The following is a 72,089-nucleotide window of genomic DNA, read 5'->3' on the forward strand; positions in this document are numbered from 1 at the left end:
GGCCCAGCAATATTCATGAATATTGTTGTGCCCTGGTTCAGGTGCAAGTCTTATATTAGGTATGCGCATGTCTTATATCAGGTATAATTAGTAGCTCGCTTTCAATATAATGGTTATTTTTGTCCATAAAAATAAGTCAACCCAGACTTAAGTTATTCAATTTAATATATTGTCCAGCATGGAACTTAAAAGAGTTACACATATGATGAAATATATTCTTTATTTTTTACTGTAAAGTAGTACTGAGCATATTTACTTACAATATGTTAAAATATTAAACTTGGCACCAGAGTTATTAACAAAAATTCAGGATGGAGTTGTACTATTAATGGAATGGAATTTTTGGCACAGAAAATCTTAGGTATTTATACTTTTCCAGTAACACACTGTGCCCTGTGTCATGCACATGACGCAGTGTTCCATACACATGACACAGTGTGTCTGCAACAACACAAATTGTGCCTGACACAGTATTATTTGTGCCTTCTTAACAGGTGCTCAAATAGAATGTTCATAAGTATGGACTATTTGTAATGTAAAAACAACTTTAAAATATGCAAAAACATATAACAACATAATAATACCTCAAAGGAACGTTTTCTGCCATGAATTGGATTCATTTCAGCACTTTAACAAATTATTAAACACAAAATGATGTTTAAGGACTTTAAAAGTCGGCTTGACAGAAGTTGCTTAGCAACGGGCACGGTAAAAATCAAGATGGCTGCCGTATATTTCTAAGAAACAAGTGTGAGAGTTTTAAATCAAAAAGCAATGGATTTAAACAATTCTAACTGTCAAAAATTGGCAGAAATGTGCACAACAGGACTAAAATTTGATAGCTGCTACTTATTTTATATGAATTCTTAAATAATGACATTAACTTTAAGAGACAAATGTCCATCTTCAAACCGGAAGTAGGAACATTTTGACAATAACAATGGAGTAAAAATCGTGAGTATGAAGGAAAACTAATTCTAGCCTAAGCATGTGATATTAGTGGCTGGTCTGTAACATATAAAATTGGTCAGCACTATTAATTATATGACCAGGCTAGGAAAAGCAACATGAATGAATGAACAATGAAAACAATTATGCTGTTGACAAGGAAATTCAGGTAACTAGTTTCAATGTAAATTTTGATTAACACTTAAATAATGAACAATGCACTGGGTTGTTACATTACCCCCCTGTCTTTTATGGCAAACTCCCGTTGCCATATAAATAGCATATTGGCAATTTAATGACAATGTTATATGCAAAGTCCCTATACCGTCTGGTTTACAGAGAGTCTACTGTAGTAATAGACAAAGAATAACAGTCATATATAAACATGTAGAACACTTTCGGTTGAACACATAAAAACAAACAAAATGAACACTTTATCTGAGCAATATGCCAAATGTCCCAAAAGGATTTCAACAAATTGATTATGGCAACTATGTTGGCATGGTTTACCAATAAACGTATTTGTTCATTTTTTAACATGTTTTGCTTCCTTTTCAGCAGAGCCATCTTCATTGCCTCGTTTGGATTCGCCTTGATTTCGCACTGTAGTCTCCAAGTTCTTTATTGCTCGGCTGTTCCATTCAACAGCAGACACAAGTTTCCCAATAGAGCTTTCAAGAGTCCTTTCTATTTGGAATAGCGCTGTTGCAAGAACACTATCTTCACGGCGTGGTTCTGCCTCTGTCTGAGTACTTGCTGTCTTCACAGGTAGGCGCCTTGGCTCATCCAATAGTGGGGTGCTCAGCCTGGAAATGGACACTGGGACAGCAGGAGCAGGAGTCGTGAATGATGGCAGACATCCTACCATGGAAGATGAAACTGGCGTTGGCACATAATTGGGAAACCCCATTCCCAACACAGATGTGGTATTCGCAGACACTGGTGTAGGCTGATAGGCTGGAAATGTGGGCATTAAGCAGGGGGATGATGAGGCTGGATATGGCGTAGGGAATAGCTCTTGTAGCATTTAAAACTGTTCCACGTCGTCTTGCTCCGCGGTGACCGCTGTACTCGTTTCACACCTATTGTATTCGGGTCTTGTAGGGGTGTAAAGTAGGTTAGCAGCAAGAGGCGATGGAACCACAGCTTCTCCAGACACATTGGAACCACGATTCAGTAGGCTGGCAAGAAGCTGCGGTGTCATTTTAACACTGACCAGATCACCGGAATCACTGCAGCCTTGCTGAGTCACCTCATAGTCCACACCCTCTTTCACAACCCTAGGGTGAGGGTTTTCTATCAGGAACCTGCTTTGATCACCACCTCCTTGCATTGCTGACATAAGCGCGTGTCTTCTATAGTCTGTGACATGCTTTACCAAAGCCTCTCTAGTGGAACACCGAAACAAGCACATTGAACAGTAAAATGGTGCTTCACTAAGTGCAAAATGGTGCTTCTGCACATGGTCAACTATTCTGTATCTCTCATTTATATATGTTGTTATATTCTTCTTGCAATGTATACATGAGAAGAGAGGTCTCTTTCTTGCTTTCTGTCCGTACTCCATGACCTGCAAGTAGACAAATTTCGCTATGTTCACCGGATTGCTGCTGCATGAATCAGTTGTTATTCATCAGCAAATCAGTCAATATATTATAACATTGGTTTAGGTGTGTTCCTTGCTGGCTGTCCCTATCTTGTAATTTAAGTATTTTAAGTGCTGTTATTCCTATTATTATAGTGTTTGCATATATAACCCCCATGTCCTAAAAACATGTTTGTTTCAACGCATCCGTCCACAATGCACATACACACATTTACTCGCACAATTTTGGTCAGACACTGCACCTAACTATGCACTAAATTTCTTCAAATGCTTTTGAACAGCTGTGATCCACTTTGGAACTGTATTTCCATAATAGGGCTTCAACTTGTTATGTAGGAAAAACTTCTTCAAGCCTGATTTATCTTACTGGACAGTGAAATTAACTTCTGAAATCTTGTGATAAGGAAAGGACCATCATAGGTTTTCTCTAATTTTGGACACACTCCAACTTTTCTATTTTCATGAAGTAACCAAATTAAATCTCCAACATCATAATGGTGGAATGCAAGACGTGTATCATATATTTCTTTGCTTCTTTTGGTAGCACTGTCTAGGTGTTTTCGGGCTATTGCATGGGCCTTGTGCATGTGTTCTTGCATTTCAGTAATTGTTTCACAAGCTGTTTTAGGCGTAGCATTCGATACGTTGGCATGACCGTATATCACATCAGCTGGAAGTCTTATTTCCCGCCCCATAGTCAGCATATTTAGTGTGACTCCAGTTGACTGGTTTGGTGTGGCTCTGTATGCTCCAGCAAGGCATCCTAAGAATAAATCCCAGTCATCGCCTTCGTCAACCAGGTAGGCCTTGACCATCTTCATTAGTGTCCGGTTTAAACGCTCTACTTGCCCATTATCTCTTGGGTTGCGAGGACTGGATCGTGTTTTCTTAATGGCAAGGAGATTGCAAAGTTCTGCAAAAATTCTGCTTTAAAAGCTGAGCCTTGGTCACTGTGAATAACTAAAGGTGTTCCCCATCGGTTGATCACTTCATTGAGGATCTTGTTTGCACATTCATCAGCTGTTTGACTTGGGACGGCAATTACCTCCACATATTCGGCGATGTGGTCAGTCAGCACTAGTACATACTTATTGCCCCTTTTGGTCCTTGGTAAAGGGCCCAGAAAATCAACTGCTAGTATGTCCCATGGTGCGCCTGCTTTGATGTTTCCCATTGGTGCTCTTGGCGTCTTTTGTGGCTTCTTATCTGATTCACAAATGTCACACCCTTTGATGTACAATGCAATGTCTGCATTAATTTCAAACCAGTAGAAGCTTTGGGTGATACGATTGTATGTCCTCTTAACGCCCATGTGTCCAGCAGTGACACTGTCATGTGCGTCTCGAATCACTTCTTTTCGCAGTACTCTTGGTACAATTAACTGCAGATGTGCATCTTGTTGATCAGCTTTCTTGAAGGAGCGGTAGAGGGAACCATTGACTAGCTTTAAATTGTCCCACAGTACCAAATAGTGGCGAGTCTCACGGCTACACTCATTTGCTTCATGCACTTTTGGTTTTACCTCTTCAAGCATGGATCTGCGTATGAGGCTGATGTCTGCGTCTGCTTCTTGGAGTTTCGCTATGTCTTCTGGTGCATACTTTCCAGCCCACGACTCGAAGCATACTGATATTGAACCTCCAGCCACAGGTGCTTTCTGTTCCTTTTCTGTTTCAGATCCGATTGCCCGGATTGGACAATTTGTTGTGGTTTCCCCACTATTTTCTTTTGCTTCGCCCAAGGCTGCGTTTTCATTACCTTTTGACAGGTCTGATTCAACCGTTGAGTGTTGACTTGACATCATCAATTCTGCCCTCCTTCTGCATTTGGAGCAGGGTCCACATTTCAATGGCACATCCATTACAACTTGGTCGCAATGGCAGTCTCGCGGATTGGGACATCGTGATAAACCATCACAATGCGCATGGCTTTTCCCAGGTCTGTAAACCACTTCAAAGTCATAGGGTGCCAAGATTTCCAACCATCGTGATATTTTACCACTCGGTTCACGCATGCTAAAAAGCCATACCAACGAACGACAAAGTGACTCCCTAACAGGTATTGTCTGTAGTATTGTACAAAGTACACAACAGCAAGTAACTCCTGCTCTGTTATACAATAATTTTTCTCAGCTTTGCTCAAACTACGGCTGCCATAGGAAAGCACTTTGTCTCGTCCAGACTGAATTTGGGATAGAACAGCACCTATTCCTGATCCTGAGGCATCAGTGTCCAATGTAAATGGTCCACGATCATTCAGTGGATAACCCATTATCTCCGGACCCATAAGTATCTCTTTGATCTTTGCGAAAGCATCTTCACAGCTTGCATTCCATTCAAACTTGGCATCTTTCTTGGTCAGGTCAACCAAGGGTCGTGCTAGCTTTGAGAAATTCTTGATGAAACGCCTGTAGTATGATCCTGTTGCAACAAATTGTTTGACTTGTTTCGCATCTGCGGGTCTTGGCCAGCCAGCTATTTTTGCAACATTTGTCGGGTCTGGAAGAACTCCATCTTTGGTGACTATATGACCAAGAAATATCACTTCAGTTTGAAGCATGTGACATTTGCTTGGTTGTAGTTTCAAGCCGGCTTTGGTGATGCGATCCAGGACAAGGTCTACCCTTTGGAGATGCTGCGGGAAGTCGACACCGAACACAATGATATCATCAACATATTCTAAGCAGATCTCCCACTGTAACCCTTGTAACACCAGCTCCATGGTCCGTTGGAAAGTACTGCTAGAACTGTTGAGACCAAAAGGCATGCGTGTCATTTCAAAGTGGCCAAACTTGCGAACAAATGCGCTCTTCGGGATGTCATCCACTTTCATAGGTATTTGAAAATACCCACTTGTAAGGTCGAAACTACTGAAAAGGGCTGACCCTGCAACAGAATCAAGACAATCCTGGACCCTTGGGATTGGAAAGCCAATAGGTTTGACAAGCGCATTAACCCGCCTATAGTCCACACATGGTCTCACGGCACCCGATTTCTTCTTGAAAAGTACAATAGGTGAGGCCCAAGGAGACGTACTTGGTCTTATGACACCTTTCTTAAGAAGGTCCTCAATGGCTTTCTTTTCTTCACTTGTATAAGCTAATGGTACGCGGCGAGGATGCTGTTTCACAGGTTTAGCATCACCAGTGTCAATGGTGTGTTCCGCTACATTCGTTACCCCAATGTCCCATTCATCCTTGGAAAAGGTTTTGCCATACTTCTTCAGTAGCCCTGCAACAACACGCCTTTTTTAAGGGTTTTCCCTTCAGTTGACTTTGCATATAGGTCTTTCAAATGTCCTGGTACTTCATTTTCGTTTGCTTCATCAAATGACCTTCCAACGACTGGCCTTGTGTTCACTTGATTTAATTGGATTCTTCTCACACTAACTGGCTCATTTTCATTTGGATTATTCTCTGTTGTCGCCAATACACTCACTACTCTTTCAATTCTTTCTGCAACACCAATTTCTGCATCCCTTCTTAGATCCACATCTTGTGAAAATGGGTTCATTAACCTCACCTTGCATGTTGGTGAACGGTTAATGTCAACCATAGTTGCGGCCATGATTAATGGGTATCCCTCTTTGAATGCTTGGTTTGGTTCAATTAAGAAGTCACCCGATAGATCATCATCCCATTCTATTCTATTTACAAACACATCAACAAGGGCTTCAGAATTTCCTGGAATGTTTATATCTTCTGCTACTGTGACCCTTCTAGCTTCACTACATTTAGCTTTGCTGATACATGGTATTTCATACCCTTCTAACATGATAATTTCTCTACTTAGTAAAATGTCTGCTGGTTTGCCACTCTTGTTCACCAAAACATCGTATCCAAGAAGAGCATCATCTTCTATTTCAGCAACAATAATCTCCTGAAGTTTCTCCATCTTACCAAGCCTAAGTTTGAACATGCCTTTTCCCATTTCCGCAATGGGAGCTCCACAGGCCCCTTTCAAACTTGCCCCCTTGCTAAGACTGGGTCGACTTCCCTCTGGTTATCTTTGGTATACCCTTGTTGAGATAATTGTTCTAGAAGCTCCTGTATCCAAGGTAAATATGATTGGCTTCTCATTCACAAAGCCTTTCACATACAGCCCATCTCCGAAGTCACATAGTCCTCTATCGATGTCGACCTCATCTGGCGCTCTTCTCATGTTAAGGTTTACTTCTAATTGGCCTTTATCTTCTTGACTTTCTACTCGGACCTCCCTTTGGCCGCAAGAGCTGGTCCCCTGGCGTTTAAAGGTGAGCTGTTTGTCGGATCTACTATTGGACTGTTGGTGTCTCTTGTTCTGTTCTGTTTTGTTGGACATTCCCTTGCAAAATGCCCCTTTTCATGGCAACTATAACATTCTGCATCTTTTCTTTTTATTATGGTTCTTGGCTTCATTCTCAGTGCTTCAAGTTGCTCTATTCTTGCTTTCAAATCTTCTATAATTTTAGATTCTGCTGTGTGAGAGTTTTAAATCAAAAAGCAATGGATTTAAACAATTCTAACTGTCAAAAATTGGCAGAAATGTGCACAACAGGACTAAAATTTGATAGCTGCTACTTATTTTATATGAATTCTTAAATAATGACATTAACTTTAAGAGACAAATGTCCATCTTCAAACCGGAAGTAGGAACATTTTGACAATAACAATGGAGTAAAAATCGTGAGTATGAAGGAAAACTAATTCTAGCCTAAGCATGTGATATTAGTGGCTGGTCTGTAACATATAAAATTGGTTAGCACTATTAATTATATGACCAGGCTAGGAAAAGCAACATGAATGAATGAACAATGAAAACAATTATGCTGTTGACAAGGAAATTCAGGTAACTAGTTTCAATGTAAATTTTGATTAACACTTAAATAATGAACTATGCACTGGTTTGTTACAATATTCATCAGTTTTAAGTTTTCGTATCAAAATTTTATTTCTCAAAATCATTACACTGTGTAGAAGCTACACTTTTTACAAAGCTGTACTTTCATATTATGTAATGTATATATGTGCAATTTACACCAATAATATTCGCGCTAAGTATCTTAGTATTTTTAACATTTATATAAATTGACAATATTAAACACAACACGTATAACATTACCAAATAGAATTAAATAGTAGTTTGTATGGTTATTGATGTCAATAGATGGATATCTATTTTAATTTGTTACTGCACATAACTCACATTTAAGACACTTAACACTACTCAAGTCGTGGACTAGTATGAACACTTAAATTTGATCTTACAGCCGTTATTCAGAGAAACAACAACTATTACTTTAAACGACGATAATTGTCTACGTATTTGAGTGTGAAGCCGAGGGTGCTTTTACCGAAGGAACACGCTTGCCAGCAACGTCAATTGCCAGTTTAATTACAAGTAATTGATTTTCCATTACAATATAACATAGCATACACGTTATGGAACCATCTTCTGTATACACTTAATCCAATCCAAGCAATTGAAGTCAAGCTATTACATTTTAAAACGGCAATACTTAATTTAAACTAAATTTCACCTTGTGGTTCCTGTGAAGGTTTCATTATTTTACATACAAATGAATTTTAAATAGATAAGCGAACAATTTTATGAAAAGAGTAAAATGTAAAAACACAATCAACAATGCTATAACCAAAAGAACTAACATTTAAATATGTATCGATTTGTACTACACGAGAGACAAGAATGACACAAAGAAATGCCGTCGCATGCTTGTTATATGTATTGTCGTTTTGTAGAGTTCTCAACTCAAAGAGTTTATGGTTACTTATGTGTTTGATGAATATTATATGAAGGTGCTATTAGAAATAAAATATGTGTCCATCTATAGCACTAAGCGTCAAGAAAAAAGGCGGAATTCGTAATTATATATAAAAACATACAAATTTAGCATATTCTACAAATAAACGCAGTTCAATTGGTGATTTCATTTGTCGACAAACGCCAATATCATATCATATCACGCGTCTTGTTTTCTGAATACCGTACTTAAACAAATAACATTGATGTAAAATTGCGCAAATTTGACATCCATATATAGCTAAAAAATATGCTTATACTTCATTATTTTCATTAAATGAACAGAGAAATTGACACACCACTTGAATGCGACATGTATGACTCCTTGTCATATCTTTGCAACCAATTTTAAATGTTATTATGCTAATAAATATATTTACTAGCTGTTACCATGCACATGTATTTTAGATTAAACTTAAACCGCGTATTGCTCTGTCAAATCATCACGTTTTGATAAAAAAAAATACTGAAAAGATAAAACAAAATCTTATCTGATACGGTTCAAACAAATTGGACTTCACTATAATGTTTATATTATTTTTTAATTCTAATAAGCAAGGCATAAGCAATAGTTGAAACGATTTTAACACATATTTTAAATGAAGCGACAGGGCAGGTGTAAGGAAATAAAATAAAACAGTAGAATTTTCTCTTCTGTATGACTTTGTATAGTTATATCGACTTTAAATCTCGTACGCACGACATGCTATGTCGTACGTACGACTAGTATGTCGTATATACTTCTTAATATCGTTTAATAGAGAGTTTTATTTAATCTTAATACTGAAATGCAATTTTAATTCCGACTTGTGTAATTACGACTGAATATATCAAATTATCATTGACTCGTCATTTCGTCTTTTTACATCGATATTCAATAACGACATTCAACAGTCGTATTTGCGAAATAAAGATCATTATTTGAAATTAAAAAGTTGTTGATACGATAAAGCAAGTCCTAATTACGGGACATGTTATCGTAGTTTCGAGATAACACGTAGAAATAAATACATTGTAACGTGTTATTATGACATAATTCGTAACTATGAGCTTAAAAGTCCCACATATGACATGCTTAGTTGTAATTATTATACAATAAGTCGTACTAACCAACAAATGTGTTGATCTTAAAAAATATATTCTATATGATTGTCAAACTTGGCATGGTCGGGACGCTTCCGTAGTTATGTTGTTTATAAGGGACGTATTGTGAACGTAGACTCATATGATATTTTAGGAGGTTTAACACGTTTGTACTTGAACAGCCATATCCCATATCAATATTTAAAGTGCTTTAATATATATATATATATATATATATATATATATATATATATATATATATATATATATATATATATATATATATATATATATATATATATATATATATATATTTATTTATTTATTTATTTATTTATTTATTTATTTATTTATTTATTTATTTATTTATTAGCGCAATTGCGCTATTTGCATTCGCATGTTTAGCAAACATTGATGGTCGTGATGTTTATAAAGAAGTCTGATTGAGAATCAAGGTGTGTTTGCTTGTCATTGGATACATCTTCGTCGTCCCACAACCGGCATAAACTCTAAAGGATCCGCACGTAAAACCAAAAGACAGTATTTTCCTCTTACTTCGTAAGCATACTATTATCATGCAGCGGTCTTCGGTTTGCAAAGTGGATGTTAATACGTTTTGGTTTTTTATCTGTTTTATGTAGCTCGCTTGTTGGGAACACTTCATGTTATATCTGTATTGCGCTATATTTGGTAGGGCTGCAACGGGTACCCGAAATATCCGATGATATCGGATACAACTTAAGATTCGCGGGTACGGATCCACCCCTGGAAATTTCCGTTCCGACTATTTATTTTAATAGTTTTATGTAACGTAGCGCTGCTTTCACGAGTATTGTTTTTTTAACCAGACTGGTTCTGTTTACAAGATAAAAGATACGTATAATAGAAGATGTTTATTGACATGTGACAGTCATACAGCAGATCATTCGAGATCCTTCTTCTTTTATTGCATAAGAGTGTCATTGGACATTACGGGGTTCGACTAAAATGCGTATATGACTCATATCCGCGGATATGTTTGATAAGTGAGGATATGAACAGACAACGGCTTTTCAAATGTATTTTCCTTTATTTTTGTTATATGAAAATCGTTCAATGACAAAAATACACGTCGCCCATGTGAAATATAACGATCGAATGAATTTAAAAGCGTTTTTCGTTGGCATTTTAATTTCAGTAACTCCAAATTCATATCCGCGAATATGAACGACCAGTTAGAACATCGCTTTTGTTAAATTGCTCTATTTTGAGGCAGTCTTAACAGATTTATCACATGTTGTGAATTTGTTATGCAACAGTGATTTTTTCATTATACAAAAGTTTTAAATAACGCATAAATATTGCCTATATTCGTTCATATTCGCACTTTTCGTTCATATCCGCGGATATGAGTCATAGACGCATTTAAGACGGACCGGACATTACGTAATGAGCTCCGAAAGCAAACTCATTCGAAATCATGGAGGATTTACACATTACAAATGCAATTCCTAATGGCAATAGGTAAGTTTTCAATCCTTATTGTCTTTATGAGTTGTATTAAAAACTACAGTAGTGGATCCAGTGTAGCTGGAATGTTATTAAGATAAATTTTGCATAATTTCGAGACCTGTCAAATTGTGTTCCTGCATAATGTATTGTCTTGAAAGCATATTTCGTCATAAACTAAGTTAAATGCAATCGTTTGATGCTAGGAACCTCAGTGCCCAGTGAGAGAATTCTCTCCACAGCAGGAGACGTCGTCAGTGTTCATAGCGCTTGCCTGGATACGGGCAATGTTGAATTGTTATTTTTTGTGAAAACAAACCTCAAACTGTATGAACAGTGAAACTTGAATGTTAACGAGCAAACTATTAAGTGAATAAGTGTTAAGGTTTCGTTTAATTTTGACATTGCTACAATATAAAACGAGAAATTTTTTATGTTTTTTTGTTTATAAATGTGTAATGTTTTTTAGTCAAATCATACTTCTTAAACATTGATTTCTTTAATTTTAGACAGATTTTTTTATCTTCTCTTATTTGAGGGATCCGGATCCGAAAAACTGTAAGAATCCATATTCGGATTCAGATTCGGATCCGAACAAAGTTTTTGGATTCGTTGCAGCCCTTATATTTGGCAGAAAATCAAGTCGACAAAGTTGTCTAAATACAATAAAACCACATGAACATAACATATTTGCAATATTGCTTGTAGTTGCAGTCAATTGTTTGCGTGCACGTTTTGAGCGATTTTAAAAAGACCATAACATTATATTTGGCGCGGTGCGCTTCAATTAACCGTGTTCCTAAAAAGCGTTTATTTCATTCGTATGCGTACAATAATATTTTCCTGCATCAAGTTTAGTAAAAGTGTAAGGTTGGAGTTCTATAAACAAAGCTGAGATACGATGACACGAATTTTATATAGCAATAAAACAAGTTTGATCGTCAGCACAATGTATTGATTTTGTCATTATACAATGTTAAAACAGATTATTGATCTGTGGAAGCTACGAATTTTGTTTCCAAACTACTTCATCGCAATAAGAAGTATTGTCCTATTTTATTTATATAAAAAGCGAATTTTTATTGTCATTGTATGTTAGGTCAATACACATACTTAATCAGCTCTTAGAAGGTTTCTGAGTTAAGCTTAGTCACAATTATATTCTATTAAAATTTTCCTAATATACAAACGGGCAGATGTGTGTTAATTGTTTTTGCAAATCTTGTGTAAAGGTATTACAATTCTGAATGTAAAACAAAGTGCATAGTATGACAGAATGTTATTGCTGTCTTACTTTCCAGTAGATACTTAATAAGCGGTTGGTTTTTAGTGAGGCAAAACGTACTTATAGACAGCTATCTGCAATTATACACATTGCACGTGCTTAATTTATTTTATTAAAATATTGTATCTTCCAACTAGGTTATTACTGTTTGCTCAACTTATTAAACCTGATTACTTAAATTTACCGATCTAATGCGGTGGAACCAAATTAATGTTATTTATTGTGTAATGTTGAATGTCGTATTTAGTGTTTTATATACTTGTGCATTTGGCAAATTACTTAAGGAAAACAAGATTATGAATGAAATGAAGTCTTTCTAAATGATTTGTTAAGAGTTTCCTTCTACCTCAATTACTTGTTTCATTAAATCCAGTAGCATTATCGTTTTACTTCAAATGCATCAGGAAGAAGAATGTGTAATGTCAAGGTCGCCACCACTCTGAAACCAGCTTACATTAATGTAATAATAGATGACTAAAAGAACAAAATGATTATAATGATAAATTCATATATTTTGGATAAATACATCTCTTCTTTGGATACAAAGCCGTCCCACTTTGATGCTTTTAAATCATAACGATTTATACGGAATGTGATTGTGAAAGAGTATCGATGTGTCTGTTTGTTTCAACAGATAAATCGCATAGGTTTCGACAACCAAACTCGAAGTTAGTTTATTGATTAATCTGCCTTATGACTCACGCCGGGTATGCGAATACTTCGTTTACGGATGGCACTTCACTTACAGAGAACAACAAACGCCACGCGCGAGAGGTGAGTTCTTCAGCTTTTTTGTATTTATGTTCTGTTTATTTGGTTTTTAGACACAGAACATTGTTTGGGTGATTAATGGTATAGCACTTCGTATTGCGAAGAAAGAAATTCGCGGAAAAACGGTGAATTATTTAAAAAAAACGATAAAATTTCATCGATAATCAGCATGAATTGAATGATCAGTACATATTTAAACAAAATAAACATACTTGGAAATAAATCAAGAACGTGCTTACTATTCGAAATAAAAGATCAATATATCCAGTAATGTTACAACATGTTACATTTTAGTTTACTCATGTATTTGAGAAAATTCAAATGTTTTAAGAGTCGCATGCACATTTTTCATCTGCACTTCGTTTACCGATCATCTAAAAAACAATGGCACTTCGTTTCCTGACATCTAGACACTTTTTTCCAGATATAGCACACTCGTATTTTTTGAATAAAAAATGCAGAATTCGCTGTGGAATACTGTTAAAGTAAGCAGGCAATAAATAAAAATGTATGTACTTAGTACGCAAATAAAAAACGAATAAACGAAGCATGTTCTTATCCCTTTGAAATATGATTATGATTTGGTATAAATGTGAAAGATAAATGTTAAACAAATTGGATATGTCTAATGAGTAAAATCTATATGACCATATATTTTAAATTACGTTCTAAGCGGTTGATCTAAAGCATTTATCTTTATGTCCAAATGAAGGTACTAAGGCTATTTTCTTTTATATTAGATAGCATGTCATGAATAATCACTCTGCTTAAACTGCCTCTCGAAGATTAATATCAGCAGCGATGCAGGTTCGAAATTCTATTGGAACTTTTTGGCTCAATGCCAATAAACGAAAATAGCAATAAAAGAACGGGCGGAGTTGATTTAATCACACGATAGTGGTGTAAAATTATGCATATCCGTCTTTGTTTTAATATAAACACAACACATGCTGCATATGAAGTTCTATCCAATATAGCACCCTAAACTTCGTTTGTGTGGGTATACTAAGTACTTACTCCATAATATTACATTTAAACATTTTATGTACGCATTCCTTTTTTTCCAGAATCAGTTGATGTTACGATTTAATTTTAACCGTGATTCTTAAAACTCAACCAATACAGTGATTTAGGGTCAGGTGAATCGCACTTCGAGCAAACGTTAGCGTTGCGTAAAGGGAAGTGCTCCCTATAAGCAGGGCTCAAAATACATGAAGTTTTACCATTCTCTTTTTAATTTTGTTGCTACGCATAAGTATCGTCTTGATGATGCGATTCAAATAAGCACAACCGACATAGGATTTTATGAAGAACAAATGTGTATTTGCGTCATAAAGACCCCTTCACTACCGTTATCTATAGCCCTGCTATAAGTAAAATTAAACACGATTGTGTTGATTCGCATTATCCGTACACATTTATTTAATAATAAATATTATCTTATTTGAAAATTTCAATTATAATAAACATACTTAGTATAAATTAATAGTCATGTGATTTTTGAAAAATATATTTTACAAATGTTTCGTATGAATAGCCATAATATAAATAAATGCATTTGAGGTAGAAGATAAAACTCAGTTATTAGAGTGCCCGCTTTGTTGAAAGTCTCCGTAATCTGAAGTGCCCTTTATCGGTAAACAAAGTGGCTGCAACTTTATGTATGCCACCTATTACAAAACGTACTATCTTTGTTTATATTTCATTGAATGCTATCAAAATTTCAGTATTTGAAGAACAGTGATTACTCTACATGCTGGAATAGCAAAAAATATCTTGCAATAATTCTAAGTAGTTTTATTTTGTTAAAATGTTTACTGTTCATCCAGTTTATGCTGTTTTCCGATCAAATTTTCTATTTTTTGGGCAAAACTGTTCCATTCTTCCGTGAAATTGTGTATTCCCAATACAAAAGGATACACCATTTATCAACTCGACCATGTGTCTTGTCTTAAAAACTAATCTTTAGGATATAACTTTAAATAAAACAGAGGAACTTACCTCTAGCGCGTGGCGTTTGTTGTTCTCTGTTAGTGAAGTGCCATCCGTAAACGAAGTATTCGCATACCCGGCGTGTGACTGCTTAGATGGAATAAAAATTTCCTAATGCCACAAAATGTTCAGCATGCCAGAGACCTTTTCGATTTAAATATTTGGCATAAAGTCCGTTCTCTCACAACAGTCGCTTTGTAATCATCAAGCCTGTGCGTGTTGAATAGTAAGATAAAAATTAACCCACGTTAGTTTTGTATCAGGCAACGTTAAAGTTTAACACCAAGAAAGCTTGGGTCTCCGCAATGTAACGGCCATTTAAAGCATGTGGAGTTTTAATCTGCTAAATACATCATCGAACCTCCTTCCTAGCCCAGCACTTATAATAGAAGGTGCAGAATTTACAACACATGCGTTATGCAACAAAAACGTCTAATACAACGCAATGATTAATCATGGAGTTATCACCATGAGACAATTAACTGACGTTGCGAACTTAACACTTTGCCAAAAAATATGATATCGAAATCTAAATAAACCTAACATCAAAGCTTACGTACTCCAATCAATAGCCTTAAAATAAAAGGTAAATTGATTTAAGTTCAATTGAATAAATCAATGGTGAAATATAAATCAAATAAGTCAATAACTGCTTTCTAAGACACACGGTGTTAATGGGGAAAGCATATAAAATGTACAATTGAGTCGTGCTCTGTTGTTAAATAGCATTTGACTTAAGTCGAAAAAATGTTTATTAAGTTTCTTCAATTAAATCTCGATTTAAGTGTTCTGTTTTCCAATTTGTGTTTTGTTCTTTGGAGCGATACACACATTTCATTCAGTGTTTTTTTTCGAAGAAGTTACGGATAGAGGTTGTTTTGTTTTGCATAACAATTTAATCAACCAGTTACAGTTATAAATGCACCGTGCCGTCCCATTTACTGACTTGTCACTGGATTTGTTCATCGCCATTCCTTTTCTACTTAACGGTCAACAGTGTTATTGGTATTCCTCATTAATGGTTGAGATACATCAACGCGTGTCTGTTTTCAATTTTGCAAATCAAATACAGTTGCGATTTATGTTTCATAATGATATGGAGTGAATAATACTTTTCAATATTGATAGATTGCCGCTTCAGTGAATATATATGATTGCATTTTTAGACTTAAACAATAATTTCCAACAAAACATAAGCTCAAATGTTTGTAAAATGTTAAGCTAATATAATATGCCGCGTGTTACATTGATGAGTTATGATATGAGTATAATTTACGTAAGTGAGAGAAGTGACATGTACCGTATCCCTGTAATTTTGTTGTAAAACCGATGTTGCGCCTTTTTTGAATTGCCTCCCTATAGAAATATAAAAAAATAAGCAATCGTTAACTGTTCATTCTATTATGTAGCAAACTCGTATAACTATTTATAATTGGATTGTACTATAGTTGAGCATATTCTGAAATAATATAAGTTAATTGCGTCAGCCTTAGTTATCATATCATAACTTTAGCTTACACGTGTAATACTATAATCGTGCATGTTAATAACAATCTAGTCGACGCACCTTGATTCTTTATGTTTAAATTTAAATTTAATAGGAACGGGAAAGCCAGTTGTCCTTTCATTTTTAAGGTCTCCGTCGAAAACTCATGCAGCATTCCAGAAACAATCAGGGGTAACTTAAATTCGTCTTTAGATCTATAACTGTAGACTGTTTTCTGATTGCCTTGTTGATGAGCTACCATTTAGCCATCAAAGTGTTCACTATATCATATATACAGCAACGTTACATGAAGCATATTTAAAATGCAACATTGCCTCAAAGGCTATGTACTAGGTTGCATTAAACAATGAAACATATGTCTTTAATTGATGAGGAATCTTTTTGAGATATTAACAACTTTAATAAATAAATTTAAAAAAAAAATGACTACTTGTTTTTTAATAAATTGTGTGTATGTGTTTTTTTTATATCTACAATTGTATTACATATATTGACGAAGATGAACACGCAGATGTTGTCGAGTATGCTGGTTTTGATGATGAGAATTAACATAACCCAACTGTCCAGGATCATCCGATGTCCGATGAACATCATCGTTATATACGCAGCAAAACATTAATTGAAGACAAGCTTGGATACCACAAATCCGACCCAGAAGTTTAGAGAATACGCGATTTGAATAGCAGTGATTGCGGATAGAGATAAAATTATACCATCGCGGTATTATACAGTCACATCATATATCTTCGGGAAATTGAAAACTATCATTATGATAGAAAGATGCTAATAATACTATAGATAACAAAATGTCGTAACAGTGATAAAGCCAAACGATGGGAGAACATTGTATTTTTCGCCGTTTAACGACCGTTTCAACAATGAACATGTGTGCACAATATTTTTCGAGACGGATTTTGATTTTGGCAGAAAATGAGTATCCTGATAAAAAAATATACCAGAAAACATCTCAAGGTTTACGAATGTGCACGGGGGTTACAACATGTTGGCGACATGTGAACAGCTGAGAAAATAAATAATGGATGCAGTCATTGAAGAAGAGACATTTGCGCAAAACATGCAGCAGCACGTTCTACAAGTCCAAAAGAAAAGGGAGCTGTACAACAAAATGCATTTAACAACAAGTACTCGCATGTCACCTTTGACTTTTGCCAAACGTGTCGTTGCCTCAGCACTCTCGCCAGATGGGTCCTCTGAACTATGCTTCACCAGAGAGATAAATACATTCAGAATCACAATGGATGCAATTTGAAAACAAATAAACTTCCTTCTGGACAAAACTATGACAACTGGTAGAGATGGTAGTCTTACAAGTAGTGCAAATGTTGTGCTCTCAATAATAGATGGGTCTTTATCAAATATGGAAAACATCGAGAGTGTTTCAAATTACGTAACGTTTTGTCAAGAAATCGGTTTGAAGTCTTTTATATGATTTATGTATTTGCGTCATTAAAACACAGCTGAAGGTTTTCTGCTTTATATGTAAGATATATGTTTCTTAATGCCGTTCAAATGGTTAAGTTTATGCGGCGACATTACGATGACTAATGGAGTCGAATCCAGATTAATGGATAACCGTCGCTACCAACACCATAATATGATTACAATATTTGGATACAAACTAGACACACCATTATACACATTATGAATCCTACCAAACATATTTTGGGTCACGGCATGCAATATAAAGAAGTGCAACTCCAGCTGCTGGAGAAGTATTGAATTTTCATTAAAAGCAATTATTTATTTGGCGAAACCACCAATCTTATAATCACATTCATACACATTGCAAAGTCAACATACATAAAAGAGTAAGAGGCAGCTTGTCAGATAATGGTCTGTAAAAATTCAGTATAACCTGCAGAACTCTCAATTGATGAACATACACGTTTACTTTATAGGTACAGAGAATGTATTAGAATCTAAGTATAAGAAAGGTCTTAAACAAGGTTTCTTAAAAAATAAAAAAAACACAATACCGCCACCAGCCTCTGAAGGCTGAAAATATAACAACATTGAAGATATGTACGGGGATACACGCTACTGCATCCACGCAGCACACATCACACTGTTGTGCAATGCAATATAAAGAAGTGAAACTCCAGCTGCTGGAGCAGTATTGAATTTTCATTAAAAACAATTATTTATTTGGCGAAACCACCAATCTTATAATCACATTAATACACATTGCCAAGTCAACATACATAAAAGAGTAAGAGGCAGCTTGTCAAATAATGGTCTGTAAAAATTCAGTATAACCTGCAGAACTCTCAATTGATGAACATACACGTTTACTTTATAAGTACACAGAATGTATAAGAATCTAAGTATAAGAAAGGTCTTAAACAAGGTTTCTTAAAAAATAATAAAAATACAATACCGCCACCAGCCTCTGAAGGCTGAAAATATAACAACATCGAAGATATGTACGGGGATACACGCTACTGCATCCACGCAGCACACATCACACTGTTGTGCAATGCAATATAAAGAAGTAAAACTCCAGCTGCTGGAGCAGTATTGAATTTTCATTAAAAACAATTATTTATTTGGCGAAACCACCAATCTTATAATCACATTAATACACATTGCCAAGTCAACATACATAAAAGAGTAAGAGGCAGCTTGTCAGATAATGGTCTGTAAAAATTCAGTATAACCTGCAGAACTCTCAATTGATGAACATGCACGTTTACTTCATAAGTACAGAGAATGTATAAGAATCTAAGTATTAGAAAGGTCTTAAACAAGGTTTCTTAAAAAATAATAAAAACACAATACCGCCACCAGCCTCTGAAGGCTGAAAACATAACAACATCGAAGATATGTACGGGGATACACGCTACTGCATCCACGCAGCACACATCAAACTGTTGTGCAATGCAATATAAAGAAGTGAAACTCCAGCTGCTGGAGCAGTATTAAATTTTCATTAAAAACAATTATTTATTTGGCGAAACCACCAATCTTATAATCACATTAATACACATTGCCAAGTCAACATACATAAAAGAGTAAGAGGCAGCTTGTCAGATAATGGTCTGTAAAAATTCAGTATAACCTGCAGAACTCTCAATTGATGAACATACACGTTTACTTTATAAGTAGAGAGAATGTATAAGAATCTAAGTATAAGAAAGGTCTTAAACAAGGTTTCCTTAAAAAATAATAAAAACAAAATACCGCCACCAGCCTCTGAAGGCTGAAAATATAACAACATCGAAGATATGTACGGGGATACACGCTACTGCATCCACGCAGCACACTGTTGTGCAATGCAATATAAAGAAGTGAAACTCCAGCTGCTGGAGCAGTATTGAATTTTCATTAAAAACAATTATTTATTTGGCGAAACCACCAATCTTATAATCACATTAATACACATTGCCAAGTCAACATACATAAAAGAGTAAGAGGCAGCTTGTCGCAAAATCATGCTGATAATGTGCACACCTTCGCTTTGATAAATTGAGTATTTATATTGAAATAAAAGGCTTTTACATCAAGTGCATGGTTCACAGATTAAATATAGTCCAATGGTAATTGCTTCAACTTAACCACTTTAAGCGGATTAGGTGACTTAATTTGCATATAAAGCAGGCTTTATGTGCAGTTGGTACCTTTTTTAATTGCAAATGATTCTTTTCAATCTAACTCCCAAACATAACAGGTACGTCATGTCGCTTAGATAGCACGCTGAAGCACCTCAAATCCTAAAACAGCATTGAATATGGAAATAATCACATGAGGAGTAATCTGGAATAACATATAAAACGATTCGAAAATGAACCGCTATTAAAATGCAAAAATATCACCTTCTTAACAATTTATTACAACTGATCTTGAACAATAAACGAAATTATGTCTAGGAATCTAAAAACATACGCAACATATTTATATTTTGTGCGAAATTCACTGGCTCTCATTCACAAGCAATACAGTTTTGACATATAAAAACCGTTTTTAGATGTTATTCAATCGCCATGCAACATGATTAATGTTTTTTGAGATATCTTATATTCATTTTCGAGACCAATATAATAGGACTGACGATAAATAAAAAATTTCATACTATTGTTGAAACGATTGTGTCAAGCACATCGAATTGAATTTGGATTAAAACAACGGTAGTTTTTGCTGAGTCAGACGCAGAGGGAGCTTCAAAAAGTAACAATCCCCAAAATACAATTAGATACAAGTTATTTTGTCATAAACATTTAATTCAACCGTGTTTCTCACTAAACAAAACAACGCTTCGTCGCTACAACGAATTCTGCTTCAAACAGTAGCTATGCAATTACAATTAATTTGCAATTTGAAAACAAAACTTAAGTTACATAAACAAAACGTACTGTGCGCATATATTTGCCTACTCCATTAAAACACAATGACATCATCAATTGTCTATACAGTTTCCATCAAAGCCGTTAAGTCAGGTCATGTCATTAACATGTCCTATCAACAATCAAACAGTTACTACAACGGGCATTTTAATTGATCATCGTAGAGAAAAAGTTTCTTTATATCATATCAACAGTTAACCAAATAGTACCGCCGATACTAAATATATCAGGCTATTCTAATTTAAGCCCCTTTAGACCTTAGCATGACGAAATATGACAAAAATGAAGACATGCACATGGATAATGTGTGCATAAACAGATTTCTCTGTGCATATTTGTTAAGTGGTTATCATCAAAATTAAGATATGGAATTTAGATTGTATCAATTGCAATATCCATAAACATAATATCCATAATCTTGTATCCATAAACAAAATATTTTGTAATACATTTGTTGTGTCAACAGAACGAATGTTTTTAATATAAAATGGGCTGTTAAACTATACTGAAGACGTTCACTATATATTTATATATACTTATGTCACATAAAATTCGATCCATAATGAATCGAACTATACGATTAAAAAGTTTCTGTATTATACAGTGTCCATCTATTTGTTTTAGATTTCGATTGACGGTGCCAATAATTCCGTGATGCACTTATCTATGATGTACCTATAAGAAATTCTCAAGGGCAATCGGTTAATGATGTCTTCACAGTAAAGCCGTTATTTGATTAAGTATGTTCTACTGAAGTCTTACTTTTGTTATTTTGATAACATTGTTCATATGCGTATTGCTCTGGAGTATGTACTTAAAGGACACTATTCTTCGACACCTAAATATAAGAAATTGTGCCGTATGGAATACACATTGATAACCCGTAGTTTTGGCTGAGCAATAGCATACTTTGAAGCCGTTCTTTGTCCGTAGTTTATAACATGACATTAAGTTTGTCGCACGTTGTAAGTATATCTGCATAATTATAAAATACATGGATTGGTCTCTGATATCACCCCTGAATGCGTGCTCAGTACAAATTATCGTTCATGTGATTCATTTTGAACATTCAGTTATTGATAAATTACTAATGTTCGAAAAACGATTTCGTTTTTTTTTATTTTGTTATTGAAAGTGTTAATGCACAATGAATAAATATGCAACGTGATAATTGGTCTCCTCGACGATTTCCACGCTGAATATAGAGAAATTCACCACAGAAATGGACCACGGAGTATAACTTTTAGAAGATTTTTGAAACGAATAGTTGGTGTCAAAAAGAGTACCTCTAATTCAGCTGTGTACGGGGAACTAGGGATATTCCCATTATATATAAATCGCTATGTACGAATTATTAAATATTTCATAAAATTGTATACTATTAAACAAACTAATTGTATATTATATAGTACACTATCTTACAATAGAAATGGTGCTGATTTGTAGATGTTTGGATGTATCCAGAATCAGTAAATGCAAGTGTATTTATTCCTATATTTACTTATGGATATGTACATAGGTGTGTGACTAAATGATTTTAATGTTAAAAGTTCATTAACTAAAGAATTGAAATATCGATTTGAACTATCTGAATACCTAAACATATTCCAAAACTTAAATTTAATAAAATACTTATCAAAATTTGGACGTTTGTCCCACATGTTAAAAAATAAAATCTGGGAGACAAATAAATATTCCTAAAACAAACGCAAATGTAATATATCTAACTCAAGTGATATTGAAGACGAATATCATTTTGTAATTGCATATGCTCTTTATACAAATATAACGCAAATGTATATTGACAAATTATGTTAAAACCGCCTTGTATGTATAAATTTATTCCTGTGTTAACAAATACTAAAACGAAAGTCCTTAATAACCTCGCGATATATTGTAAAAATGATTTTACAATGAGAACTGATGAATTGAATGCAAACGTTGAGTAATATGATGGCCTAAGTGCATTTTTAACACCTTGTTATGTACTATTTTGGTCATTTTCGCATTACTATGCATGTGCTTATCGCTTATATATTGTCAGTTATGTATATGTAACGATGAACTGGAAATGTCCAAGTTATCAGAATAAACGTTCAGTTCTGTTCTGTTCTGTTGTGTTTTTTTTTCAAATAATTTAAACCACAGCTTGATCTCATACTCAACATTAAAGAAGGATAGCTTGGTATAACACAAACACATAGATAAACTTTAAAACCCTTATTTCATGCATAATTGAAAGTAACTTTAAATGAAACGGATAATATACATTTCTTCCAAATGTTTGTTTTATGTTTCCTTATCACTGTTTAAATCCCTACCTACGGGACAAAATCTTGCACACATATGTGTATTTAACGTTTGAAAAAAGGAATTTCTATTTTTAAATTTCGCGGTCGATGAGGGTTTATTGATTATCGATGTTTCCCAAAGACAGATCGTAAATACTTCAGTTTTATTTTCTTTTGCGAAGATTCCCTGAGCGTTTGAAGGGATTGAACTGAGTGACCAGTAGAATTATGATAAAGAGCTTTGAGAGGTAAGCATACATATGTATGTAGTTTTCTTAAAAAAGTAGTTTTCATACAAATTATTTATATTCATACGTGGTATGAATAGATAATTTAAGCATTGTCTCGATACATATTAAGTGTTTAATAACGTTTGGGTTTTCCACCGTGAAGATATTTTAATCAAATTCTTCAATGATTAATAATAACATGTATATGATATTGTTAAATGAACATTACAAAGCTTATAAGAATCCCTCTAATGTAGGCATCGTGTATTATCCAATTGTATTTGACAGGATATGCCAATGCGTACAATGTTCAATACAGTTGCTAATTGCCGCGTATTGCTATTTTAGAACGGGTTGAAAGATAATAAAATGGGAATTTTTGTTTTAAAAATATTATCATTACTTTTATTATGTTTGATTTAATATGAATTTCTAAAAACATTTAATTTCATAAAAATATAATTGAGTAATCGTAATATAATGCAAAAGCCATGTGAGCTACGAAAGTATACCATTTTGTTATTTTTCAAATTGTATACATACTTTTTCGGTATTTAAAAATCACTACATAAGAACAAAACAAAGGATTGAATCCAATAGTGTCCTTAATAAGTATATGTGTAATTTAATAAAACAACGAAGACTACATCCATGACAATATGGTAATTACATTATGGAATTTTACTAAACGATTGCGGTTACCCGCAGACACTTCATTTGTTAGTACCATTAAACATTAATCGTCGACAGTTAATTTCCTTGCGTTCTTCACAAACATTTCTTAGCTTGAAAGAATTATAATGAACAGTATATAACATTAATCAAGGATAGTTTCAAATGACTTAAACAATAAAATAAATCAAGCATGCCATACCGTACTTCATACCGCGCGAAACGCGCCCCGAACATTTGAATAGCTTTAACTTGCGTTGTATGGTTGACGTCGAAACCTAGTTTCAGCACAAAGTAATTGACTATTGACATTCAACAGTATCAGCGTTACAATATGTTATGTCATGATATTAACATATAACTTTGATTATACAAGTAAAAACTAGATAAAGTGCTTTGTAACGGTGATTAAAATCAGTCTCGTTCATTTGTTCTTCATGGATCAAATACAGTTAATGCAATGTGGTTTATCATATTAAATTATCAAAAACGTATATGATATATGTATTGTTTGTAGATGGGAAGCGGACAATGCGCATGAGTGGGGGGGTTAGAGGGTTATGGTTAGGGTTAGGGTTAGCGGTCGGGTTTGGGTTAGGGTTAGCCTTAACCATAATATTAACCCTACCCGAACCTAACCCTTATCCTAACCTAACCATAACCCAGGGTTATCTCCCCTATACCAGGCCTCGCTCGCTGTCGTTATCCGCTTCCCTTTGTAGATCGCTCTAATATTTTGCATAAGCACCACAAGGATGTGTGGGTCAAAGGCAAGCGTTTTAGGTAGAGTTCGGAAATAGGGGATAGGGATGTATAATAAATTGTATTTTGCGTAAATGAGATACGCATCAATATATGTGTAAGAGCTAGATTTCGGTGGAGCTGGACGGTTATTAAGGCATTACCTAATCATCCGTATATTTTTTTATTTGTAAAACATAGGTTCAAATCAGTGTTATACGTAATTCTTAATAGGAAGAAAACACACCAAGTTACTCAATTGTTCAAGTAAGTTCCGTCAAAAACAAGGAACCTAAACGAAGCCGTGTTTTTCGACGTATCCCACATGACGGTATGACTAATTCATTTATTTCATCGAAGAACCTCAGGTGAAGTTATGACTTATTCATTCAACTACTCGACTCGTAGAATAGCATTTGCATAATGCACCGCATATTATTGCCCAAACTCGACGTAAGCTCAACATGGCCTAGACTAGTCACGTGGAGTTTACAAGACGTGGAGTATAATGAAAGTTTCATTTGACGAGTAAATCTTGTCTAAGACCAGGTAAACTCGGCTCTTGTATTGTGAGCAATAAATATTGTATTAACAAAGTCCATGTTTTTGATTCCCGGTTTGTATCAACGGTTTTGCATGACTGTGGAAACGTGTCCCATAATTGCAAAAGTTTTTTCGCGAATTAAACAAACCAGTTACTGAAGAACGCATGGTATATTAATTTCATCCATTTATCATAACTAATGTATAAGGCATTTTTAAGTATCTGACATGATTTACATGCTAGCGAAAATTTACAAGTCGCGCCTCAAACGCAAACGTAATTTACTTGAGTGTGTTAATAAAAAAGACTTTAATTGCTTGCAATGCATCATTAACTCCAACCGTTCACTTCATCACAAAGTGAGTCTCATGACAGTTATTTTCGATAATGGTAGGCTCTCACGATACCCAACGCGTTTACAACGCATACATCATGTTCATAAATTTAACAATGACAATGCCATTAACACAAAACTTCGGTAACATCATTATAATCATAAAATATGTTAATATGTGTAATATATACACTTTTTGCAAAGCTGTAGTTTCCGAATTTAAAAACTACTTGTACTACTATACGCTGAATCTGATCATAGAGTCATTTGCACATTGAATATGAATCATGTCAATATAAAATGCTCACAAATAACATCTGTAAGACTAATACAATAATACGTTTTATATTTGATCTCCATATATGAACGTGCACGTCACTTTTGTGATTTCAAAACAACGAGTAAGACAATGCACATATGCTCCTTTATTCGTGTTTCATACAACGCAGAGACAAAACATATGTATGTTATGCATTGAACATTTACGCAAACAAAACATGCTGAACACATTATGTGTGGTTTTTATCGCAACGAACAACGTACATCGAAGATGTTGTAAATTATACATTGCACAATATGGCAATTTACGCTCTATAACGAACAATTTCGTGTATTAAAAGATTGAAATGGACTACTGCAAGTAACTGATATCAGCAATTTAAATTCCAAATTAACTGCGAGTTATTGATTGCCAAATCCACAATGTAAGACGAAAATATTCGGAACCATCAACATTGAAGTCAAGCCATACAATTATTAGACGACAATAACTTCATTAAAAATAATCGTGTTTTTCTGTCAAAGTCTTTTGCTTAAAAACTGAATGTTTAATAGATAAGCCTCTACTACATGAGCAATGAACAAGATGTGAAAAAACAATCAACACCACTGCATTTTCAATCACCACATATTTAAAATTATCAATCTATTCCTTGCTATTTGCGCTTCTACTTTGAATGCCTTGGCTTCTTCAATAAATTTCATTAAAACTGAGTTGTTACATTTTTACACAAGCAAACTGTTACGTCATTTGTGCTAAAAACAAAGAATATAATAATACGCACAGAACACAATAATGAATTTCGTAGTATACTTTTTATAATTATTGTTTTATTCATAATGCGCAAATTGTACAGTAACTTATCAGTGTCATCAATATCATACGGACGTAGAAACATGTTCAATAAGAATAAATATAGTATCAATCTATATCAGTAAACATCAAGAAAAAAAAAACAAAAGCATTGATATACTCAAAATTAAATGTGTTCCTTTATATACAATTTGGACTGATAAAATAGTCGACATACGACACTTTCATATCATATCATCGAAACTTCGGTTTAGCCTTGCCTTTTAAAGGTCGAATATCTGCTTCTTTAAACTTAGCATGTACTACATTTACGACACGAAACGTTTATGTGTTCAGTAACGGTAGGCAACCGTTTTCTAGTAAAACAGCATAAACCTTAACAGCATCATAACAAATAATTCCCATTCATAATTTGTTATTGCAAAATGATTTAAATATTGAAACGCTCTGCTTTAAGGAATGCAATAGTGATGCTCATGGTATACATTCGCACAACATATTCAATTTAAGACACGATCTTTATAGGCGAAACGTTATTCGCTTCAACAGTCCGTTAACAATTTAAAATGTCAAAGACAATCTAAAATAATATAATATTGTTAAAATGCTCTGTTATTAGTCTTAAACATATTTTGCAATCATATTTAATAAAGATATGGATTTCGACCTTTTGGACAAGGCTAATTTATTAGTCGCTATAATATCACACTCGGATGTATTTGCAGTACGTTTGCGCCATTGTAAGCTTTTTTAATTAGTATTGGCATTAATTGAAAACGTTTCTAATGAACGAATTGCTAATGTTTATATATAAAAGCATAATGTACAGCGCGGTTTAAGAGAGTATTCTCAAGCTTTGTAGATAAAGAATGTTTATTACAATAAAATAATTACAATACAGTAAAATACTGTCAGTTCTTAAAGCAAGCATAAATTTAACACGTGTTTATTATTAAAATATATACTACAAATCGACATTATAAAACTACGATGTCAAATACACTGCACTCAAAATACAAAATAAATGTATTGTATTGATAACATGTTCCTAAAAGTTTTCATTTTGTTAATATTGCCTTTTTACATTGACTGGTGTAACTATACGTTGTTCACCACATATAATATGTCAAAGTGATTCATCAGTTGCAGACGATCGCTAGAATATCAAGGTCCTGTAATGTTTGAAGAGAGACATTGTATCCAAAATTACTTATCAATTTCAAACAAGCACGTCCATTCTTAAAAGGTTACATTTGAAATTACTTGTGCTTTTTTGATAGATATTTCACAAATTAAGCATCGCAAGGGAGTTTTTTTATAAGTCATAAGGACTCGTTCATATCTTCTAATGCAGCATGCGTTGTATCAAAAAGAATTCTTTGACACACTTTGAGGTATATAAGCCTTTTCGTATGAGTTTCTAAATGTATAATAGTACGTCTTCATAATAACAATAGAGAAAAAAAAACAGAACATCAATTCTATTTTTCCTCCAGGGAATACACAATCGCATCCAGTTAATGCCTTCTTCTTGATTAACTCTCCAATACGATTACGAAGGATCTTCCATTGTAGGAAACTCGTATATGTGATTGATGAACGAGCACTATCATACAATGAGGTGAATTTACCTAGTCAATAATACAGTTTGGATCTGTGAAAGATAAATTATAATACTCATGCTCTCAGTCAGCAACTCTCAAAATAAGAAGTATATTTGTGTTATTGTACTGCGAAAGCCATCATTGTGTCGCTTTGTATGCCTAGTAATAGTAAAGAAATGTATTTAATAAGCTGCGTGTGTGTGTTGTTTAATTACATGTACGTGTATTCTTCCCGTGTCTAAACTGTTCAACTTAATAGCGAGGGTATTGATGGAAATATATTCGAAGAGCGAAACGATGTTTCACAGTATTAATGTTCCGGAATATATAAAATGCATGAATACGTTATTGTGTAACCAGTCAAATCAGACTATCAAGATGCATTGAGTTTTTGTGCGAATCCAATTAAGTCCATTCCTTCGAAAATACGTGTGTCAGTACGATTATGTATAAACATGTATTTCGCGGTTTCATATAAAAACATGTAATCGTAAAGAAAAAAAATGACATAGAAACATAACAATCTTGTTTATGCAATCATCATGAACAATTATGAGTCCATATCTAAATGAACTGAAAAACCATCGTTTACAATAATACGCGGCACAACTAATGCATCATAAACCCTTATTTCCACACTGTAAGGTATTGTTCGTGGAAAACTTAAACAAAGTGTTATCCTTTATAAATAGACGTAAACCAACATTCGATCGCGGTTACTGATCTTAAATTTGCTAATGCACTATGTACTCTTAATTAATTCATATTCTCTTGATTTATCTTGGAAAGGGAACATACATATTTTTGAAGTGTATGATGCTATAACACTGAACACTGAACTTTCCACGGAGTCGCTGTGTTGGTATGGATTTGGAACCACTTGCAACATGTAACTAAACCAATCTTCACACGAAAAAAACATTCGGTATGCTCTTATTGTTTTATCAATATGTATGAAATATGCATAAAGGTGTAGCTGGAGACATTTTATTTATAAGTGTTTTTCTAGAAAAAAATGCTATAATCGGTACCTTATCGTATATTCACTTTTTGTCATGTAACAATAATGGAATTATAATAACAATTATTTAAAAAACGTTTATGTAAAGGTGAAGATTAAAACGTGTGAACCAGTTAATCAGTATCGATTTAAAAATGTAGTATCGCTTTCATTTCGCGGCACTAATTAGATCTATTCACGTTTAATTTACATGTATTTGTCGTTGCTTGTCCAGTTCACTTTTATGTATCATGCATTCGTTTAGAAAATGATTTAAATGTAGTTTTCAAGTGTTTCCTATAAGTTCAATACATTTTACTTATTTAACATCTTTTTATCTTGAATTGTGTAAATAGTGCAATTTAATACATAACTATAGAAGACAATCGATTGCAAGAGTATTATGAAGTTTAATTTATTGAATGATAACAGTTTGTCGTTATAAAATATACCTTGTCCACATGCATAATTCTTTTCAGATTTGAAAAATTTCATTTTTAGGAAAAAATGCATTATAAAATGAACAGAAAAACAACAATCCTCACTTTGCCAACTGGTTTAAAAATGGATATATGCTAAGTAATAGTTATCAATCAAAATCTTAAACACTCAGGAGCGTTTGTTATGTTTTAATTGCTAATGTTGCGTCAATTCGTATTACCCTAAGATTTGTTTCCCCATGTATCAGATTCAACAGCCTGTGTAGTGTAGAGATAGCGAGATGGTTTACACCTTTTATCAGATTCAACAGCGTGTGTGGTGTTGAGATAACGAGATTGTTTACACCATTTATCAGATCCAACAGCCTGTGTAGTGTAGAGATTGTGAGTAAGCTTTTGTCCCGAGTCGGATCCGCAGGAAAGGCATATGTGTTTATTTGTGTTATGTTATATATTAACAACAGTTCCACATAGAAGAAGCCGATAGACCTTGTGTTTATCCATTAGCAGTTTATATCCTTCGGGTAAAAAATGGAATCATTATACGCATTATTAAGCCACTGAATGCAGCATTATATACTGCGAATGTCATCTGGGCAGGCAACATTATTACATAACCACAATAGGCAATGTCCTTGTCTGTACAATCATTGTTTCCATTGCGTTTTGTAATAAGATGTATGAACGTGGAAGAGTATTAATTTACAGTTTATATAATATAATCATTATAGCCGCATGTACTGCAAGTGCAATGTATAAAACCGAAACACTTTATACCGTAGTTTATACTGTATGAACCACGATGCGAATGTTTGATATGTTTTTTAGCATAGTGTTTGGCGATTCACAAGCATGTGTAAAACAAATCCAGTGCTTTAAAAGGTATTCTTATAATGTAAAGAAGATATTATTCCTTCGACTCATAAATTCTAGTCTTTTGTATGTTAGCCTTATTAAAACCTTCAAATAAAATATTATCAAACTACATCAATTTAGCTGAGCATATTGCATGATCAGCAAAGTATTCGGAACATTTTAAGTTTGTTAATCTGGTTAACATTTTTACAGGCAGAGAAAATTATGTGTATTGAACGGTTTTGATGAAACAACAAATGTTGTTATTTCCGTAATATAATAAACAGAATGTTTCTTAATAAAAAATACATCAGCTCAAACAGGGAACTTTCCGATAAAATCACTTCGTAAGTGATAGGGTTTTGTGAATATCGTTTCAAAGGAAAATGCTATCTGAGGTAAAGAAAATTAGAACATTTATTAGCAAATCTGTCTTTATATACATAGACATAAACTAAATATTTCGGAAACAGGATTGATGAATCTAAAAGACCACGAACTAACATTGAAGCAAACAAGAAACAGGACTCGTATACCTTTTAGGTTTATTACATTAAAATGCCTCGTACTTGTTGAGTTGTATAATTTATTAATATCAATTTGGTGAGTGGCCCACTACAATTTAAGATTCACAAGCACAAACGCAAGAAGTACTTAGAACTTTTCATAGGATACTATAACTTAAGCGTTTGACACATTTTCTCTGTGAAGATTGATCTAATGTTACAAAGCCGTAATATTTGTAACAACTTAAAGACAAACGCAACTTAAAGCAGTATCAGCAATAATGCCTGTTCTAAGTTTTACTAGACTAATTATGTTTATTTACTGGACTACGTTGTTGAAAGAGTCCACTATGAAACACTGATATCAGAAATGGAACGAAATAAGGAGAATACGAATGTAAACGACTGTGTCGTATTCTTGTCAAAAACGTACGTATTTATGTATGCACTATCCTACGATATTCTGTGTATTTAGTGTGTTTGATTGGTGTTTTGAATAAACACCATCAAACACGTCCGTTTTTTTATAAAATATTGCGTTATTTTAATCGCATATGAACGTGAAACTTTGACATCGTAATTTGTACCACCAATCGTTTAGGCTTGAGAGCCAAAGATTGCTGGTTCATATTTAAAGCAATGCACATAAGTTGTATCGGATTGTTACGCGGGTACATATATGTCCGTTTGCATACAGAAAAGTATTCCAGTAAGGCAGTTTTTACTTGTAAATTTCCTTTGCTGGAAAAACAAACTCATGATAATGGTAACTGTGAACAAGCATTCGTTTTTCAAAGATAAAAATGCTACTACTTTAAAAGACGTTAACATTGTGTCTACATGTATGAGTGTAAAGCCGATGGTGTATTTATAGAAACACAACCTATGCCAGCAAATTAAATTCGCACTTAAGCTACGGATTATTGATTTCAAATGCATCAAACCAGACCGAACCATCTTCTGAATACTCTTAATGCAGTCAAGCCATTCAATTGTTAGACGGCAATAATTCGTTTAGAATAAGTTTTATCTTGTGGTCCCGATGAATGTCTAAGGCAAGATGTACTATGTAAAAACACAACGAACCACACTGCAATGTCGATCGCCACATTCTGGGTGTCATCAATATATCAGCTTCCGACTTACCGCCCGTTCAACTATAATTGTTTGGCGTCGACACTATATACTATAAACAAGAGCTGTTCATGTTTAAAGCAAACGGTTTTGTCATTCATGCTATAACCAAAAGAGTAAATCACTTAAAAACGTATTGATTAGTACTGCACGAGATGCCAGACTGACAATAATAAATGCCGCCGCATACCAGTTTTAATAAGTGTCGTTTTAAGCGTTCTCAATCATCAATTATATAATATACAATCGATTATAGGTCTTCCGATTACCATACTTACAACAATATATACTATTTCAATCTTAGTATATCTGCCACACTTTGTGCAGAGTAGATAACGAGCCTCTTGTAACTTATATATTAACTTTAATACTTATTGTTTGAAGAGGATGTGCACGTTTGCTTATTGTGTTTCGTTTATCTACACATGTTGAAAGTTCTTTATCCTATAAGATCGTATAGTAATTTACACTAGCCAACGTATGTCGGTTGCAATGATTAATAAGAAACGTTGGCGCATAACGTGTATATTTCTGGTATATAACATGGAACGGCATCATCAAACACATCTCATGCATTAGTTTGATTATTTAATCTCGTTTTTAGATTCGGTGTTTCAAATTTTATTAACATTATACTTAGAATACTCAATATTTTGTAGGTTCAATAATTGAACATTTTAATTATGACAACGAGTACATTGAAGGCGACGTTCTCCCGTGAAAAGAAAAACAGAGCAAGAAATGCCGACAATAACGAGACCGATAAATATTATTTCAAAGGTATTTTAAATGCACAATGACTGTGTTAACACAATGAAACTAATGCCATTAAGCTGAATAACAATACACACTTTATAGGCCTGGCATCGTATGCATTAAAGTTATGTATTGCTCTCCGACAAAGCTATTCATTTTATTTCAAATTATAACTTTAAGTTAATGACTAAAGCAAAATAAAAGTCAAGCTTATAAATTCGCCTTGTAAGTGTCTTTTCATAACTCAGTTTATGCAGAAATGTACACCTTAGATTAGCCGGTTTTGTCTTCATCATGTTGCTGTACATGAATAACTGTTCATAGGCCCTTCCTTTTGAAATCCAATGCCAACACGTTCTCTAGATATATAATTGTTACTCTAAAGTTATTTTTTATTATTTATTAGTAATTATGAATTCGGGCAATGCAATCGGGAAATTGTTGTTACAGAACGGGGAAGTTGTTGCATAATTTACACTTTTATTATACGGTATTTCTGAATTATTTGTTTTTATGAAAAAAAACGAGTTTTACCCAACGTTAGAAGTTGTCTTTCTGCAGTAAGCCATATTAAAAATATATACCCGTCACGATAACCACATTTTAAACGCAATTATCATTTACACTCGTTATTAACCCAAAGGTATGCCTGATTTCGATTACAACCCTAATATTACACTCTGGGCTAGCTTACCGCTGTTTGCATGAATCATTTGATGCATTACAAGTTAACACTTGCTAAATATGTCACAACCTTAGAGCTAAAACTGTCATGAAATTGGCCCCGGGTAAACTTGTAGACACAAAGCTCTATATGTCTTCAACACACATGAACATGACCTGCAGATTTTGAAACATGGACAGATGAAAGCACTCTGTCAATGGCAGTATGGAATTTGTTGGGAATAAATAATTCAACCGGCAATTAAATCAGAAAGATAAACTATACATCACGGAAATGACGGTTATGCCAATTAATATCACCCAGAACCCTTCATAAATGTTGTATTATTGTTTAAGGTACTACTACAAGACAAACATGCGGTATTCTATTATATTCTATTGTGTGCACATATGTCTGAATAAAGGTTCAGATGGAGACATAGAGTTTGTTTAGAAATAAATGTTAAAATAAAAATTAATTTCTATAAAAATTCAATTCTTTTATTTGAAGTAGCGAATAAATGTATACGGTAAATAAAGGTTTAAATCTCTTATAAATCATACTATACAAGCAGACGACAATAAACCGTGCGTGATATCGAGTGATTCAGTAGTGACTGTCTGACGTCGATAATACGGTTCATATGGTCGGGTTTCACGTATCTCGTCCTTTTGCGAAATAGCTTTTATTGAGAAATTTGTGTTTACACATCCATAGAACTGAAATCTACAATGTTGGGTAGAGGTCTTTGCTTGCGAAGACGAGTGGGGCAACCCGAAGCGAAACAAGGACTGAAAGAGGGACGGGGATGCGGGTGGCAGTCGATCCGGCACTGTCGAAGGAACAAAGGGCCAGATGGCGTTGAAGGAATTCGGCTGAAACGGCGGCATCAGCTCCTGTTCCTGGTCACAACGCGGGTTAGCTCGAGGCACTAGCGTGCAATTCATACGAAATCTTACCTAAATCAAGTATGTCTCGAATGGATAACATTCAAAGCATTTTTATGTTGCCTAGACAAACTAATGACGATGTATTAATTTACATACCCGCGTCGCTTAAACCTCGTATTTGTTGTGGCGAATATGTTAATCTTGCATTATTGCTCAAGGGGACAGTAGAGCTAGCGGATTACACACACGGGATTCTGTTTTCGTTTTGAATAATGGGTCGTTAGAAAAAAATCATGTTGATTTGGTCATAAACGTAAATGTGAGCAGGTGTGTGGCAACTGCGGTGGTAACCTTAAGTCATGTTCTACGGTAAATAGGAGTCTGTCTGGTCTTTCAAATGCGTATCGCCAGCCAAACATTGAATGCATAGAGGTCAGCCGCTTTCGCGGTCAACAACGTGGTGCTCGTATTTGTTGTTGCAAATATGTTAATCTTGCATTATTGCTTAAGGAGACAGTTGAGCTAGCGGATTACACACACGGGATTCTGTTTTCGTTCTTTACTGATCGTCGTGTGGTATATGCCTCGGTATCTGGCTAAACGGCCACTAGTGATAAGAAAAGTGGCATGTGGCTTGGTTCGGAAAGGACTTGCTAAAGATATAACATTGCTGGAATTAATTCCTATAGTGGTAGCCACGGTCGTTTTCGTTGAACATAGGACTAACAAGAAAATTCGCTTCCATTGTGACAATAAGGCCGTTGTTTACGTTTTGCATTTGATGTCGTCCAAGTCAGTTCACCTTCTTGCTTTATTGAGAGTTCTAACAATTCAAGGATTTTTTTACAATTGTGTATTAATAGCGGAAAATATTCCCGGTAGCAAACGCGATGTTGCTGATGCATTATCACGGTTTCAGCAAGAGCGTTTCCGGAGACTGGTCCCGTTTGCGGACACGGCAAGAGCTCCGATGTCGGCTTATCTATGGAATATATTCAATATAGAACTAAAGAATTGGTACTCGCAGGCATTTCTCAAAACACGCATTTCGCATATAAAACGGCGATATGTTCATTTAATTAATTCAGGGAGTTTTATAGGTTAGCTGTAGTATGAACAGCTTCCAATAGCCATGTTATTATGTTTGGAACGTATTGTTTTGAGAAACAATAATCGACGACTTCTAAAACTGCATATCGTGGATTGTCATTTTATCATAGGATTAACAGTTGGTACTTTTTTCGGACATATTTGTTGTAAGCAAAATACTTCAGGATTGTCACAGCCAAAGGACTGTCGCGGATAAAAGAGCCCCTATAACGATCTCTATGTTTGAAAAAAATATATTCAATTCTGCGTATGGTCGCTCATGATAAACTTGAATATGTATTGTTCAAGAATATCTTTACGTTGACATTTATTTGTGTTAATTCAGAATCAGTGAATAAGAATCCATTGGGTATATTAATAGGCATTTCCGGCGAGCATTATAGAATGGACAAACATTAGGTTTTTTCAGAAATGATGGCGTTCACTTATCTGACGTCTGACTTGACATTTATGTAGATTCGGTGCGCGAGTGTTTATTAAAGTTAGTTTTAAACATGTCATAGAATTTGGGGGAAAATAAATCAATTTATGTTTGCCACGGAAATTCTATGTCTTGGTGGTGATCGAAAGCATTAACAGTATAAATAGGTAACTATATAATTAAGTTCATACGTCCGAGGGAGGTAAACTAATACAAATTTTGCTGTCACCTATCACGTAGTGCTTGTATGTGTGACGATGGCAGGAATGCTTTCAAAATTATGTTCGGTATAGTATGGTTGTTCTAGTACTCGCTCGATGGCACGGCGTGCCTAGGCGTACCTGGAATAGCTCTTTTTTGGCGAATATTTTACTATATGTTGCACTGAAAAACGTACGATACGGCGAACCGATAATTTATTAGGCCGGTTGCGATGGCCTTAGCGATTGCGCATGTATAATATGTTTCACGGTACTGACTGAGAATTGATTTGGCCGGTTGCGGTGGCCTTAGCGATTGCGCATGTATAAAAAATTGCACGTTACGGCGTACCGACAATTTATTTGGCCAGTTGCGGTGGCCTTAGCTAATGCGCTTGTAAAAAATCTATTTCCGAACCATCCAGTTGTTCGTTGAAATAGGAATTGCATACATTTATGTGAGCACATTGTGGAGCTCTTGCGGAAAAGCATGAAATGCTGCGCATTGTCCTTTGGCAATGATTACATAAACGAGAAGCTTAATAAATAGTGCAACTGGGGTTGGGGTTATCCTTAGGGCAGTACTTCCGGTCGCCTTCTCGACATGGCTCAGTTGTAGTGCTAGTCTATAGTTTTATTTACTCTAGTGCTAGTGTGGTGTTAATTAATTCCGCCGTTTGACCATTAAATTCCATCTTTGTGTCATGTTCCTCTCATATGTTTTCTATTGTTAAAATATAAAATGTAAAATGTGTTTACGTAAGGTATCATATTAAAACATTATAATAAATATGCATCTGAAAAAGTTGGCTTTTGTAGTAATTATTCATAAGCCCGTGCTCTTGATAATAAATTTGCGTAGAACAAGTGGATGTCGCCAAAGGATCAGAGGTCAATTTGATCGTTAGGCTACTGTAACCGAACGTGATTGACATAGACAACGCTAAAGGACGGTTACACTTTGTAATCCGAATAACTCTAACCGTATGAATGTATCGAATCTTGGTTAACGAATGGGGTACTGATCTGCTTGCTGAAAAAATAGGTACCCTATGGTATCTTCACTTTTTTCACCAAAGGACCAATCAGGGGATTCGAACAACAAATATTTAAACAAGTTTATGTAAAGGTGAACATTAAAACCTATGAACCAGATTATCTGTATCAATTTCAAAATGTACACATATCGCTTTCATTTCGCGACACTCATTCGATCTTTTCACGTTTAATTTATTTGTATCATATTGTCGTTGCCTGTCCAATTCTCTCTTATGTATCATGAATTCGTCTAGAAAATGCCTTAAATGTAGGCTAACTTGTTTGCTATAAGTAAAATAGATTTTACTAATAAAACATTTTTGTATCTTTAACTTTGATAATAGTGCCATTTAATACATAACTAAAGAAGACAATCGATTTCAAAAGTACATATGAAGTTGAATTTATTGAATGATAACAGTTTGTCGTTATAAACCATACTTTGTCCCCATGCATATTTCTTTTCAGCTTGGCTAAATTCCATTTTGAGGAAAGATGCAAAATGATATGAACAGAAAAAAAACAATACTGACTTTTTCAACTGGTTTAAAAATGGATATATGCTTAGTAATAGTTATCAATCAAAATCGTTTAAACTCTAAAGCGTTTGTGATGTTTTAATTGCTAATGTTGCGTAATTTCGTATAACCCTAAGATGGTTCACACAATTAATCAGATTCAACAGCCTGTGGTCTAGAGATAGCGAGTAAGTTTTTGTTTTAAGAGGTCCCGGGTTAGATCCGCAAGACAGGCACATGCATTTAATTGTGATATTTTAAATATTAACAACATTTCCACATAGTAGTAGCCTTGTAAAAATGTATTGTATAAAAGTTTCAAACATACGCAAATATGTAGTTTTTTAAAACAACTATACACTTATGTTATTCATAATGGACTAGCAATTTTAGCTCATAATTTGTGTAAGTAATGTTCATAACAATTAACTAGCTTAATAAAAATGCTTACATATTTAGCCATTTCCTATACCAGATACACGCTCGTTTTAAAGCGAGTCCATTTGATCATATTATCTTTTCAAATAAAACAACTGTGTTGGTGTTACACAACTACAGTGTAAAAATGAAACTTCGTCTTACGTTAATAACGCCTAATTAAGTACATATGACTCAAAATGGCCGTGTTATAAACATTCACATACAAAATCAGTATTTGGCTGTATGACAATTATGGGAAGGTTGTTTACTAAAAGATTGGGGCTATGTAAGACACTTCTTTTGTATTTGCCAAAACTGTGTGTTTCGCCATTAGCATTGACAGTTAATGTTCTGCAGGTAAAAAAATGGAATCAGTATGAGCATTATAAGGTCATCTAATCCATCATAATTTACTGCGAATAGACAACATTATTACACAACCATGTATTCTTGTCTGCACGATTTTTGTCATTGCGTTCTTTACTTACATGCCTTAACTTGGAAGAGTAATAATTTACCGTTTATATAATTTAATAATTATATTTTCATGCATTGAAGTGCAATGTATGAAGCCGAAACAAACTATACCGTAGTTTGTACTGACGTGTATGAAACACGATGAAAATGTTTGATATGTTAAATGCTGCATTATTTGCTTTATGTCTAAAACAAGCATCAACAGTCGGTAATCGACCGTATGCGTTTGTAAAAAGATCACTTGATACAACATTGTGCGGCTTGATAGTAACATAGTGTTTGGCAGCACATCAAGTTTTTTGAAACGGTGGACTACTAATATAGCAACCATATTGTTCATTCGACTGATATATTATAGTCTGGTTCATATTTGTTTCATTCAAACCTTAAAATAAAATATAGTCAAGCTACTCAATTTAGCTTAGCATAGGGCATGGAACAAAAATATTCGAAACATTTAATGTTTTAATCTGGTTAACATGTTGCACACGCAGGAAAACAAATCTTCGACGTCTCCGTGCTGACCTCCAAATTGTGTGCACTTGCACGTTCAACGCGTCTTATGTGAGTTTTGGAAGTTAACTCTACTGGTGCCAACCATGAGGAAAATGCCATCAGCGAATCTCAAGCTGGAAATGGGTTTTCCGCCTGTGGATATAGAGTTGTGGTGGTCATGGAGAGTAACCTGCATTATCTTCTCTAGGAAAAAGGTTGAACAAGACAAGAGAGAGCAGGCATGCCTGACGGAGGCACAATAATGTCCTTAGAAGTCAACCTGCCGTATTTTGAAAAGTAATGCACTTGCGGTGTTTTCGTTCTTAGATGGCATGCACCAGCTCTTCGTCAATGTTAAATCCTCTTATTGCATTCATTAGAAACCATGCCGCACGATTTTGAAAGCTTTCTTAAAGTACATGCAGCTGTAGGAGAGGTCACGATGACATTTAACCAAATTGTGAGATAACACTTCCGTCGCCAGTCGCAAATGTAGCAAATTATCGCTAGTAATTTGACTAGTATTAGCACTTAAATGTTTTAAAATACTGTCATGTTCAATCACCAATACGGGAAAGGCATGATTTCATAAAGCATGATTTTGTAAAGCTTAATTTCCTTGAAATCCAGCTGTTGAAAAATTCCACTATGAAACACTGAAATCATAAATTGAAAGAAATAATGAGTAAATTTATATTATGTGTTGTATTCGTGTCGAAAACGCACGTCTTTATTTATTCAGACGTCTACGACTTTAGGTTTATTTAATGGGTGTTTGATTGATGTTAAGATAAAACTAGAAATGGCGCGCAGAGGCCGATGCGTATCCCCACGCCACATGTTTGACCCAGGGGGGCACCCCAGGGTTGGTAATGGGGCCATGCATAGTTGAGATTGACCGTATTGTTATAAGAGATGTCCAGTATCAATTGGAAGTAAATCGGTGTAGAAATGAAGAAGTTAATGTAAAATAACATAAAACAAGAGATATGTTTGTCAGAAAAACAATGCCCCCTCCTGCACCGCTTTGATATTTAAAAAAAAATCATTTGGCAGGTTTATTCATTATCTCCCTTTAAAGCTTATTACTTCCCTTGGATTATTATTTTTCCTTTTGACCTTGAAAATGTGCAGCTCCATGAGATACACATGCATGCCAAATATCAAGTTGTTATCTTCAATATAGCAAAATATATGGCCAATGCACCATTTTGGGGGCATACAAATTAGTGAAAATCTCTGACCCGGCCCCAGCCCAACGCCCATTACTTTTGACCCAGGGGTCGGATCAAAATTCCAAATAGTGCAGGGTCGCACATATGCTTATAGCTACCATATGTGCAAGTTTCAATGTTCTAGTACTTATAGTGAAGGAGGAGATTGTGGCCAGGACCGACGGAAGACGGAAATAACCGCAATTTCCCCACTTTTTCTCCGAAAAGCGTGGGAATAATTAAATAATAAAAGTCAGTTTTTGTTAAATATCGCGTATTGCTAATCGCATATGAACGTTAAAATGTGAAATTGCAAATTGTACCACCAATTGTTGATCATATAGATCGGAGGATCTCTTGGCCAAAATTGAGGTAAGTAACATAACCTGTATGAGATCGTTACGCAGGTAAATATACGAACGGCAGACAAAATAGGATTCATGTATGTCCGATTTTACTTTTTAAATTTCTTACCTGGAAAAAATATGATAAGGTTAACTTTGATCTAACAGCCGTTATAGAAAGTAACAACTACTACATCATAAAATGACAATAACATGGTGTCTGTATATATGAGTATCAAGCCGAGGATGTATTTACAGACAGACAACGCTTGTCAGCAAACTGAATTCCCATTTTAACTACGAGTTATTGATTGACAATTGCATTATACCAGACCAAAGAAAAACTTTTTTCTTCTGAATACGGGAATACACTTAATTTAATGACAAATACATTAAAGTCAAACCATTCAATTATCAGATGGCAATAATTCGGTTAGAATAAGTTGTATCTTGTGGTATGATGAATGTCTTCACAACTGAGTTTTAAAAAGATAAGCGTACTCTGTCTTAGGCAAGATTAAAATGTAAAAAATATCGTACTTATGACATGATTCCTTAATTCCGACTCATCAATATTGAATATCGACGTAAAACAGTCGTATTTGCGAGATAAACATCATTATCAGGATTTAAAAAGTCATCGCTACGATATATCAAGTCTTAATTATGGAATAATATATCGCAGTGAAGTATAAAAACATAAATTGTCACTTGTAACTATAAGATAAAAAGTCGTTGTTATGAGCTTTAGAGTCCCGAAAACGACATGGTTAGTTGTAATTACGATACAATTAGTCGTTATAATGTGATGCTAAGTCGTTGTTGTACGATACAATTAGTCGCTATAATGTGATGCTAAGTCGTTGTTGCTTGATTAATTATTGCACTTTCGATAGCTTGTGTTGTTAGAAAATGTCATTGGACAACGAAGTAACGAGTTGCACAAGAAGCTTCTACTGTTTCGTTGATATTTTCCGCGGTTTATTTTGAAGCTTTTTAAAGCAGAACTCGTAAAACAACCATGCGAGACTTCGTGTATTTTTCAGCAACACGTATAATTCATTTTATTAGACAGACATAAACACGGATTTTCCATATCATTATTTAAAGGGCTAATTCGAGCAATAATAAGGAATGATGGAAAAGGTGCTTTTTGCATTTAATTTTTTTTTGTTGTGCTAGCAACAATTGTTCGTCGTTAATGATGCACGATGTCTGATTGAGAATAATATGTAAGTTTGTTTGTCATTGGTTAAATCTCAGTCGTCGCACACCCGGCATGAACACTCACATGCATCCGAATATAAAACCAAAATATAGCGATTTCCTATATTTGGGCGTTCCTGAATATTGTTATTATACAGCGGTCTTCTGTTTGCAAAGTGGATGTTAAAACAGTTTGTATCTTATCTATTATATGTCACTCGAATGATTGCAATACATCATACTATATACGTATTTTGCTACATTTGGTAGAAGTTGAAGTCGAATAATTGACGCAGTACTCGTGATCTACATAAGCATGAATTGTGCAATTGTATTATCCCTTATATATTTACAATCGAGTGTATAATTGCACGTTAAGCACGATTTTAATATGACCATAGCAGAATGCGTGTCGCGGTATGCTTCAATCGAAAGTTTTCCTGTACCAAAACGTTTATATTATTCGTGAGCGGTCTTAACTATATATTCGTGCATAAAAGTCATTAAAGTTGACGTTGGAGTTCTAAAGACTAAGCTGAAATACGATGAAAGTATTTCTTATAGCAAATGAACAAATAGATTGTTCGTCAGAACAATCGGTTTTGACATAAGTAGAATTGGCCTAATGATTTTTAAAAAAATATAGAAAAGACATGTATATTTACAGTTCTCTATGATGGTTTTCAGAGGTATAACACTGGTGAATATAAAACAAAGTGCATAGCATGACAGCAAGACATTGCCGACGGAACGGCGGACTTACTTCCAAACAAATACTAAATCAGCGCTTGGAATAAGTGTGACAGTTACGCAACAAGTACTCATAGGTAGCTATTAGCAACAAAACACATACATGTAGCACGTGCCTAATTTATCTTCTTATTATCGTGTAGCCACCAACGAGTTGATTACTGTTTGCAAATCTAAACCTTATTGTTTTTATTGACCGGTCCAAAGCGTTGGACCCTATTTCGTTACATTATAACTAGTCATATCGAAATTGACCCGGTGGTTTTGCAAATTCGGCAGTGCTCGAAGCACACATACAACATCAGGTGCATTAAACAATTGACATGACAGTATTAGCATTCACCTGGTAAAGTGTATCTGGCCTAAGCGTCTTTGAGATAGATATTTTATTTGGAAAACTTGAGCTGCATGTAGCGCAATGTTGGCAGGATAATGTTAAATGTATAATTTTACAGCAACGAAACTATTGACGATCGATACAGTGTCACATAAAAGTCAATCTTTAACATTCGCCTTTTTTAAGTGTCTTTTGAAAGTTATTTCTATTGATGCAGAACGTTTTGCCATGATTAACCGGCTTCATCTTAATATAGTATACAGTTTGTTAGACAGAAAACATAATAGGTGTTCTTTGGTATCTTTACTTTTTTATAAAAGCAATAATTCAGGGATTCAAAATACATTTCCTTAAAAAATAGTTATCAACTTAAAAGTGAACTTAAAAACCTGGTACATTATAATAATTATTGATGCTGAAATATCGCTTCCATTGCGCGGAACTAAATACATTCATTCATGTGTTGTCTATGTGTATCGTATTTGCATAGCTTGTTTAGTTCTCTCGTCTATATCAGCCAATATTTTTTAAAATACTTTAAATGTAGTTTACAAGTCTTTTTTATTTCAAAAATAGATTTACCTTTTTTAATGTGTATCTTTATTTTTGCGCAATAGTAATACATACATACATAAGACAACCAATTGCAATATTAGGCATGCAGTTTGTTTGTGTTTAATTATAAAAGGTAACCGTTATACAATATACTTTTCCCCATGCACATTTGTTTAAAGTTTTGAAGAATAGCATTTTTAGGAAAATTGCATACTTATCTAACTAGAAAAAATACAATCCATAGTGCTTTAAAAATGCAATGATTATTAATCATACTCAATCAAAATCGTAAACACTCAACAGCATGTGTTATGTTTTATTGCTAATTTTGCATCAATTTTCTATAAGTTCATATCTGCTATTTTCGTATGACAAAACTACACTGTAATATTCAAACTTTGTCTTAGTTCGATAGCGTCCTATATAATTACATATGGCCAGTTATGGTCGTTTAATACAAAACAAACAAACAAAGACAAAGCATCTTATGACTGTATGGTAATTTAGTGGTATTAACTAAACGAGTGTGACTTCCTAGAGCCACATCCATTGTGTTTTCCAATAAACGGTGTGTTTCTCCATGCCATTGACAGTTAATATCCTGCTGGTAAGATATGTTCTCATTATTATCATTATAAAGCCATCGAATGCAGCATTATTTCCTGCGAATGTCATCCAAGAAGACAGCATTATTACAAAACCTTAATAGGTGGCATCATTGCCTGCAAGATTGTTTAAATTGCGTCCTTTACAACGATGTCTCGAATTAGAATATATATTATTTACAGTGTACATTTGTTAGTAATTTTATATTCACGCATTGCAATTGACACTCTGTATTACCGAACAACTCTATTCCGTAGTATATTCTGTATAAACCACAATGACAATATTTGATGAGTTGAAGCCTGAGTTGTATGCTTTATGTCTAAACAATCTTCACCAGACGTTAACCGATCATAGGCGTTTATATAATGATCACGCGGTATGGCATGGTGCGCATTGATAGTAACTTAGTGTTTTGCATTAAACTGGCATATTTAAAACGCATAACGTGTTTTGTAATGGTTAACGTAGAGAAGACATTGTTTGTTATACTGATATCAGTCTGGTTCAGAACGACAAACAGACAGACAGACAGACAGACAGACAGAATAGTTCATGTCTGTTTCATGAATTACTTAAAAGCAAAGTAATTTGGTTAACCATATAACATTATTAGAAGCTGCACTTTTTACAAAGCTGTAGTTTTATATTATGTATATATGCGCACTTTCACCAATAATATTTGCGTTAAGTATCTTGAGTTATTTTAAATATTCATATCACATGTCAATATAAAATACACACATATAGCATTATCAGACATACACAATAGTAGTTTATGTCAATAGATGAATCTACAGTTTAATTTGTTGTTCCACTTAACTCAAATTTACGACACTTAACACTACTCTAGTCGTAAATTAGTGTGAGCACTTAAACATAAACTATCAGCTGTTATTCAAAGAGACACCAACTATTACTTTAAATGACGATTATTGTAGTCTACATAATATGAGTAAGAAGCCGATGGTGTATTAACAGAAGGACCACGCTTGCAAGCAACGTCAATTTTCACTTTAATTACTAAGTTGTTGATTGCCGATTGCAATTTACCATAGCAAATACTTAATGGAACCATCTTCCGTATACACTTAATCCAATTAAAATGAAATTAAAGTCAAGCTATTCAATTGTAAGACGACAATAATTAATTTAAACTAGGTTTCATCTTGTGGTTCTTGAACAAGTTTCATTATTGTCCTCACAAATAAATTATAAATAGACATGCAAACTCGGCATAGGGAAAGATTAAAATGTCAAAACACAATCAACACTACATCACACTCTGTTTTTTATCAATCTATCAGCTTTCGACTAATCCTTCGCCCGTTCAACTGTCATCGCCTAGCTTTGACAATACAAACAGTGAACGAGAGAATTTTTTAAGAAAACGGGTTTGTCATTGATGCTATAGCCAGTGAACAAAACATTTAAATATGTATCGATAAGTACTAAACGAGAAACTTACATGACAAAAAGTTATGCCATCACATATTTATTATAATTATTGTCGTTTGGTACAATTCTCAATTAAAAGAGTTTATGGTTACTTTTTGTTTAATGAATGACAAATGAAAGTGCTATTGCAAATCAAATATGTGCCCATCTATAGAAACACGCAATACTTGATATATAAAAACATAACATAATCTACAAATAAACGCAGATACCTTGGTGAATTCAGTGGGCGATAAACGAAAATATTATGTCATATTATCACACGTTCGGTTTTCCGAATACTATACTTAAACAAATAACATTCGTGTAAACTGTTTCAAATGTCCATGTATATATAGCCAAGAAATATGCTGAAATGCCAGAATGTTCATATAAGGTAACATATTAAAAAAACATGGCGGCATGTATGACTCCCTGTCATTTCTTTGTAATCAGGTCTGAGTGTAATGATACTAATAAATATATATTGACTAGCGGTTACCATATACACGTATTACTCGATAATCTTAAACCGCGTATTTCTCTGTTTATTCATTACGTGTTTGCAAAAGCTGACTGAAAAGATGAAACGAACCCTTATCTTGTACGATTCAAACGTGAACAAGTAGGATTTTCCTATATTCTTTATATCATTTTTTAATTTATATTATTAAGGCATAAACAATAAGTTAACGATTAAAACACATATGTTCAATTAAGAACATGTTTAAATTGAAGCGACATAGGGCAGGTGTAAAGTAAGAAAATAATAGTACTAATCTCTCTTCTTTACAATTGTTAACGTTATATTAACTTTACACCTCTTACATACGACATGTTATATCGTACGTACGACTAATAATATCGTAAATACTTTTTTATATCACGAAAAAGAGAATTTTATGTCATAAAAGTGAAATGCATTTTTTATTTCGACTTATATAATAACAATTGTATATATCATAATATCGACTCCTTGACTCGTCATTTCCCTCTTTTCCACCAATATTTAAAAACAACAGTGGTTCTTGCAATATATAACACCATTAATTAGACTTAAAAAGTTGTTGATACGATATAACAATTCTTACTTACGGGATTTTATAACGTAATTTCGAGAAAACACGTATATGTAAATAGATTGTAACGTGTAATTATTAAAGGTCGTAAATAAGGGCTTAGCTGTCTCAAAAATTATATGCTTAGTTGTAATTACGATACAATAAGTCGCACTTACGAAAAATTGTGTTGATATTAAACTATATATTAATTTTATAAGTCATAGTTTGCACGGGCGGGACGCTTCCATAGTTTTGGTGTTTATTAAGCGTATCGTGACTGTAGAATCATGATATTTTCGGCGGTATAAGTGGAAGTTTTAAAAACCCAACTTGCAAAAATTCAACCGTACGAATAAAACATTGCATTGAGCAGCCATACACATGGATTTCCCATATCATTATTAAAAAGGCTTTGAACTATAAGTCTGCAATATTTAACTTCAAATTTTCAGTCGCGATGTTCCAATTCGAGCAATAATAATGAATCATGGCAACTGCGCTCTTTGCCTTCACATGTTTTTGAGGGGCTAGCATACATCCGTGGTCGAGATTCATGAACAGTAGTCTGATTGAGAAATCAAACGTTTGTTTGCGTGTAATTGGCTAAAATTCCGTCGTCCCACAACCGACATAAACACCAATAGCATCCGCACGTACAAGTAAAATTCAGTAATTTCCCCACACTTCGCGTCCAAAGCATATTATTAACATACAACCGTGTTCGGTTTGCAGAGTGGATTTTTGTATCTTATCTATTATCTGTAGCTCGATTGCTTGCAACACTCCATGCTATACACTTCTGTATAGCGCTTTATTTAGTAGAAGATCAAGTAGAAAAATATACTCAACGCAATAGAACTGCATTAACATGAACTATGCATAAAAAGACCTGAGCAGTATACTTTTCGCGGTACGCCTCTATCGAAAGTTCTACGAAAACGTTTATTATTCGACAACGTACCTTTACTATATTCGTGCATACATTTCTAAAATTTAAGCTTGATATTCAATAAACGAAGCTGATATACCATGAAACGATGTATTTTAGCAAATGAACATATAGACTGTTCGTCAGCACGATGAATTTGTTTCGATATTATCACATTATTGTTTAAATTGACCGTTTCAATGCTGGGGATCAAAATTTAGTAAATGTATTTTGTTATGTTGTATGTCGTATATATTGCTTTTAGTACTAGTCCATTGGCACTTGCCAATATTAATACTCAGCGAGTAATCGAAATTAAATAAGAACAATGTATCAAGAGTGTTTTTTCTACCCACATCGCTCGTTTCATTTTATCAATACTCAGGTGGCATATCACTTCAAAAGCACCAGACAGAAGATAACAACACATAATTCGCAAATATGTATCTTTTATCAAGCATTTTCTTTGACAAATTGTACGTTTTACTTGGATTATACACTGTTTGATATGTATTCTACATTTCTAAAGACGTTGTAAACCACAATCAATGCAGGAATAACACATTGTATGAATGCGACCAAACTTTTTCAACAAATGCTTACGTTGTATTTATCGCAAGTTTGTACCATTATCATGAATGCTACATTTTTATAATTTATCGCATTATTTATTGTATTTGCATTTGTTTGTATGCACACACGTTTTGAACGATTTTGAAAAGACCGAACCGTTATATTTGTAGCGGTACGCTTAATAAGAACGTATCCTGTAGAGTAACGTATATCTTATTCGTAAGCGTACAATAGTATATACAAGCATCAAGGTCAGTAAATGGTAAGGATGAAGGTCTATAAACGAAGCTTAGATTCGATTAAACGAGTTCTTATTGACAACAAACAATATAATTGATCATCAGCACAGTGTATTTTTTTCCATTATACAATTTAAGAAGAAGATAATTAATCTTTGAGATTTGAGCTTTTTTTCCAAACTACCTCATAGCAATAGGAAGTATTGTCCTATTTTATTTATATTAAACGACTGTTATGTTCAGTGTATGAGGGAGCAATGCATAAACTAAATCAGTTATCATGATATGTTTATGAGTTAAGCTTAGTAAATTTATTTTCTATTTCAATATCCCTAGTATAGCGAATGACTGATGAACTTTTATTGTTTTAATTGTGCAACTCAGATATGTATATCACTATATGAGGCTGAAAGTATTTGTCTTATTTTCCAACAAATATTAAATTAGCGGTTGGCATTTTTTGAGGCAATTACGCAAAACGTACTCATGGGCAGCTATTAGTAAGTATACACATAGCACGTGCTTGATTTATTTTCTTACAATCTTGTATCCTCCAACTAGTTTATTACTGTTTGCTCAAGTAATTAAACGTGATTATTTTAATTGACCGCTCAAATGCGTTGGACCCAAATTAAGTTTATTTATTGTGAAATGTTGAATATCGTATTTAGTGTTTTATATACTTGTCCATTGGCAAAACGACCTTATAAATGAAATAAAGTCCCTCTAAATGATGTGTTAAGAGTTTTCTTTTACCTCAATTGCTTGTTTCATTGAATCAAATATCATTGTCGTATCACTTCAAATGCATCAGGAAGAATAATGTGCAATAGCTAAGGCGCATAAACTCGGAAACCAGCTTAAATTAATGTAATAACTAATGAATAAAGAAACAAAAGGATTATAATAATGAAAAATCCCTATGTTTTGGACGAATCCATCTCATTTTTGGATACAAAGACGTCCCACGTTGATGCTTTCAAATCATAACGATTTATTCGCAGTGTGAAAGATTGTCGATGTGTCTGTTTGTTTGAACAGATAGATCGCATATATTTCGACAAACAAAATCGAAGTAAGTTTATTGATATATATGTCTTATGACTTCTTAGATGGAATAACATTCCATCATGTCAGAAAATTTACAGCATGCCAGAAACAGTTCCGATTTTAATATTTGGAATAAATGGTTCACTGCCTCATAGGTTATGATACTAAGTTGCATCTTACAATGAAACGTATGCACCTAATTGATGAGAAACTTATTGAGACATTACAACTTTAAATAAAAAATGACTTCTTGTTTTTGTTTATAAATTGTTTGAATGTTTTATTTTACCAAATTTTATTACATAGGTTGACGAAAATGAAAACGCAGAAGGTGTATTTGTCGAGTGCTGGTTTTGATGATGAGTATTTGCATAACCCAACTCTCCAGGAACGATGAACACCATCGGTATATACGCAGCAAAACATTAATTGAAGACAAGATTGGATACCACAAAACCTATCCAGAATTTGAGAGAATACGCGCATTTAATAGCAAAGGTTGTTTATATAATTAGAATTATAACATCGCGGTATTATACAGTCATATCATATTCTTCGGGAAATGGAAAACTCTCATTATGCTAGAGAGATGATAATAATTCGAAATATTACAAAATGTCGTAACAGTGATGGAGCAAATAGAGATAAGAACATTGCATTTTGCACCGTACAACGACCGTTTCAACTATGAACATGTGTGCAAAATATATGGTTATTGATATAAGCAAACCTAATTTGTTATCCTTATAAAACATATATTAGAAAAGATTTCAAGGTTCACAAAACCATGGGCATATTGGAAACAAACCAGCTGTTTGAATAAAGAAAAATGTGAAATGCAGTGTTTTTTTCTAAATAATCGATTGAATTCGTCTAACCACAACCTGCATCACCTTGATGAAGTAATAACACATCACATCCTTTGTGACAACACAATAAAGTCCATAAACGAGGGTTCCATACATTGTTGTACGTAAGTGTATGTACGACAAATAAAAAAAAACACTCGACATTCGGACTGATTTGGAATAAATGTTTGCCACATATAAACATTTCATCACCAAGAGTTGTTGTATTGGCAACATGTAAACAGCTAAGAAAATAAATAATGGACGCAGTCAGTGAAAAAGAGAAATAAGCATAATAGCAAATATGTAGCAGCACGTTCTACGATTACAAAAGAAAAGAGAGCTTTACAACGAAGGGCATTAAACGCCACGTACTCGAATTTCACCTTCGTCTTTTGTCAAAACGTGTCGTTGCCTCACCACTCTCGTCATATGGGACTCATGTACTATACTGCACCCAGAAAGGAAAATACATTCAGAATCAGAATTGATTCCATTTCCAAACAACTGAACTTCATTCTGGATAAACTATGACAACTGGTAGAGATGTTAGTCAGACAAGTGGTGCAAATGTTTTGCTCTCAAGGACAGGTGGGCATTCATCAATTATGGAAAACATCGAGAGTGTTTCTTCCCTGCAGATAACTAAATATAAATATGGTTTGATTCGTGTCCTGTTTATGGTGTTGCTATGTCAATAATCGTTAATATTTCTACAGCTAAAACAATTATAATAAGATCGTTATTCTGTATGGTTTGAAGCCATTGTTAAAAATATGCTGATACAACGTATGTTACCGTTTGAAACTCGCTCAGTTATACTGTTGACCTAACATTTTACCTAAATTGTTTTCTTATTTCGTAAGCGTGCTTCATTTAAACCGAATAAAAACGTACTTGGGTGCTTTATGTAGATGGTCTTGACCGAGAGACACGATCAAATAGAATACATTATGCAAGTCCCTTGTCACGCCCGTTGCTAAGAGGACAATAAGCCTCGTTAAAACAGAAAAAAACAGGCGTTCAGATTTCGACTTCCTAGATCAAAAAGCGGTAAGGTTTTATGTAATTATATTTAATCTAAATTAAACATGAAGTGTATTTTGCAAGTAGAGATCCCCAAACTGCTTTCAAAATTAATAAATCTTACATAAATATATGACGTTTGTTTAAGTACAAGACAAATATTAGTTTTGTACAAAAAGAATTATTGTTTCGGCAACAGAGGAATTACAAGTACGATAGCAAAACATGTACATACTTTTGTTAAACTTTGCAAGCTTGTGTATAACGGAAGTTCATATAGATAACCGACAGTATCGTAATAAGCAATTATGTTGTGGATATATATATATATATATATATATATATATATATATATATATATATATATATATATATATATATATATATATCAATGCACGTCTTTTAATTAGCCCGCATATTTATTTGAGGTGTCTTTTAAAATACAATATAGAATCATTTTATGCTTTTCAATGCGAAGTGAACAAGAATACGAAACGATACAAATTGCTATTGCATAAAAGATTACCAATATTAACATTTTGTAAAATAATAACACTGACACACAAAGAAATGCAATTCAAACTATATATATTGGATCAATATAGGCATTATTGTAACAATTTTGTTTGTATTTAATATTTAACACAACACCATAGTATACATGCATTTTGAAATGTGTGAAAAGTACTCTCTTGAGCAATCATGTGCACTTATAGTTGAACTGAAATTGATGACACTTGTGAATGCGACAGAAAGTAAGCGGTTGAAATGCATTTACAAAAATAAGTACATTGATATTTGCACCTGCGATTAAGCAGCAATATACACGAACAAATAAATGCAACTTTCATGTTTCGATAATGATATTCACGAATGTTCACGAATCAACTTTGGTGTAAACAAGGACATTTCAAATAATGAACAAATAAAATCAGCAGTTTGAATTAACTTACATACACCGTCTTTTAATTTCTAAAATAAAAAAATGAGAATAAAACGTCACGAGAAATGTTTTGTAAAGCGCTACTTGTATCAATTTACGTAACGTTTTGTCTAAAAATCGGTTTGAAGTCATTGATATGATTTATGTATTTGCGTCATAAAAACACAGCTGAAGGTTTTCTGCTGTATATGTAAGATTTATGTTTATTAATGCCGTTCAAATGGGTAAGTTGATGCGGCGACATTGCGATGACTAATGGAGTCGAATCCAGATTATGGATTACCGTCGCTACCAACACCATTGTATGACTTCGATATCTGGATACAAACTAGACACACTTATACGCATTATGAATCCCACCAACCAAACATATGTGGGGTCACAACATGCAAGTAGCAAACGCAATACCATGCTGATAATGTACAACCTTGGTTTTGATAAACTGATTATTTATATTATAATGAAAGGCTTTCACATCAAGTGCATGATTCACAGATAAAATAAAGTCCAATGGTTATTGCTTTAACTTAACCAATTTAAGCGGATTAGGTGACTTACTTTGCATATAAAGTAAGTTTTCTGTGCAGTTGGTACATGTTTGTAAATTTCAAAATGATTATTTTCAATCCAACTCCAAGTTTTCATTGGCCATTATTTGACCCGATGGTTAAGTTGGTATCATAGTATGTGATACAAGTAAACTGATCTGCGCCAAACGTATTACTATCGCATCAGGGCCAAATATTGCGAAATTATTAATATAATGACGTATCCCATTCATACAATAAGAAGAATATTGTGCTGAAACACGTTTTGTTATTTACCATATTTTTATTCAAATTAAAACAATATATAAACATTTTAAATACGACAAGATCTTATTTATACGTGTATGTGTTTCGTTTCGTTTTGCATCACACAAACAATTATGTGTTGCCTCTTGTAAGTTTGAGCTGTGATTTATGAGGTAAACATGTATTAACGTTTGACTTTAATAGATCTATCATGGGGCACCTAAAACCGGTTAAAAGTATATAATTGCATGTTATGTAATGACTGTTCATAGCCGCTGAACGTATTATTTATGCGTACTTGTATAACTTTACGGCAATCATACACTTGCTTTCAATTAGTAAAGTAACGTTATCATTAGAGTCATTACTTTATTATTTATTTGGATTAATTCTTTAAACATCGCAAAGCTTTGCATGGCATTGCAAGAATGTCTAATACCTACGACAGTCTTACGAAGCAAACGTTATCTCAGTTTGAATGTTTTACTATGTAATATTTAGCTTCCAATGTATTCATAATTATTACTCGCTTTTAATGAAACGTACTTACACTTGTCTTGTCCTGTTCTTAATAGCAACACCGTGTACAATAAAATCAGCAGTAACTGAGTATTTGTATAGGCAATAACTGCATCTATAATTGAGAAAAAGCATCCGCATGCGCAGTTGCATGTACAATATGGATACATATGTGCGTTTGGTTTATTCTCACTTACAAGATTCCTACGTCGGTAAGATTTCGCAAATATGCAGCATGTGATCAAATACTAGAAAAGTCTATGTGTGACCCTAGGCTGATTGAACAAACATTAAATAAAAGGCAACCAGTACAGTCGTATGAATTGTAAATTCGTTTAGACTATTTCATTTATATTGTCAAAGTTTATTCTTGACACAACTATTATTGCGGCCTTAAAGACTATTAAACATGGAAAATAACTAATAATAATCATACGTTACTTGTGTATGTATATGCATATCATAAAATCAACTGCGGACATTCGGTCGTGCAAGTACATTATTACTCATTCGTCCACATATTCCGTATTAAAATCCCTCAATTTCAATAAGCAGTAATGCACCAATAAAACATGCTTTATGTATTAACTGAATGACTCAGTGAGAAAGACATTTAAAATAACTCTAATATATAATATTTGTCGCTGGGGCTGGTCTGTGTGTTGACCGTTTTAAATCAGTAAACCTGCTGAATAACAATTTAGAGGTGTAAACACGCAACATAACTGCACGTAAGAATGAAACATTTCTGTATCGTATTGTCGTTGTGGCTGGTACAAACGTCGTTGTGGCTGGTACAAACGTCGTTGTGGCTGGTACAAACGGTTCGAGATTGCGACTATGATGTGCCGATATGGCCTAGTGGCGGGTAAGAATGTCGCACACACGGGAACACCCAAACATAACAAGTACGTCGTGTCGCTTAAATGTCACGCTGAAGTACCTAAAATCCTCAAACATCATAGAATATGGAAACAATCAACACTACATGAAAACATATCTGGTAAAACATATAAAATAATTTGACAATGTACCACTATTAAAATGCTAACAAATCACATTATTAACAATGTATTACAGCTGTGCATGAACAAAACACGTAATATAGGATTCTAAAAAATACGCAATATATTTATATTTTGTGAGAAACTCACTGGCTCTCATTCACAAGCAATACAGTTTTGACATCTAGAAACCGTATCTAGATGTAATACAATCACCAGGCAACATGATAAATGTTTCTTGAAATATCTGAAATTCATTTTCGAGACATATAATAGGACTGACGATGAATCAAATAGTTCATACTTTACTTGACACGATTGTATCCAGTACATCGAATTGAATTTAGATAAAAACTAAAAAACGGTAGTTTTTGCTGACGCAGATGCAGAGGGAGCTTTAAACAGTTAAAATCCTCAAACAGCAATTGGATACAAGTTATATTGTCATAAACATTGCATTGAACGGTGTTTCTCACTAAAGAAAAACAATGCTTCGTCGCTACAACGAAATCGGCCTCAAACAGTAGACATGCAATTATAATTAAGTTGCAATTTAAACAAAACTTAACTTACATAAACAAAACTTACTGTGCGCACATATTTGCATACTCAATTAAAACAAAATTAAATCATCAATTGTCAATAAAGTTTCCACCACATACGTTAAGTTAAAAATGCCACATTCTACCATGAAACAATTGCTACAAACTGTATTTCAACTTATCGTCGTAGAGTAAATTTGTTTGATATCATATCAAAAGTTTACAAAAATAGTACCGCCAAAAAAGAAATCAAGATGGCCGTCACTTTGGGATCATATTGTAAGTTTATTATGTTAATCAAATGCAAGTTCATGACTGGTAAATACTAATTACATCGTGCCTAATGTAAGTGTACTAGTGTGGTAAATATAGCAAAAAATATAACAACGATTCGAAGAATGTTTTTAAAGTTATACGTTTACAAATAGCAATAGTCCAAACATAACAGATAACAGATAATATATTATCAAGATAGTGATGTTTGTACATGAAATTTACAATAAAATTAGTTCATGGAGATTCGTGCGGGTATAAGCTCTCCTTATTTAGGCCCCTTTAGTTTTAAGTATGAGGAAATGTAAGACATGTACGAAATGTAAGACATGTACGTGGATAATGTGCGCTTAAACAGACTGATGTGTTCACATTTGTAACAATCCTCTTTTAGACAAGTGTCTATCATGGCTATTCAGATATGGAGTGAAGATTGTTTTCAGTGTGACTTGAACAATATACCTTTTATGTAATTTAAACGAATGTTTTAAATTTGTATTGGGATTTAAAACTCAACTGTGACCGTTCACTACATGTATATATAGTTGTTAAACCTAATCTTCGATCCACATTGAATCGAACTATACGAGTTAAAATGTATCTGTATTATAGAGCGTCATTGCATTTTGCTTTTTCGATTGACGGTGCCAATACCTCCGTGAGGCAGTTATCTAGGATGTACTTCTAAGAAATTTGCTAGGGCAATCTGTTAATGACTTCTTCAAAGCACTGCCATTATTCAATTAAGTGTGTACAACTGAAGTCTTGCATCTGCTTTTTTCATGAAAATGTGCATTTTAGTATTGCTCCGGAGGATAAACTTATATGACAATATTCTTGGGCACTTAATACTAGAACATTAAACATTGTACCATATGGAATACACATTGATAAATCGTAATTTTGGCTGAGCAATAATGTACTATGAAGACGTTTTTGTCCGTAGTCCGTAGTCATTCAAACTTTGTATGCACAATAAATAAATGTGATTCATGGTAATGGATATCCTCGACGGCATCAACGCTATATATGGAGCACACCAAAAAGTGACCACAGTGTAGTATCTTTTCAAATAATTGGAAACCACATCTTGATGTCACACCGAATATTAAAGAAGGACAGCGTGGTATCACACAAAAACAACAACAAAAAACAACCTGTGTTTCATACCTAATTATAAGCAAATTTAAAGTAAACAAATCTTATATCTGTGTTCTAAATATATGTTTTATGTTTCCTTATCAAAGTTTAACTACCTACCTACGAAAAAAAGCTTCATAAATTTGCATTTTAATTTTGAAAAAAGCCATATCTTCTTTTAAATTTTGCAGTCGATGAGATCATTTATTGAAATTCGATTTGCACAAAAAAAGATCGTGCATGCTGCAGTTATATTTTATTTTCGAAGAGTCCCTGAATGTTTGACGGGATTGAATTGAGCGACCATTAGTATTATGATAAAGAGCTTTTAGAGGTTATCATACATATTCATGTAGTTTTGATAAACATGCGTAAGATAAATAAGCAGTATGTATACAATTAAAGCATTGTTTTGTTAAATATTTCGTGTAAAATCACGTTTGGGTTTTTCATGGTGAAGATATTTTTATGAAATTCTTCCATGCTCGATAATAACATGTATATGATATTGTTTTAATGCACATTCTACAAGTTATTGAATTTGACATATAAATTAAAATGAGATTCCATTGTATGCATTATACATGAAACTGCATACACTGTTCAAAGCTTTGCTAAAATTGCTACGTTTTGCAATATGAGTGTGGGTTGTACGATAATGAAACATATATTGCCGGGATTTGTTTTTAATTATGAACACTAATTTTATCATGTTTGATTTAAATATGAATTTCTTTTTTTTCCAATTTCATAAATACGTTTCTGGTATTTATCAAATTACTAATTAAGAACGAAATTTGGATTGAATCCAATAGTGTCCTTTTAACATATAAGTGTAATGTAATCAAACAATGAAGATAACATCCGTGTCTATTTTGCAATCACGTTATAGAATTTTACTAAAATATTGCGTTTACCAGCAAACGCTTCATTTGCTGATACCACTACACAGTACGTTTCTCCATAAGCGTCCATATTTAATTTTCTACGGATAGAAAATGGACAAATTCTAAACATTAAAAAGCGTAAATATGCCGTAATTTTTACTGTGAATGTCATCAGGGCAGGCAGAATTTTATTAGAACAACAAAGCATGAAAGCCGTGAGTGCATTTCACAAGTGGTCCCATAGCATTCTTAACAAACATGTCTGAGCTTGGAATAATTATAATGAACAGTATATAACATTTATCAACGATAGTTTCATAACATGTTATTGAATTTTAAATAACCTAAACACTAAAATAACTCTTATGCGCCATATCGTGCTTGATACTGTGCGAAACGCGTCCCGAACATTTGACTAGCTTTAACATTCGTTGTATCACTGATGTCTAAATCTAGCTTCAGCTAAAAGTAATCTACAATTGACGTTTAACATTATCAGACGTTACAAAATTTTGCGTCATTATTGTTAAATTTGGTATTGACCAAACAAGATTAAACTAAATAAAGTGCTTTGTAACGATGATTAATATCAGTCGTGTGCACTTTTGCTTCATAACACACAGTTAACGCAATGTGGTTTATTATATGACATTATCAAAAATGTTTATAATATATGTACAGTTTGTAGATCGGTCTAACAGTGTGCATAGCAGAGCAGGGTGGGTCAAAATCGGGACTTTTAGGTAGAGTTCGGAAATAGGGCTGGGGTTCAAATCAGTGTTATACGTATTTCTTAATATGAAGACAACGATCCAAGTCACTCAATTGTGAAATTAAGTTCCGACAATAACAAGGAACATATAACAAGAAACACAGTTAAAGCAATGTGGTTTATTATATGACATTATCAAAAATGTTTATAATATATGTACAGTTTGTAGATTGGTCTAACATTTTGCATAGCAGCGCACGGAAGGGTGGGTCAAAGTTAGGAGTTTTAAGTAGAGTTCGGAAATAGGGGTGGGGTTAATATCAGTGTTATAAGTATTTCTTAATATGAAGACAACGATCCAAGTCACTCAATCGTGCAATTAAGTTCCGTCAACATAAACGAAGCCGTGTAAATCGACGTAACTTACATGACGTTTGGACTTTTGCATTCAGTAATCAACTTGTATAAAAGCATGTACATAATGCAACGCATATTATTTGCGAACATCGACGTACACTCAAACAGGGCTTAGACTTATAACGTGGAGATTGTAAGGCATGGAGTGTAATTTAAGTTTCATTTGACGAGTGAATCTCGTCTAAGACCAGCAAAACTCGGCTGCTGTATTGTGAGCAGGAAATATTTTAGTAACAAGCCCATATATGTTCTCCCCGGTTTTATCAAACGATTAAAATAATTTTGGTAAGAGCGTCTCATCTCACAATTGCAAAGTTTGTTTTGCGAATTAACAGTTCAGTTACTGAAAAACTTATAGTGTATTTCTTTCATCCAATTTTCAGACTCAATATACGAAGCATTGTTTAAGTGTCTGACATGATTTACATGCCAGCGACATTTTTCAAGTCGCTGATCAAACGCAAAAGTAATTGATTTGAGTGTGTTAATAAATGCAAGACTCTAATTGTGTAAAATGCATCATAAATCCCAACCACTTCATTACAAAGTGAGTCTCATGACAGTTATGTTCGATAATGGTGGGCTCTCACGATACCCTACGTGTTTAAAACTCATACAGCATGTTCATTAATTTCACAATGACAATGCCATTAACACTACACTTTGGTATCAGCATTATAATCATTTAACACATTAATATGTGTAATATATACACTGTTTGCAACGTTGTTGTTTCATAGTATCTAACGACTAACTATGAAACGCCTAATCTGTACATCTGAACAGAGTGATTTGCAAATTTGATATGAATCATGTCAATATAGAATGCACACATATAACATCTGCAAGACCGACAAAAATAATATGTTTAGACATATAGATATTCAAATATGAACGTGCACGTAATTGGTAATTTTAAAACCTCGAAAGAGACAATTCACATAAATATGCTTGATAACGGCTAGATGATACTCATATTCTCCTTAATTTGTGTTCCAAACAACATACAGTTTGACAATATATATGTTATACATTAAATATGAACGCAAACAACACATACCGAGCACATTATGTCTTTTTTTTATCGCAACGAACAAAGTAAATCGCAGATGTTGCACATTGTATATTGCACAATATAACAATTTACGCTCAATAACGAACGCGTCCGTGTATTGAAATATTGAAATTAACAACCATCACGTCTAGGTACGGGACATTTGTTATATCCTACCGATATGAATTTTCTCTTTTAAAATCATAAGGAACGTTGATTAATATGTAGACACATTTCCACTTTAAGTTACTGATAGCAGCAATATGAATTCCCAATTAACTGTGAGTTTTTTATTATAGAGTCAACAATGTCAGACGAAAATATTCGGAAACATCATCTGTATACTCTTAATTCAATAAAAATGACATTACAGCCAAGCCGTACTTAGACGACATTTACTGATTATTTATAAGCGACATGTTATTCGATAAGACAGTCCGTTAGCAATTTAAATAGTTGAAGACAATCTAATATAATAAAATATTGCTTAATTGTTCTGTAATCAGTCTTAAACATATTTTGCAATCATATTTAATTAAAATGTAGATGACCACTTTGTGGACAAGGCTAAATTATCATTCGTTATTATATCGCAATCATATGCATAAACAGTACACTTGCGAAATGATATGTTTTTATTTTGGGAATAAATTGAACACGTTTCTAATGAAATAATTGCCAATTTTTAAATATACCATAAAACATAATGTATAGCGTGGTTTTAGAAAGTATTCTCAAGCTTCTTAGATAAAGAATGTTTATCACAATTCAATAATTACTATATAGTTAAAAACTGTCTGTTTTTAAAGCAAACATTAATAATACGCATGTTGATTATAAATATGATATATGGCCTCTTTTGCGCGTGTGTGAAGACGTGAAATTCGTAGCTGTGACAAAATGTTAAAATTTAAATGGATTTAATGCAATGAAGTGAGTAAAATTTGGACTAATATGAAGCGCAACATCCATGCTAAATGTCTCCAAAGAAAAGTAAAAACTCAAAAGAAGGTAAAAAGGAAAATTTAAGTTCTAAACGAAAAACAATATCTCCTATTGAAACTGAACAAGCGAGCACGGGATTCCCGCACATTAAAACCTGTCAAACAGGTTCAAACTCGAGTGTAAACAACGACGACGAAGCGAAACGTGTAAACAGGTCAACTACGCCAACGCATTTTACATTTGGTAGCACAGTTAACAGTTCGCAATATCATATCCCTGAATATAATTGGAATATGAATTTTCCGGGAGCACCACAATACGGAACGCAGTTTGGAATCGCATCCCCTCCCTGCAATCAATTTGGGACTTTCAGTCAAGGCAGTCAGGTACCTCCGATGGGGGCATCCGAAATGATCGAGGACGTGAAAAAGATCAAAACGCAAGTATCAAAAATCGATAAAATTGAAGAGTGCATGAACAAAATGATCAAAAGAGTTGAATTTCTCGAAGAAAAAGTAAATTCCATTGAAACAAGTCTAAATTTCTTTAACGAACAATTTGAAATGACAAAGAAAACGTTAACGGAGTCGAAAAACCAAATCAAAGATTTTCATGAAAAGGTGACGAAAATCGAAGATACACTACACACATATGACAAAAAAATCACCCAGATTGATGAAGCTACCGACAAACTTGAATTTCATAGCTTACGTGAAAATCTTCTGTTTCATGGTATTGCGGAAACGTCAAGCCAAGAAAACTGTGACGAAATTATTAAAACGCTCATTAAAGAAGCTCTCCACATCGACAAAAATATCATCCTTGACAGAGTACACAGAATAGGTCAGAGTAAACCATCTAAAACGAGACCTATTGTAGCAAAATTCCATCTTTACGAAGATCGAGAGCTGGTGCGAAAAACAGCAATTGAGCGGAGCCAAGACCTGAAAGCACTCCATCAAGGCATCGGTATCCAACAAACGAGGGGGACCCTAGAGAAAAGACGCAACAAGCAGCACTTGGTAGACCGGGAACGAGCAGCCGGTAGAACAACAAAATGGGCGGGACCGAAACTACTATCCAGAGGAGCGGACGGGAACTTCCGGGAAGTTAATATGTAGGACACTGAGAAGTTCAAAATCATCTCGTGGAATGTGAACGGACTCAATAGAAAAATAAATGACTGTGACTTTCTACAATTAATCAGCGATTACGACCTTGTTGTATTAAGTGAAACTTGGACAAGCAAAACGCAATCAACAAACATCGAAATTCAAAACTATCTTAGTGAACACATTTATGGACATAAATCATATGGGATTAAAAAAGGTCGTCAAGCCGGAGGTATTTCAATTTATTATAAAACAACATTTAAAAATAAAATAACTGTTGCAGAAAAAGATAATTATGGAATAGTATGGTTGAAATTAGATCAATCACTGTTTGATTTTGATAAAAATGTATACTTGTGTTGTACATACATTCCACCTATCACTTCAAAAGTATTAAAAGACAAAGATTTTGATTTTTTTGAGGAATTAGAAAAAGGCATCGAAAAATATTGTAATTTAGGCCTTACATACATTGTTGGAGATTTAAACTCAAGAACTGGGAATTTATCAGACATATTAGAATATGACAAACATTTAGATGGCGATACCACTTTAAATACAAACAACTCTTACTTTACGCCCACGAGTTTTCCTAAACGCATGAATCAAGATCACGTGATTGACATTCAAGGTCGCGCTTTGATCTCCATGTGCAAAATCACCAGTCACATTATTGCCAACGGTCGATTAGCGCAAGATAAACATGGGAATTACACTTTCAGTTCATCACGTGGCCTCAGTGTAACGGATTATTTATTAATGCAAAAGGATTCGCTCGATCGGAATTTTGTTAAAGAATTTGAAGTTCTAGACTGGACAGAATTTTCTGACCATGCAGCTCTATATTTTAGTTTAAATATGAAAAATCACACCAAAAAGACACCATTTAATATTAATGAATCTAATACAACAGAAACTAAAAAAATAGTGTATGACGAATCTAAAATTAATGAATTTAATACGTTAATAAAAAATACAATTTAAAACTTAAATACATTGTTTGATGAAAATAAAACGGTAGATGAGAAAACTAGTATTTTGACTAAATACCTTCAAGAAAACAGTGCATGCATATTCGGCAAAGTAATAAAAATAAATTCGCACAACAGGCAACATAAAAAACCACAATGGTTCGATTCAACCTGTAAAAATGCAAAAGACAATTTCAAACACGCAAAAAATGCTTTCAATAAAAGTAAAACTGATGCAAACAGACACAATTTTATTCAGCACAGAACAAAATATAACGATGTAAGACGAAAAGCAAAACACCGCTATAGAGTCGTAGAAGGGGCACGGTTAACTAATATAGCTAAAACACAGCCTAAAATTTTTTGGAAAAATATTAAAAAATGTCATAAACAACACGCGAGTATTCCCGACAACATCAATATAAAAAACATGTATGAACATTTCAATAATTTATATAGTAATGATATAAACGACATGTCCAATGAAAACATTGACAATATTCATGACAACACTAGCAACAGCGAAACAAATGATTTTCTTGACTCCCCGATAACAGAGAATGAAATACAACAAGCATTATCAACACAACACAACGGAAAATCAAGCGGGCCGGATCAGATACCAGCTGAACTAATCAAAGCTTCATACACCATCATAAAACCACATCTGACACATATATTCAATAACATATTTGAAAGTGGAAATTACCCGAAAGATTGGGGACTAGGTTACATTACACCAATTTATAAAAGTGGTGACCCAAATCAAGCAGAAAACTATCGCGGAATAACCCTAAATAATATAATATCAAAGATTTATTCACAAGTGTTATTAAACCGACTAACCAAATGGTGCGAATCGAACAAATCAATATCTGAATTCCAATACGGTTATCAAAAAGGCAAAAGTACTGTAGATTGTATTTTTATACTAAACAGTCTAATAAATAAAGTACTAAATTCGGGCCAAAAATTATACTGCATTTTCATTGATTATGCTAAATGCTATGATAGCATAAACCGTGCACTATTATGGCAAAAACTGATATCGCAAAAAATTAGTACCAAATTTGTATCCGCGTTTCGAGCTATGTATACTTCTGTTAAGGCAGCCGTTAAAATGAAATCACAAATATCCGATCATATAATATCTAATACAGGAGTAAAACAAGGAGACCCGTGTTCAAGCATACTTTTTTTAATGTTCGTCAATGATATGGTAGAGAACATAAACTCAAACATAGAAGGAATTATAACGATTAACGACATTAAGTTTTTCTTGTTATCATACGCAGATGATCAAGTTCTATTTTCGACATCACCAACATCATTACAATCAATGTTGAATGACATTGAAAATTACTGCATAGTATCTCAACTTAAAATTAATACACGTAAAACAAAGGTCTTGATCTTTGAAAAAAGTAATCGCCATACAAATTATAACTTTTACCTCTACGGGGAATTATTAGAAATAGTGACATCTTTCAAGTACTTAGGTATAACACTATTTAAGAATGGTAACTGGTATAAAACAGCCCAAACACTAGCAGAACGTGGAAATAGATCTCTACATAAACTTTTCACTATTATTAATCAATACGAATTCTCAACACGCGAACAATTAAACCTATTTGATAAACTAGTCACCCCAGCCCTACACTATTCAGCAGAAGTATGGGGATTTACGAAAGGTAACGAAATCGAAATAATACATACAAAACTACTTCGAAAAATCTTAAAAGTAAACAAATCTACAAATCTAGCTGGTATGTACGGAGAATTAGGACGATACCCGCTATACATAATACGCAAATTACAAATATTCCGCTATTGGTTAAAAATACTTAAATCAAGTGATAACAGTATCACAAAAACAATATACTCTGTGATATTTAACGATGCACAACAAAATATCACATACAACCATCGAAATTGGGCGTCACACATAAGAAACACTCTTGACGAGCTTGGGTTAAGCAATATATGGGTGGATCAAACAACTATCATAAATCAAACCGATCAAACATTCATCTACAACACAATTAAACAACGTTTATTAGATAATTACAAACAAAGCTGGTATAGTGAAATAAATAATTCCCCTAGACTCATGAGCTATTGTAGATTTAAACACACTTTTGAGTTAGAACCATATCTTGATTTTATAACAAATAAGAAATACAAAACATCACTTACACGATTTCGATTATCGTCACATAGATTAGAAATCGAAAGAGGTCGTTATAATAACATACTACGCGATAATAGAAAATGTAAGTTTTGCAACGGACACGCTATAGAAAACGAGTATCACTTTCTACTTGTTTGTCCTTTATATAGAGAAATTAGAAAGAAACATTTAAAATCATATTTTCAAAGGTGGCCAACGTTCAATAAATTTGACTTTCTAATGCAGTCGGCAAATAAAAGAGACATAATAAGCCTTGCTAAATATATTTTCAATGCTAATGAAATGCGTAATAATATAGACAATCAGTTATAATTGTTAACTTCTACAAGACATAGCCATGTTATTTTTTATTTTATTTTTTTCATTGAATATGTTTGTATAATTAAAATAATTCTACATTTTCCTCGTATTACAGTTGATGATATAATTATATTGATTACTGCTGTACGTACTACTGTTTTTTGTAAACTTCTCTTATTGAATCAAGGTATGTTTAACACACACACTGCGTAACTTTCTATTTTGTGGCAAAAAAAGCATTGTATTATGCTTTTATGCTAATAAAGGTTGTTGTTGTTGATTATAAATATATTAATAGGATATCGACATTAAACAATTCCGATGTCAAACAAGCTATGCTCAAACTACAAAATTATTTTATTTTATAATATGTACCTACTGGTATCCATTTTGTTAATACCGCCTTTTTACGTTTACTTGTGTTATTATACGTTTTACATCAAATATTATATGTCAAAGTGATACAACAGAAGCAGATGATCGCGAGTCGATCAAGGTCGTGTAATGTTTGAAGAGAGACGTTGTACCCAACAATAACTTATCAATTTTAAACAAGCACGTCCATTCTGAAAAGGTTGCTTGTTTTTCTTTTAAAGATATTTCAGAAATAAAGCATCGCAGCGGAGTTTTAATATAAGTCATAGGGACAAGGTCATATCTTCCAGTGCAGCATGAGTTATAAGAAAAGGAATACTTTGACACACTTTGAGATGTATAAGCCTTTTCGTATTAGCTTCTAAATGTATACTAGTACGTATTAACATGTATAATTACAATAGAGAAACACAACAGAACATCAATTAAAGGCTATGTTTTCTCAAGGGAATACACAGCCGCATCCAGTTAATGCTTTCTCCTTGATTAACTCCCCAATGCGATTACGAAGGACCTACTGATGTAGGAAACTCGTATATTTGATTGATTAACGAGCATTGTCATACAATAAGGTGAATGTACCTAGTCAAGAATAAAGTTAGGATCTGTTAAACATAATTTATAATACTCTTGTTTTCAGTCAGCAACTCTCAAAATATGTAGTATATTTGTGTTAATGTAATTTTAAAGCTATCATTGTGTCGCTTTGTATCCCTATTATAGTAAAGAAATGTTTTTAATATGCTGTGTGTTTGTGTTGTTTAATTACATGTATTCTTCCCGTGTCTAAACTGCTCAAAGTTAATAGCGAGAGTATTGATGGAAATATATACGATGTTCATAGTATAAATGTTCCGGAATATACGAAATGCATGATTACGTTATTGTATAACCAGTCAAATCAGACTATCAAGATGCATCGAGTTTGTGTGCGAATCCAATTTTGTCCATTCCTACGAGAATACGTGTGTCAGTACGATTATGTACAAAAATGTAGTTCGCGGTTTCATATAAAAACATGTAACCTTAAAGAAAAAATCCCAACCTACCAAGAAACATACTCCAAGTTTCAAATGACCTTGACATTGCGGTTTGAAGTAGTTGTGTTTTTTTTGTGCTGCCATAAAATGTGAAATTAAACAAATATAAGCGAAGTGAAACAAAAAACACTGTGGGATATTTGGATAACAATTTATGGTAAAAAACTTTTCGTCATTAGATATACTTATTTGCACTTGAAATAACATGAAACAACGATGAAATAATCATTCATAATTGATATGGGCGACGCCATTTTTGTTTGTAAATGAGATAACAAGGCTTCAAGCTCTAGCGCGAACGTTAAAATTAAACTTTTATACTGCAGCAAAAGAAAAGCAAACAAGCAAAGATAAAAAACTTTTAATCTGAAAACTGTTTTTTTGAACTGTTACTTTTAAACAAAACAACTTGAAAAGTAAAAACTATATAATAACACTTACGCGATGGATAAAGAAAACAGTACAATAAAGGCAGGTGACAAACGCACGCGTAGCGTAATCAGTAGCATAAGTGATGCCGATACAAGCGTATCTGAGCAGAAAAACATCAAACAAAAGAAGAAAAAGCAAAAAAATAAAGGGAGTGACACACAAGATGATTCGCAAAATGAACAAGAGATCAATATCACATCCGAACTACATAGCATAAACCAAAAACTTAGCAATATGCTAACCAAAGACAGCAGTTCTCTTAAAGAACTGATCAAAGATGTCGTTCTACAATTAAAAGAAGAAATCTTAGAATCGCTTGTCCTCAAAATTGAAAAGGTGGAAAGCGAGTTGTTCGAAAAGGAGCTAGAGAACGGCAAACTAGCAAAAGAAATTAAAAAGTTAGGCAAAACAATGAATGAACAAAAGAATGAAAATGAACGTCTCCAGAAACAAATAAAAACGCAAGGTGAAACCAATGAAACACAAATGAATTAATTAGAACAATACAGTCGGCGCAGTAATATTAAATTAGAAGGCATTCCTGACAAAGAAAACGAAACTATAAATGAAATGGCAGAAAAAAGTCAAACAAACACTGAATAAAAACATACCCGATTGAAACCTTACAACGCACGACATTGACATTACACATAGAATCGGCATTTTAAGAAAAATAACGACAGGCCCATTGTTCTTTAAATGGTTTCGAGAATAAAAAGGAGCTACATAATGCGTCACGCAAGACACCTTCGAAAACAGAGTGCCCCAATCTACGTCAACGACCACCTAACTAAATTAAACGCTCATGTATTCGCATGCGTGCGAAAAAACAGACGGACATAGTGACATCCGCATGGTCCCGTGATGGTATAATCTACTATAGAAACATAAACGAACATATTCACAAAGTGTCACCAGAGCAGTTCCACTACTGGATGGATCTACCCTGGCCAACTAGAACTCGTATACAGAACTTTGATGAACAGTATACAAACATGATCTAGACAGCATGGCCAGTTATATAGTATCAACCACGAGAAACTCGAGAAGTTTGCACACTAGCTTTCAAAGCAATTAACATGAACAATATGGTCACGGATAGTTAATACTTTAAAATGCACAGTTAAATGAATAAAAAATAGCACTTGAACCAATATGTAAACTTCAAATGTATATGTAAATAAATGAAGTGTAATAATGTATGAACAATATATATTAATGTAAAAGTGTCGAGTAGTAAAAACAATTTATAACAGGCAAACCTTTTCATATTTTTTATTACTAGCTATATACCTTTGTACACAATATTTATTAAAGGAAAGTCATGTAGACAAAAGCAGTTATAGTTGTATTTACAATATTTAACGTAATATGCACACGTGAAATGCACACGTATATAAATATGTGTATATCACTTCTATCCATGCTTTAATCTGAACAGTTTATCTGAATACATGTATAAGTAACACTAAAACTAATATGTATCTAAGAAGTTAGCATGTTGTTTTTTTTTACAATGCACAACATTGTTTAGGTATTTACTAATTGCAGTAAGTAATTAGTGTGTCCATTTCCTTTATGCATTTAACTAAAATATATATTAAAAGTTAACTTTTAAATCAATACAAAAATAATAATAAGCTTAAACCAGCACATGTATTATAAGTGTACACGTCAATTAAGGACTAGTGACAAAGCATAACAAACACACGTGTAAATTTAGAGTGTGAATCGAAATATAATTATTGTAATAGTGTAACAACAGTCAATATTTGTAAATGTAAATGTAAATAACTGTACTGTTACAATAGATCAACAATCAAAATTTGTCAAGAATCTAACTTATAGAATAAGCGATAACGTACACATTTATAATGTGTCTAATCACTAGTTATATGTATTAAACGCACTATGTATGTTCGAAATGTACTTGTCAATAAATATAATATAAATAGACCTAATATGTATATTTGAAATATGCATATAAATACATGTATAAATGACACTTGAATGAATATGTATATTAGACATATGCACGAAAACAATTGTATTGGTAAACTTTATAAATAATCAATAATGTTTAAGGGTTTAACTGGTAAACTTTCTCATTGTGTGTTGTTTTTTTTCCTTATAAATATGTTGAAATATTATTTATTTACACTGATTACATTATTTAATACATGGATGATTGAACAATACTTAATATTGAACGAGTTATGAACTAATTTTTCAAACATAGATTAATTTGTGTAATCGTGCATTTCTTGTATATCACATTACTGCAAATTATGTTATTTAAAATGTAATACACCTCTGATGCCTAACCTATAATTTTGCCTGTCGATAAAAGGTAGGCGACACATCAGAAATCAGTGCATTAAAATTTTCCGTATATGAATCAACTGAATCAACATCTTTGTCAAGTTAATTAAGACCGATCCTTTAACGGGTGTCGCATATTTTCGTATTGTTTAAAGCAAATACTTAAATAAGATGCATACTTTGACAACAATCGTGTAATAACTGATGTATACTTATATGTTTTATTTTTAAAAAATACTTTGTTTATCTTAAGTATGTATGGAAGTACTTATAATTATATTAAGCATACTTGCATTTACAACATGTTTAATATTATCGTCAGCAACTCACAAGTTATTTGCAGATTAAGTACAATAAGATGTATTGTATACTATAGATTTAACATGTTAGCCCATATCCATATTTAATAGCATGGATATGTTTATTCATCTTTCTGAGATAGTATCTAAATAGACAAGCACGTACTTACATATCATTTATTATAACCCCATTCTTTATGAGTATAAAAATATGTATACGTAATGTAAAAGGGCTTAACAACAAAGATAAACGTATAAAAATGTTCAGATGGGTAGAAGAAAAGAAATATAATATATGTCTACTACAAGAAAGTCATTTGACGGCCACTGTTATTGAAGCATTAAAGCACGAATGGGATGGTGATATTTATCTGAGTGGACATCACACAAACAAACAAGGAATTACATTTCTTATAAAAAAAAATATCTCAAATATAAAAGTCAGCAACTTCAAAGACATAATACCTGGAAGACTAGCGAGCCTTGACATTGCAATACACGAAACACAAATAACATTAATTAATGTTTACGGTCCTAACTTAGATGAAAGTAACTTTTACAAAACATTGCATACCTTTATTAATGACAATTCAGATAAAAATATAATAATTAGCGGAGACATTAATACCGTAATAAATCCAATATAAGACAAGAAAAATGGCAATTTATATACACATCTGAAAAAAAGGACATTGCTGAATGACATAATTGAAAATTGTAACTTGTTAGATATTTGACGTACAATAAATCCATCCGAGTGCAAATTTACATGGCATTCAAACTCCAAACCAACTATATATTGCAGGCTAGACTACTTTCTTATATCGAAATCATTATGTAATATAATCGACACCTGTTGCATCAAACCAGGTTTCATTACTGAACACTTAGTTGCTCTCAAACTAAACAACATTCAACCAGAACGAGGGCCGGGCTATTTTTAATTAAATAACACCATTTAATTAGATGCTCAATATCAAGCCCAAATAAAACAGGAAATATCATATACCGTACAAAACAACAATGATGCAAACCAAAATACTTAATGGGAGATTATAAAAGGTAACATACGCAATACAACAATAAGATACACATCATTCCAACAAAAAGAAACACGCAAACTTGAAGAAAAAACACTACATGATATAGAAAAATTACCAACACAACTACATAACACTAATATCATCAACAAAGCCAGTATTGAAAGTGAACTCCATTAAAAAAAACAAGTGTTAGAAGACATTTATCATGAACAACTAAATGAAATGATCCTACGGGGGAGAGCTAAACACGTAGAACACAATGAAAAAAATACAAAATATTTTGCAAACATCGAAAAACGTAAAAGTGAACAAAACACCATTCACAAATTTGTCGTAAACGATATTGAAGTAACCAATAGGATACAGATTCTATAAGAACAACGATTATTTAATGAAAACCTCTATAAAAAGAGGCAAACCTCAACCAACACAAATTTCAATACTCCTCAATCAACTCTAAATGATTATGAAAAACACTCATGTCAAGGACTCCTTACTGAATACGAATGTGGGATGGCACTTAAAGAAACGCAAAATAATAAAAGTCCGGGATCAGATGGTATAACAATGAATTTTACAAAATATTTTGGAATGAAATTAAAACATATTTAATCAACTCCCTAAACTACTCTTTCAATAATGGAAATCTAACTTTTCTGTAAAAACAAGGTATCATATCACTTATCCCTAATCCTGGAAAAAACCTAGAAACCTTATCAAATTGGCGCCCTATAAGTTTATTTAACAATGACTATAAAATTGCAACAAAAAGCATCGCAAATAGAATTTAAAAAATATTACCTTCGATTGTTTCAAGTTCACAATCAGGATTTATAAAAGAACGCTATATCGGCGAAAATGTACGATTGATACAAGAATGCATTAATTACTTCAATAGCACAAATAAATCAGGTCTTATATTCTTTGCAGACTTTGAAAAAGCATTTGACTCCCTCGACCATTCCTTTATGTTCACATGTTTAGAAAAAAATGAACTTTGGAGAAAACATGATAAAATGGGTGAAACTTTTTTATAGTGACATAAGTAGTATAATTATAAATAATGGGTTCTTCTCTGACAGTTTTAATATCGAAAGAGATGTTAGACAGGGATGTCCACTCTCATCGTCGTTATTTATTATATGTATAGAATTCCTATCTCATTATATACAATCAAACCCAAACATAAACGGTATAGTCGTAAAAGCAGACGAAGAAATCAAACAGTCATTATTCGCTGATGACGCAACTTATTTTTGCACTAACAATCCTTGCTCCTTTAGCAACGTGATAGAATCACTGACCCTGTTTGGAAAAGTATCAGG

Source organism: Dreissena polymorpha, chromosome 5 (assembly GCF_020536995.1).
Source record: "Dreissena polymorpha isolate Duluth1 chromosome 5, UMN_Dpol_1.0, whole genome shotgun sequence".
Classification (NCBI taxonomy): Eukaryota; Metazoa; Mollusca; class Bivalvia; order Myida; family Dreissenidae; genus Dreissena; species Dreissena polymorpha.